This window comes from Trichosurus vulpecula, chromosome 8, assembly GCF_011100635.1.
Source record: "Trichosurus vulpecula isolate mTriVul1 chromosome 8, mTriVul1.pri, whole genome shotgun sequence".
Classification (NCBI taxonomy): domain Eukaryota; kingdom Metazoa; phylum Chordata; class Mammalia; order Diprotodontia; family Phalangeridae; genus Trichosurus; species Trichosurus vulpecula.
In genome coordinates, this window is record NC_050580.1 from 181863517 (window position 1) to 181934805 (window position 71289).

A 71289-nucleotide genomic window follows, 5' to 3' on the forward strand; every position below is an offset into this window, starting at 1 on the left:
TTCTATGTGGAGAGTCTCTTATATTTTGCGATACGGAACCACATAGGCATTTTGACATCTTCTATAATGTAATTATTGCCATGCTAATACAACTTTGCCTCTGTTCATATAGTTCTTGCCATGTTTTTCTGCAACTACAATTCTCATTTCTTTTTCTTCCTCCTCTTCCTTCCTTTCTTTCCTCCCTCCCTCCCTCCCTCCATTCCTTCCTTCCTTCCTTCTTTCCTTCTTTCCTTCCTCTCTTCTTTCCTTCCTTCCTTCCTTCCTTCCTTCCTCCCCCCTCTCTTTCTTTCTTTTTTTTAATAGTCTCATTATGAGATGCTGCATGGCATAGTGGATAGGAAGCCACTTTTTTAACATTTAATTTTTATTTTATTTTTTGTCTCAATTACATGTAAACAAAATTTATTAACATCTTTTTTTTAAGTTTGAGTTCCATATTCTCTGTATTTCTCTCTCTCCCCCCTTGCGAATGCACGCAATTTGATATATATTATAGATGTGCAATATTGCAAAATATTTACACATTAGCTATGTTACAAAATAACATGCAGACCCAAAACCCCCAAAAGAACAAATAAAGTAAAGAAAATATGCTTTAATCTGATTTCAGATTCCATCAGTTCTTTCTCTGGAGATGAATAGCATTTTTAATCTTAAATTCTTTGGAATAGTCTTGGATAATTTTATTGATGAGAATAGCTCAATCATTCACAGTTGATCATTTTACAATGTTGCTATTACTTGTGCAATATTTTCCTGGTTCTGCTCATTTCACTTTGCATCAGCTCATGTAAGCTTTTCCAGGTTGTTCTGAAGCATCCTGCTCATTATTTTGTAGCAAAATAATGTTCCATTCTAATCATATACCACAGCTTGTTCAGCCATTTCCCAATTGATGTGCATCCCCTCAACTTCCAATTCTTTACTACTACAAAAAGAGCTGTGAAGCATGAAATAAAAAAGTCACACAGAACGAAAAGTCGTGGGTGGGTTGCAATCTGCAGTATTAGAGGAATTATGAGATCTCAGTTACTTCAAAGTATTGAAGCAGTAATATAATTGAATTATACCATAATACAGTTGACTATAATATTAGAGTAATATAATAGTCATCTTACCTTTCAAACAATTCTCATGAACTCTGGCTAATTTTCAATCCTCCTAGCACTTTCCTCAGGGCATTTTTCATGTCCTTGTTGCGTAGACTGTAGATTAGGGGGTTTAAGAGTGGAGTTACTACTGAGTACATCAATGTGACAATCTTCTGCATTTCAGCTGGATTTCCAGATGTTGGGGTTACATACATCACCATGAGGGTGCCATAGAATAGAGACACAACCACCAGATGGGATCCACATGTGGAGAAGGCTTTACGTCGGCCAGCACCAGAGGGAACACGCAACACAGCTCTTAGGACCAGGGTGTAGGATCCAAGGATGGAGAGTAAGGATCCAAAGATAATCGTGGAGTTCAAAGTGTAGCATATGAGTTTAATAATAGGAGCAGGGACACAGATGAGTGAAAATAAAGGGCCTTGGTCACAGACAAAGTGATCAATGATGTTAGAGCCACAGAAGGGCAACTGTGATATAAGAATAATGGAAACTGGGTAACAAAGGAATCCACCCATCCAACAGGCAGATATCAGGGTGGCACAACGTCGTCCTGTCATGATGGTGGGATAGTGTAGTGGACGGCAGATGGCTAGGTACCGATCATATGCCATGACTGATAGGAAGAAACACTCAGTAGATCCCAGGGAGAAAAAGAAATAGAACTGGAAGAAGCAGCCAGAGAAGGAGATGGTCTTGGTCTCAGATAGAAAGTTGGCCAGCATGTTGGGAACAGTAGAAGAAACATACCATATTTCAAGGAAAGCAAAGTTCCCCAAGAGGATGTACATGGGTGTGTGAAGCTGCTTGTCCCATTTCACTGCACAGACAATGGCTCCATTCCCCAACAAGGTCAGCATGTATGCCACTAAGATCAAGGAGAAGAGGAGATTCTGCATTTCCCTGTCACCAGAAAAACCCAGGAGGACAAACTCAGTCACAGTGTGTGTGATTGACTTGTTTGGATCCAAAACTGTGTAAAAGACAGACAAAAATGATACAAACTATCTTGTTTCCAAGTAAGAATCATAAGAAGAGAGTTAAAATTTCAAATGAAAGCACACTGGTCCATTTTGAAACTAGACATCCTGTCCTTAGCGCCTATGGGTCATATCCTAGTGGAGGGAAAAGCATCAGAATTAAACAGGTTTCTGCTTATTCTGAAGATAAATAGGTATCACAGATTTACTCTAGAATAGTGCCAGTTGTGCTTGGATTCTGGGGGAACACATATAATACAGTCCTGACAGTCTTTCCACAAGTGTAAGTCCATGAACAGAGCACATTTAGTGTGCACAGAGAAGGACATACACACAGCAACCTAAGACCACCAGAGTCTACATAATCACAGATTTATAGCTAGAAGGGACCTATGAAGTCATCTAATGCAATGATCTCATTTTTCAGCTAGGGAACATCAGGTAGGGGTGTGCGTGTGTGTGTGTGTATGTGGGGTGGTTATGTGACTTGTCCAGAAATAGATGGGTAGGAATTAGCACAGCCAGCATTCAAACCCAGGTCTTCTGACCCCAAATCCAGACCTCTTTCCATGGTCATGCAACCTCAAGAGTCTTAACTGACTCTTTATTTTGAATGTAAATAATCTACACTCACATATTGGTAGGGGCTAGTCTCAGTAACACTCATCCTTTTATTACTTTTTCTGCTGCTTAAATATTCTGGCTGATTGAAGTTTCAGTGCAGAAGGAAATACTTGTTCCCTCATCTAGTGAAACAGTTATTCCTGCTTGCTTTCTATCTTGGAAGACTTGCCTAGTATTCTTTGTCAGAATTACTTTGAAACAAAGTCTTTTTCATTATGTATGACCCATGTGTCTCTAAATCTTAATAAGATATGGTTTTTAATGTCACTTAATAAGATGTTTTTTTAATGTAATTTATGTTACCTCATAAACGGGCAAAAATGTGTCCAACTTCTTCTTAATTTGAAGCAAGACAGATCTTAAAGTTGAAATCATAGTGACTTTAGTTTTCCCTGATATTTGTATGCATTGTTCCCTACATTAACATAAAGTGTTACCCTTCCACTAACACCATCTTTGAATGTGAAGGAAGAACATAAATGTTATCACCTTTAGATGAGCCTATACATGATATTTTGTTAAAACTAGAGATAGCCATATTGTGACTCTTATTTTAGTCATTAAAATAAATCACATATCTTTTCATTTTTCTTGACAAGACTAATTCACTCCTATTTTATTTTTTGTCCTTCATTTTGAAAGATGACCAATGAAATCACTGGGTGATGTTTTGACTTTTCAAAGTCCAATGGCTGGACAAAAGACTAGATGAAGGGCTGTAGCCTATGATGTAGTCGATGACCTTGGTGTCTTTGTTGTGTGACCAAAGTCTAAGTGCTCCACAGTGCCTGCTTCAGCCTCCTTCATGGCTGTTGGAATAAATTGTTCTCATCCCATCAGTCTGCTAGAGAAAGTCTTCACATGCTTGGGGTGGACATCCCCTTAGCTCACTGACTGTTTAAGCCCAACTGTGGGGATGGTTTATTGGGGTGTTGCCTCTGTGCATGCTAGTTCCTTGGAACTCCAGGTGGGAAGCCCTCACAACAGAGGTGTTTATCCTCCCTATATGCCCTTTAAACCCCCACTCTTTTTTTACTTGAATAATGAAACGAGAGAGAGATGATTTTTTTGATAAGCCCAAATAAGTTGGTCACATGTGTCTAGGCTGGATAGTTGAACATGAATATACAACATTCATTTATCAAACATTTATTAAGCATAAACATTTATTAAACACTCTAGCATTGTGGAAGATATATAGATTTTTAAAACTTGGTCCCCGCCTTCATCAAGGCTGCAAAAGTAGAAATGACCAGATCTCTAAGGATGAGGAGTACAGTATAAAAATATCTGAAAAGATTTTCATTAAATAATGCAAAGAAAGAAATCAGAACCTATGGAACCAAGTACAGCTAACAACAAACTTGTAAAATGACAGGTGTACAATAATGAATGTATCACAGAATCACAAATTTGAGAGTTGGAAGAGACCTCAGTTTCCATCATTAACCCATGCTGTGGTTGTTATTATTTGTACTTTGTTCCTGAAGAGGACCATGATATCAGCACTAAAAGAATCTCCACTGTAACCTGCCTAGCAAGTGATCAGCCAGACTCTCCTTGAAGACCTCCAGGGAGGGGAAAAGAAAAATTGTTTGAATCTTAGAGGGAATGGCTGTTAAGTTATTTCAGATTTTCATGTATTGAAATTAATTTATTCCAATGTAGTCACAAAAGCAAGTTTAGTTGTTTTGATTTTTAATATTGTTTATAACAAAGCAATAAAACATGTTGACTAATCTCACACTAAACCTAGGACAAAATGACTTACCAAAATTGATCCTTTTGTCATCCATAAAGTCTGTAGAGAAGAAAGGTTGTACTATTTTGTACTTGTTCCAATCTGGAGTAAACACAGAAGAATAATGTTTTCAAGACAAGAGTATATTTTTTGAAATCATGTTAAATATTAGACTTTTTTTTAAATAAAAGAGTACACGGCTCAATTAACATGATTTCCGTAGCAGTGGAAAAATTTTCCAATGGATTTGATTTAAACCTATGTAACCTACAGGGAGATACTATGTTTCAATAGGCAGTGGAGTTGGTGGAGTGTGTGTGTGTGTGTGTGTGTGTGTGTGTGTGTGTGTGTGTGACTGATGAAGACAATAACTGGGCTACTAGATCATTCCAGGTGGAGAAAGAATCCTTTCCTAGAACTGATTTAGCATAACAGTATGCTCTAAATATATTGGGGCACACTTCTCCTCTCCTAGCAGAGTCAAAAATCTTCCCCCCAACCCTGCAACAAGAGTCCTGTGTGTTGTAAACATTCTTATTACTTAACTACTATCACAGGATTGTCATCCATGGAACTGGGAAGAGAAGCTGCACCTTCTTGCCCAGAATCTGGAGCTTATAAGTCTGAGCATCTTGTCCTCTGACCTGGTTAGTATGATAGAATCACAAAAAAATTAAAGCTGGAAAAAAATTAGAGTTATCCTTAGATAACTGAACTAAATGAAACACTTCGCCCTGTGTGAATTTTTTGCACCATCATTTTTTAATGTATCTACTCCAGGCGTGGTGAAAGTACAAATAAGCAGAGATGAGTAGAAACAAAGGGGATAGGAAATTCATCTTCTGGATTCTAGTGGTTGGCCTCACATTATTTGATGGGAACAATCAAAAGGCTCCAACATTTCCCATCTCTTTGATAGGAATAGTTGAGCACTTAGAGAGATATGAACCTTTGTTAGACCCTTGAGAGAAAGGCTTGTTTTATCTCTTGGTTCAGTGGACCTCCACTGTGGGTAAGATTAGTGGAAAATTCCTCTGGCCTCTCCAGATGATCCTGCTTGCCACTGGAAAAGTTGAAATAAGAGCAAGATGGTAAGACTGTTCTTGAAGAGGCACTGATGAATGTTATTCTCTGTTAATTATTATTTGATGAAATTTCTATGAGAGAAACATGAGTGCTCCTGCAACCACTCCATGAACCACCTGTTGAATCCATGGAGGTGGATTTTGAGATTCACTGCATAACATTCCGACATTATCACCTAGCTGCTAGGAGTGTCTCTCTTCCTCAGCACTCATACATACTAAGAGCAGATTCACTGTCCCGAGTCCTCCTAGGGTATCTCTATTCCTTGACAGAGGAGAACCTCAAGGATTCCTTTGGTTTTCTCTAGAAGAACAAAGAGTGAAGAACTTTAACCAAGAACAGACATCCTCATTGTACAGCAGTAGCACATAGAAAAAACAGTCATTGTGCTGGCTATAAAGCAGACTTTCCTTTGATAGCTATAGTGTCATTAATACTTAACAGCTAGCATTTATATGGTTGTTTAAGGCTTTCAAAGCACATTACCAAGTGATCTCATTTTCTCCTCACAATAATCATGGGAGTTAGGTGTTATTATTTATAATAATAGCAGGTAACATTGCAAGTCAACTGCAGGTCACACTCCAAAACTAGATTTGAACTCAGGGAGTGTCCAAGTCCTAAAATCTATCTGCTACAATACCACCCTGCTGGCTTACCTGGGTGAAATGATCATAGGATCATAGATTTGGAATTGAGAGAAACCTCAGAGACATCTATCCCTTATTTAACTGATGAGGAACTGAGGCCCAGGGAAGTTAGGCGATGTCTCCTGAGGTCATAGAGGTGGTAAGGGACACAGCCAGGATTTGGGCAAGGAGGGAGTCAGTTACAAGGACCTTTCTCTTAAGCATCTTAATCTGGAAATGGTTTGGTGGATGGAAGGGAAAGGGTGAGGAACTGAATCACAAAAAATTATTTTTGTTTCATTTGACGTTTTTCCATACCTGACAATGCTGGGATCCTGTTTCCTTTTAGTGATTTGAACTGTGTGTATCTGATCCAATTTATGTTTCCTATCAGCAGTTATTACTGTTTCCCAGGTTCCTAAGATCCACAGCTTCCCCATTTCTGTTTCTTCATGCTGTACCCCTGTATTTCACAATATTTTGGGTAGGTTTCCCTCTGGGGTCTGACTAATGAGACACCAGGGTCAAAGTAAATATGTGGGAAATCTCAGGAGCTCTTTCCTCTGTGTGAGGATAATTTTTCACTGAGGACATCTTTCCTCTCTGTAGGGAAATGAGTACGTGATCTTCATTTGTGTCATATTCCTGCCTCCCCTTCCTTCCTTATAGTAGGCTGACCTTACATAACAGCTATCATTCAGTGACACTTTTGATTTTAATTTCCCCTCCAAAATATAATCACTACCAGCCATATGGTTTATTTCATTGCATTTGAACTTTGGTGAGTAATTGTCCTTCCCAATTAGCAGTGAGATAAGAATTAGAGTTCTTGACCTGGAGCCAGGAAGATATATTTTTGAATCTTGCCACTGTTGTTTTGCTTGATATTTGACTATGGGAAAGTCCCTAAAATCAATCTGGAAGCATTTACTAAGCATTTACCATGTGCTGAGCACAATGGGGAACTAGGCAATGGGAGTCCACTCTCAGAGGATACAGGGGCAGTGTGCTCTGCTTGACTTTAAACCTTGTGGTGGGGTTTGGTGAACCTACCTCTGGAACTGCAAGATAATGTGTATTGGAAAGACACTGTTCCCCAATTTTTAGAGAGTTGGTAAGGATATTTATTTAATTATTGTTCCAAGAGCTAGAGATAGAAATTGTTGGAATATGGGCAGGAGCATTGTATGAGGATGGTTGGAGAGTAGCGGGCAGTTTGGTGGATCTGCGTTGGGGCAGTGTAAGGCCAATCAGTAAGTGAAAGATCTTTCTTGCCCATTGAATAGCCCTCAGGTGGTACCAACAAAGGGGGGCCTGATTAGAGGCAGGCCCACACCCTTTTATTAACTAGGTGTGAGGCCCCAGGCCCATACCCCTTTGCTAGTTAAGCCAATGTGTGGGTGAAGCCCTCATGGCCCTAAGGGGAGTTACTCAGACCAGAAGAAATGGTATGTGCACTGAGCTCTTGTCAATCAGATGCTGGCTAGGACTGTATAAAAAGATATCCCAGAACTGAGAGCATCAGGATTCAGAAGCAGAGATCAAGAGGATATTGAGGCAGCAAGAGCTACAGGAATCAGAATTCAGCCCAAGGAGAGGGAACAGGAACTGGGAGTCTACAGGGCTACTGAAGAGAGTGCTGAGTAGAGAGTTCAGATTTGTGAGTGATTGTTTACAGGAAGACCCTAGTGGGGAGGGGGAATGGTTACGGGATGACTTGGCTCCTTGCTATAATGTTGTGTTAAAATTTCCTTGTTGCTACATTGAGGTGGGCTTACTGGCTTTGGAATATTATTGCTATTATAAGGAATTGGAATTACTGGTCCTGGGACTGGATTCTTTCATGTCTAAATAAATGTTATACTTCCTCTGCCTTCTGCCTAGGTAACTTCTTACACTTGGTGATTCTGAACCATTCAGGCCTGTTCACTGTCATCCTCAAGGTCATCAATCTTGCCTTACTGATACAGGTAGTTATAGAGAACTCTCACTAATCAGGAGTGAGCAAAGCCCTACTTCAGGAACTAGGTGGCTGGCCAGATAGTATGGCTTGAAGGTAGCTGGAGAACAGCTGTAGGCCCCAGTCTCTCCCAGACTATTCTCTAGGTCTGAGATTGATCATGTTTTTAACTACAATGTTCATTTTTATTTTAATGCTTTTTAGTTTCTATTATGGTAGCCATTGTTTCATATCTTAATAAAACTTTACAAAATGCAATCATTAAACATTGAAGACCAGACAGGAAGGCCTTCAATATGTAGCATGGATTCATAATGGAAGATTCGTGGTTTAATATGGATAAGAATTGCAGAGAATGAGAGGATCTGAGTGGGTTACAACATTTATCATTGAAGGGAATTAGTGGTCACCTCAGTATGATTACAGATCCATCAGAGAAGGAGGTCATTTCCAGGTTACCAAAACAGAAAGGAGTATCTTTTATCTTCTGCTATCCCAAGAGAGATAACAAGATAGATCTAAAGTACAGATTTTGGACAGAAAATAGAAGATCTAATACAGGGGAAGATTGGCTATTTCTTACATTGAGTGAATACAAGAGTAAGAATAAGAAAGCAGATCTGCGGCTAAGAAAGAGAAATGCAGGATACAGCACTAAAGTCTCCAGTGCCAGATGGACAGAATGGAACCACCAGCATTGAAGAACCCTTCTGGAATACACTTTCTTTTCACTTCTGCCTCTTGAAAATGATAACTTCCTTTAAGACACATGTCAGGTGCCACCTTGTATACAAAAGCCTTCCTTATCCCCAAGGGTGCTAATATTCTCTCTCTCTTAAACTTATCTTATACTATTTTATTTATAATCTGTATTTATCAGTCTGTTTTTGTCCCTCCACTTCAACACAAGCCAAATGAAACCAAAGAAAATTAAAATTTTTTTTTTCTGTGCATGTAATGGGCATTTAATAAACTTTTTTTCAGATTGAATTGAATGGAGACTTGTTCAGGTCACTAATGAAAATGTTGAACAGAAGAGGGGGAGACATATGGCTTATATGTTCCACTAGAGTCTTCTTTCCAAGTTCTCTTTGAGATTTAAGACTACTTTGGTGGTGGTTATTCAAACATTTGTGAACCTACCTAATTAGATACATATCTCATCATTTTGTCCTGAAGGGTATCATGAAAGACAATGCCAAATGCTTTATGGAAATTCAGACATTCTAAGTCTAAATTATTTCTCTGTACCAGAATAGAAATCTCAGCAAATAACAATTTCCACCTAACAAAAGCCCCCATTCCCATCCCCTCACATCTTAGCATACTATGGATAGAACAAAAGAATATTATGCTCCGTTTGTTTGTGCCTAATATTAGAACTCATGGGATAGGGATGAGAGTAGTCCTGTGATTTTATTAGGATAAATAACTTTTTATGATAGAATTCCTTCTCCTAATGCAGTCGGGCACCTGATTTTTAATTTACAGTTGTAGAAATTTGCTTGGGACAGAGAGTTTAAGTAACTTGCTCAGGTCACATGGTTGGTATGAGTCAGAGGCAAGAGTCAAACCTAGGTCTTTCTGGCTCCAATAATGACTCTCTGTGCACTATGCTCTGCTATATCTCATTAGAACCTGTGTCTCTGTCATATTTGTAAAACTTACAATTTTCCCTAGAATGAAGATTAAAAAAATCACTAAGGTATAAGTAACAAAAATACAGTTTCATATAATTCTCTTTTTGCTCTTCATTGTATTCTGAAATATTCAGGTTGCTTGATGATTGTTACATCTATAATAAAAAATACAGTTTATCACAACAAAACTTCTTGAAAAAACAAGAATCAAGGGATTTATCTATCTAGTTGTTCTTGATCTATTGGCCTTAGGTATATAAATTGTTTCATTTGATTCTCTCTTTAAGCTTCTAAAATCATATCTTCTAATGAATAGCCTCAGTGAGTGGGTTATATAAAAATGTTCTGGCTCTAGCAGCCACCATAAAAGTAGAATGGGACCAGCCAAAAAGACAGAATAAATTATACCATGTTGACACCTATCAGATCATTTATGTTTCTAAGATAATACTTCTGCCTGATGCTCAATGTTATTCAGCTGAGGTTTAGCTGGAGCAGGACAACAAAGCATCAAAAGTTGAAGGATCTTCCTGAGAAGATGTTCTCTATGAGCTCCCTAAAGTATAAACTTCAGGACTAGTAGGAGAAGTAGGTACTTTTCTTAATGGCCCTTTGGATCTCCATTTTGGCCCATTGCAGGCACTTAATAGTTCTGTCTGTCATTAGAGCATGGAATCATGTGTAAAAGTCATATATGTGATTTTGCTTCTTCTGAAGCTACCCCCATGACTTTTCATAAGGCTGCCTTTATGTCCTTATTTTGGAGGCTATAGTTTTAGAACAGAATTACTATTGAGTAGATCAAGTTTATGATCACCAGCACTTCACCAGAATTCTCAGATGTTGAGCTTACATGATTCATCATAAAGGTCTCAAAGAAGAGACAGACCTTGGTCAGATGGGATCCATATGTGGAGAAGGCCTTACACTGGCAGCACAGCCCTTAGTAGCAGGATGTAGGGGCCAAGGATGTATAATATAATGAGGAAGGGAAGGAGGGAGCTCAAGACATAGAACAGAATGTCAGTGGCAGGACTAGGAGTACAGGAGAGGGCCAGCAGCAGGTCCATGTCACAAATAAAGTGATCAATGGTATTGGAACCACAAAACGACAGCTGAGAGACCTGGGCAGTAGACACAGGATATCCATGGAAGCCAACTGCTCAGCAGACAGATATCAAATTGCAACAGTGCCTCAAGGTCATAATGGTTGGGGAGTGCAGTGAGTGGCAAATAGTAAGATAAGGACCATTAGACATGATACACAAGAAATACGCTTCAGTTACTCAAAGGGTGGAGAAATAGAGCTGGAGAAATTAGCTAGTGAAAGAGCTGGTCTGGTCTTTGAGAGGAAGTTTTCCAACATGCTAGGAATAGTGGAGATGATGTACCATATCTTCAGGAACATAAAGTTCCCCAGTAGAATGTACATTGGGGTGTGAAACCTCTTGTTCCACCTCAGCGTACAGATGGTAGTTCCACTCCCTGTCATGATCTGTATATAGATAATTAAGAACAATAAAAAGAGTAAGGTTTGCATCTCTCACCAACCAGGGAATGCAAAGAGGACAAATTCCATCAGTGTATGCTCCTGACACGCCTTGGTCCCTGCGCTAAGGAAAAGACATAAAGACACTTATATCAGTTGACCTGCATCTTTGGTATTTCTAGGACAAGAAATTTTTTAAAAAAATTTAATTTTATTTTTAAGTCATGAAATAAAGCAAACATTTCCACAACACAGTAGAACAAAAAAAAAGATGATTACATATGAAACTGCTAATCTACCATGCACCACTTGCTACTCTTTCCAAGTATACAGCAAAGTTATCATGCAAATATCCTTTCCCCTTATTTTTTCTTCCCTCCCCACCAATGCCCTAGAGATGGCTACTGTTACACACAAATATGTATATATATATATATATATATATATATATATATGAAAAAACTATTCTATGCATACTTCTATTCATCAGTTCTTTAAAAAATGGAATTATGACTTAATTCTTTTAAAATTGCCAGGGGGTTTAATGATGCCTTTGTAGGATTTCTATGCTGTACATCTTGTTCATATAGAAACCAATTTGCAATCATCCTGTCTTCTTCTTAACCCATAACCACTCAATTTTTTTGTAACAGTAAGCTGAGGTCTCAAATTTATGTTGCCATCTGTCAGACTAAGCTGACATTACCTCTTGCTTACCAAGATGCCAAAGGCCTCATTCCCCACAAGGGAAAGAGCATAGGGTTTCCTTTGGTCTCTAACATTTTCCAATAACAGCATATCAACCTGTTATTTTAAATACCAATTTAAGAGGAACTTTCAGTATGTCTGGTGTGCTCTAGTAACATATGGTTTAAAAGTTTACAAAGCTTATCATGGTTTAGTTATGGTACCTTGTCTGCAGTTGAATGTTACCTTTCTAGGTTTCCTTTGCTTGAAATTCTTATTGGTCTGGGCCTTGATACTAAATAGGTCTAGTTTCATGGGCCATAGAAATGGGTAGCCTAAGTTGTTTTGTGAAGCCATTTGAGGACTTTTTCTGTAGCCTTTCCCCTAAGAGTATGGTTCCTAGGCAAGGTCTACTTCTGATTAATCCTATGACTTAGTCTCTTTGGGATCTGTCCTTGTGATCAGCTGACTAAGGCTTGGAAAATCCTGTTATGTTCTTTCCGCAAACTCCCAGTGAGAAATTACTCTTCCTTCTCAAGTCCTCAAAGCTATCCTCCTGGACTAAAATTTACTAATTCCAGTGCCACTGGATCTCAGCAGGAATTGGTACACCAAGGGATAATGCCAGAATGATCAACCCCCTGCACTTCAAGAATGAATAAGGAAGATCAACATGAACCCAGTTCCTGATGTCCTCATAGTTAAAAGTGTGTGGTGTATTGTGGAATAATTTTTTTCCCCTCGAAATGCTCCTTTGAGGCAAATGTCATGTATGATATAACTGCAGAGCTGGAAGGGACCACAAAAGCCACAGAATCTGCTCCATGTGTGAACAAGAATCTTGTCACAATGTACATGGCAAATAGTCATCCAGATTTGCCTTGAATATCTGCAGCAATGGGAATCTCCTCTTCCTCCCTTCTGAGGTTGTCCTTTCCACTTATGGACAACTCTGCTACTTAGGAAATTCCTAATGAATGTCAAACCCTTGTTTGCCTCTTAGGGACTTAGAGCCATGTCGATTTTTCTGCCTTCTGCATGTAAGCCAAATAAGTCTTACCCCTTTTACCTGAGATAATCTTTCAAATATTTTTCTTCTTCTGGCTAAACATCCTTGATTTCTTAAGGTGTTACTTTCTTTTGCATTTTTGGGTCTCCTCTAGCAAGCTGTTGACTTCTTTTTCATGATTTTCTTGCATCACTCTCATTTCTCTTCCCACTTTTTCATCTACTTCTCTCACTTGATTTTCAAAATCCTTTTTGAGCTCTTCCATGTCCTGTGACCAGTTCATATTTTTCTTGTAGGCTTTTGATTTAGGATCTTTGACTTTGTTTCTTCTGGTTGCATATTTTGATCTTCCTTGTCACCAAAATAAGATTGTATAGTCTGATATTTTTATGCTATTCACTCATTTTCCCAGCCTATTGTTTGACTTTTGAGCTCTTTGTCAAGGTAGGACTCTGTTTCCAGAGTGGAGAGTGCTCTGTCCCAAGTTTCAGGGGTTTTGTGCAGCTATTTTCAGAGATACTTCTAAGGGCCTGTAAATTTTCAATTCCTCAAAGGTGGCATGATCAAAGGAGAGGTGTTTACTCCTCTCCTGGTCTGTGCTATGGTCTGTGAGTGACCATAAGCATTCTTTTCAGTCTTAGAACTGTGAGGAGGATTCCCTCTCCACTGCCTCCACAAGCTCTGCCATGCCAGCACTGCTCCTTGCCTCAGGACCTCACCCCAGGATTATGACCCAGATCCAAGCATGGGCAAAGCAAGAGAATCCTGATTCAGTGCCAGCAAAGAGATTCCTGCAATCCACCTCTGATCTAAATGCCGCCTGTAGGCTATTAACACAATATTGTTTACTGCAAAAGGGGAACAAAAGCAGGAGGAAGTCATGCATTATGCGAATGCCTCGCATGTGGATTTGTTGGTTCTGCTTGCCTAAAAGGTACATAAGCCCTGTCCCTCAGTTAAATAAATGGAGCTGCTCTTTACTCACTCGCCTGGCCCATGTTTCCACTGGTGGCACTAGGCTTTGTGTTAAGCATTTTACAAATGTTATCTTGTTTGATAACACAGCCTATTTTCATATGGATTAATATGTATTGTGAATTTTTGTCCCATAAAAGGTATAGATTATATTCCTCAAAGCATGCCAGCATAAAAAAGGGATGTGCTGTAGGTATGATTCAATTTAATTTTTCTGAGGAAGATTTGTGTAAGTATGGAAAGAGAAGATAGCTCATCCACTATGGTCTCCTTATCAAATGGTGATGGAGAAAGTTTAGAAGAAAAACTTTGAATTTGGACTTCCCCATTCAAACTTTATATTCTCTCATCTGAAATCTGAACCCTGGAGTCTTCACTCTGTAAGTCTGTTCTCTGATCTCTGGTCCACACTTAATTGTTACCTGCCATCTTACAAAGCTCTATACCTACAATAGCATTAACCCTCAGTCTTTCCTTTTTTAATAGCTCTGGCAGAGCACAGAGGAGATTGTAAAGGAACAGAGTATTCTGGATTATTTAGAGTTGCTAGTTCATAGAAAAAAGCAGAACAGGGATGATCACCATCTGTGTGCCATCTTTACTTGGAGGCTGGTATATCTAGCCTGAATTGAAGAAGAAGCCTCAGAGAAACCTGAGTCTCCTTCCTGCATCACTTTCCTTACTAGTTGAGTAGAGATTTCTATTTAGAAGTGAATAACTAGAAACTCTTGGGGTCTGATCCTTGATAAAATGGCTTTGGAAGGGATGGGGAGATGGCAAAGGGAGTTAGATTCCCATGGGACAGAATTTGTTTTTCACCTAAATGATTTCCCTGATGTCCCAGGTGTCTTTCCAAGAATCCTTAGTTGCTGCTTTAAGTGTTCCTTCTACATTAGCACCTTCTCCCTCATTCATAGTAGATTGGCTCCTAGGCATAGCTAGGTCCAATGAAGTAACTCCATGTTTGGGGATATATCTAGGAGGATCTCAAGAGAATATTCATTAGTTTAAAAAGGGAGGGAATAGTACACCGAGAAATCATCTTCTCTTGGGAATGAGGAAAAGTTTCATGATTCATAGGTCTTTTTACCCCCTGATGAGATATTTGCCTCACACAAATCTTCCTTTTGATAAGCTTTATGTATAACAGAATGCTCTTACTTGGCTTATCTACTGCAGATTTATGTAATTAAATTCATGCTATAAACATTGCATTTATTTTCTTTGCTTTTTACTCTCTTTTTGTGATTTTCTTCATTTCTTCTAAACCATGATGAACATATAATTTATTAAGCACCCTTTCACATTTATTGATATAAACCTAGTGTATACCATGGTTATTCCTCTGATTATATTGCTTCTATATCTGAACACACATTCAATACTTCTCATTCCACTCATTTATTTCTCTCTTTTTGTTTTACTGTTTATTAAACTAATTACGCAGATCTTATTAGGAGCAGACAGTACATTGATAGGAGGAATTATTAGGCTGCAAATTTGTCTGGAAAAAAGCTCCGTAGGTTTCAGAAGTTTGCAAAAGTTTTATACGAATCAGTCCTGAGAATCAGCAGGAAAAGAAAGTAATAATACCTCGGACAGCATTAGGAAATAAAAAGTTTCCAGGAGTAATGAAGTGATAGTCATACTCTATGATACCCTGGTCATTAGGGTTGTGAAAGGTCTTGAGACTATATTAGATGACAATGAAGAAATTGGGGATGTTTCACCTGGAAAACAGTGGACTTAATAGCTGTCTTCAAGTACTTGAAAGGGCTCACATGTGAACCCCTAGAGTTTCAAGAAAAGTTTACTTTGTTCTGAGTTGCTGGTGAGTCACATATCCTACCTGGACCCTATACAATCCACATGATTCACAGTACAATCAAATGACTGGTCCAAGTTTGATCCTCACGTCATGGCTCTTTGCCCTGTTGTTCTTTGAGTTTGTGTTCACCGGTTGTTCGATGACTGCCATCTGGAAGTTTCCCCTTTTCTCCAGGCCCCATGCAACATTAGTATTTGTCTTACTCCACATTCATGTGAGGCTGGATATTTCTCTGTAGTCTTGACAATTCCCAAGTATTTCTCCTTCTCTGACCTATATAATCCTTCTCATATTGAAGCAGTTATGTGGGTGCCTTGGGAGCACCCTATTTATGAAAGGGGAGCAGTTTACCTAATTCTTTTGTCATCCATGCTTGCTACAATACTAACAATGGTAACAGAGTTATTAACTCATATGCCTATTTTCTTATCTATATGTTATGTCAATAGATTAAATATGTCTTGAAGGCAGCCTTGATGAAAATGTAAGAACAATGGAGCATTCAAACATGATTTTTTTCCACAGAGAAGATATTTTCAGAGTCACAAAATAGATAGAAATTTGGAGAGAATGCAATGAATGGTGCTAAAGATTTTTGCTACTATCATGTAGTATTCCTTTGCAGAGCTGAAATGGATTGTAGGGTCTTCCAGAAGTTCTTATTTGTAAATAATATTGTGCTGCTTGTGTCAAGGCCCAGAATATTGAAGATTCATGGCCTCTTACAAAAAATGGAGCTAATAGGCCACAGATTATGTTATGTAGTTCAAAAAGCTGTTCATTGATTTAGCCTGTCTCTCTGTCTCTGTTTCAGTCTCTATTTCTCTCTCTCTCTCTCTCTCTCTCTCTCTCTCTCTCTCTCTCTTTCTCCCTCCCTGTGTGTGTCTGTCTTTTGTATATTAGCACTGAGGATGGTCTGGTCCATAAATTGAATAGGTGAATGGGTTGTATTTCATGTGGACCATTATGTGGTGCTTTTAACAATCCCAAGCTTTTCCATGACATAAATACTCATCCTTTTAACACCAATTATCTTCAGGAGATGAATACTATCCATCTGGAAATTAGGAAACAATAGAGTGTACAATGAATCACAATTGCAAGTGACCCAAAGGACAACAGAAAGAGGCATGGTAAGTATGAGTAGGTTAAAGTATATTACCAATGATGAATTGCCTACAAGAAGTTTCATAAAATACACCATTAAGAAAAATGGAAAGGGAGGGCTCATCATTTAGTAAGAATAGGGGAAGAGAGAAAGTTGCATTCAATTTTTGAGCATGATGTTTGAGTTTTTGTTTATTATTTTAAAAGAATTTCAGTGTTTTTGAAAACATAAGTAAGTTCTCAATATGAATTTCTTGCATTTTTAATCTTTTTAAAATTAATGCTGTATGACTTTTCTTTTTCCATCATAATCATTTCCAAAACCCCTCTTTTCTACCAATCCAATAAGTATTCATTTATCACAGAGAAGAAGAGATAAGTGTAACCTATGCACACAGTAACCATTTAACATTTTTATAGTCCCCCACCTTGGCAAGTCAATTCTTGGTTCCCAAAGCAGCCATGGGACATCTTTTATTTTCTAGGCTTACTGTTGCTTATATTGTGTGAAACCAAGAATAAGAAAAGAGAACAGTTGGTTTGTTAGCAGTGGTCTGCTGGTAAATGTTTAACCAAAGGCTCTCTGAAGAAAAATTTACTCATGATACACTTTTTTTTTTTGGAGAGGGGAAGACAGGGCAATTGAGGTTAAGTGACTTGCCCAAGGTCACAGAGCTAGTGTGTCAAGTGTCTGAGGCTGGGTTTGAACTCAGGTCCTCCTGACTCCAGGCTGGTGCTCTACTCCCTGCACCACCTAGCTGCCCCCCATGATACACTTTTAAATTTAATTTGTAGGATTCACATTTTCTTCATTTCTTTTTAAAGTCTAGAAATCAACAAAACAATAAATCAATCCCTAAATTTATTTGCCAATTTTGCAAGGTATAAATGCTTATGCTGAAAATTTAACAGCTTCCAGCACAGACCTGATAGTTTCCCAGTAGAAAAGAGACTTAGCATCCTACACCAAAATCTCTAGTGCCAGAGGTACAGGGAGGCTCCACCAAGACTCAGTGTACGAGCAATCTTTCACATCTGGGAAATACTACATCCTCATTTCTACCTCCTGAAAGTCATAGCTTCAAGATAGAGTTCTAGTTCCTTTTCTTATCTCCCCGAGTTGTTAAGGCTTTCTCTTTCTTGAAATTACTTTGTATAATTTTATGAATCCTCTGTATTTAAGAACCTTTTATGTGTTTGTTGCCTTAGCAAAATGTAAAGTCTTTGATGGCAGGGACCATTTTTTTTTGGCAGGGACCATTTTGTTTTAATTTGGTTTCACAGTTAGGTGGTTCAGTGGGTAGAGCTCTGTTATCTTCCTGACTTCAAATCTGGCCTCAGGCACTTACTAGCTGTGTGACCCTGGGCAAGTCACTTAGCTCTGTTTGCCTCAGATTGCTAATCTATAAAATGAGCTGGAGTAGGACATGGCAAACTACTCCATAATCTTTGTCAAACAAACCCCAATGGGGTCACTAAAGTGTAGGATGTGACTGAAAATCTTTTTTTTGGATTCAAATGAATGGTATGTGTGTCTTTGAGAGTCACATACAAAAAAAAGCAAACCACTAAATTGTTCCCTAAAGAAATTCATGGTTTCATAAACAATCACTTTTTGTTCTTTGTACAGTAAAATGTTCTCTTGTTGATGAAGAAAATTTGTATTCACTAAGACAATTTATAATAGTTCTAAACAAATCATGCAAAGGAGTCAACTTGTAGTTGTGTTAGATCAAAGCCTCTTTTATTTTTTCAGTTAATTTTTAATTTTAACTCCTAAAATCATGTCACCTCAGTGAATAGCCTCAGTCACAAATAGCATGAGTGGATAGTATAAAAATGTGTCAATTTCCAGCAGTTGATAGCAAAATAGAACGGGGCAATCCAAATAGCACACGATTAGCAAGGTAATGATTTTATTTAATTCTTACCGTCAGCTGAGGTTCAGCTGAACCAGGACAGTCAAGGCAAGACATAAAAAGATGAGGGATCTTTTTCAGAAGATATCTTAGCTCCTAATCCTCAGGAGTAGTAGGAGAAGAATATTCCTTTTTCAATGGTCTTTTATTTATCTTTATGTTTCTTCCATTGTTTTGCTGAAGGCAAGCACTTAATCACTGTGTGTTGAATTAAATTGTCTGTCATTAGAACATAGAGCCACATGTAAAATTCATGTATGCAGCTTTGTTTATGCTGAAGCTATCCCCATGACTTTTTTCAGAGCAGCTTTCATGTCCTTATTTCGGAGACTATAGATCAGAGGATTTAAGAATGGTGTCACCACTAAATAGAATAAGCTTATTATCTTCTGTACTTCTCCTGAGTTCTCAGATGTTGGGCTCACATACATGATCATAAGGCTCCCAAAGAAGAGGCAGACTATAGCCAGATGAGAACCACATGTGGAGAAGGCCTTACGCCGGCCAGCAGCTGAAGGAACTTTTAGCACAGCTCTTAGTAGGAGGATGTAAGAGCCAAGGATGTAGAGTATGGGGAGGAAGAGGATGAGGGAGCTTAGGATATAGAACAGAATTTCAGTGGCAGGAGCAGGAGCACATGATAGAGCTATCAATGGATCTAGGTCACAAATAATGTGGTCAATGATGTTGGGACCACAGAATGATAGCTGAGAAAGCTGGATAGTAGATAGAAAATAACTTAAGAAGCCAAGCACCCAGCACACAGACATCAAGGTGCAACAGTGCTTTAGGGTCATGATCGTTGGGTAGTGTAGTGGGTGGCAGATGGCAAGATAACGATCATAAGCCATAATACACAGGAAATAGATTTCAGTTGTACCCAAGGAGGAGAAGAAATAGAACTGGAGGAAGCAGCCAGCAAGAGAGATGATTTTAGTTTCTGAGAGGAAGTTTTCTAACATGCTGGGCACAGTGGAGTTTATATACCAGAACTCCAGAAAGGCAAAGTTCCCTAAGAGGATATACATGGGGGTGTGGAGACTCTGGTCCCACCTCACCGCACACATGATGGCCCCATTCCCTACCATGGTCAGGATATAGACTATGAAGAAAAGAGAAAAGAGTAAGATGCGTGTCTCCGAGGGAACAGAGAAACCCAAGAGGACAAATTCAGTCACAGTGTGTGTTCCTGACTTGTTCATTGAACTCCAAGCTGTGGAAAAGAGAAAAGATTATCACAACAGTGGCCTTGCATTTTAGACATTACTAGGATGAGGATTTTAATGAGGACTTTGTAGAATCTGTAGAATAAATATCTTGTAATATACAAATCAGTTTATAATAATCCCGTCTTCCTCTCCACCCACAGCCTGTCTATTTTTCCAGCAAACTCAGGCCTCAGCTTTTCTGGTGCCCCATTCAAGGAAGAGGAGAAAGGAATAAGTATTTATTAAATGACTACTTTGTGGCAGGCCTGGGCTAAGCATTCCTCCTTTGATCCTCAAATTCAGACTTCAAGTAGCCATCACTTCTTGTTTGGCGTGATACCCAAGACTCAGGTACCTGCAGAGAAAAGACTTCAGGAAAATTGTAGCAGCTTCTCAGGTATTTAAGGAAGATTTATAGTTTAAGGGAGACTTGTAGTGAAGGTAGGGTTTATTTACAGAAAGATTAACAGCCCAGTTTTCGGAGTTTCATCTAGGTTAGTTGTGGTTCTTTATATACTGTGAAACATTTACTTTCTTTCATTAGCTCAGTGGCCTCTTTTCTGAAACATCAGCAAGTGATATTTTGGCAGTATTTTAGTCTGCAGTGATTGGTCTAATCTGAATGAAAAGACAAAAATGAACTAATTACGGATCTTAAGGACTTTATATTTTATCAGGTTTTCCATTTAATTTCATAACAATAGCTGAATTGTACCTAGCACTTTAAATATATCTCATTTGCTAAAACAATATTTAGAGTTAGGTTCCATAGATATTATTATCCTGAATTTGAAGATGAGTAAACTGAGACCCTGAGCTGTAAATTTACTTGTCCACATTACAGACCTAGTAATACTGGTGGCAGGATTTGAATTTGGGTCCTTACTCCGAATTCAGCATTCTTTCTATCAAGTCATCCCTCGTAATGTAGCTAATGCGTATTAAACATACTACAAATCAATACTTTTATAGTCAAACACATCCTTACAATGTTTAGCTTTGAGTATTTAAGAAGTCTAACAGAGTCTTTTAATGCTAATAAGTCAAAAGACAATGATTCATAGTACACAGCGTATACATTTTCCATATGACTAAGCAAATATGAAACACAATGTTCAGCACAATTTTCTGCTGACAATTAAATGTATCCTTTACTGTGTCCTGGCTGATAAAGTGTATAATACTTTTCAGAACAACTATTTCTGAAAAGTTGTCTGTGAAGTAAATGTCACCATATCACAGAACCTCAGAACTGAAAGAGACCACAGAGGCCATCTAATGTGGTCTAATCCAGAGGTGTCAAACACCTAGCTTACTGGTTGCATGAGGCCCACAGACTTCCTGAGTGTGGCAGGAACTAGATTAAAATGTAATTGGGAAACATTTAACAAATAAAGAAAAATACAATAAAACATTGATAATGTTAATTTATGTCTTTTTCCCCCAGTCAATATGCAGCCCCAAGGATCCTTCTATATGATTTAGTGGCCCCATTTCTATTTGAATTTGACACCACTGGTCTAACCCACATGTGAACATGAATCCCCACCACAACGTACCTCACAAGTGGTCTGAAGACCTCCAACAAGGGGTATCCTGTTCTCTCCTGAGACTGTCCAATCTACTTTATGGTTAGCACAAATAGTGAATTCCCAATGAATGTCAAGCTTAAATCCCTTCTTAAGGACTTTGCCTGTGCTTCTTATTCTATCCTTTGCTGCCAAATAGAATAAGTCTTTCACCTGTGATAATTCTTAAAATGCTTTTCTTCTTCTGTCTTAGCATTTTTGGTTCCATTAAATAGTCCTTGGCAAGATCTTTAACCAAGGGGCATTATCTTGAGGTCCTTCACCGTTATGGTCATTATCCTTCCTCTGGGTGCTCTGCGGGTTATCCAATTTTTTTTTCTAATATGTGGCACCAAGAACTAACCATACTATTTCAGAAATGATCTGACCAGGGGAGACTCACTTTTAGACAATGATTTTTGTATGCTGTGTCTCTCTGGATGCAGTTCCATACTGAATGAGTAACTTTTGAATATCATACCATTAATTTATTTAGGTTGTAGTTCACTAAAACTCCCAGAAGGTTTTGGGGTGGAATTGCTATGTAACAAATACTCTCCTGCTCCTCCCCCCACCCCTTCCTTATAACTTTTGTCCTCTCCTTTCAATTTCCACTACCACTTTATTTCATTTTATTTTGGGACTATTTATTTATTTAATATTTTTAGTTTTCAGTGTTGATTTTCATAAGAGTTTGAATTACAAATTTTCTTCCCGTTTCTACCCGCCCCCCCAGTCCAAGATGGCATATATTCTGGTTGCCCTGTTCCCCAGTCAGCCCTCACTTTTGTCACCCCAGTCCCCCCCATCACCTTTTCCCTTACTTTCTTGTAGGGCAAGTTAGATTTCTATTCCCCATTGTCTGTGTATCTTATTTTGTAGTTACATGCAAAAACTTTTTTTGAACATCTGCTTTTAAAACTCTGAGTTCCAAATTCTCTCCCCTCTTCCCTCCCCACCCACCATCCCTAAGAAGGCAATTCCACATAGGCCACATGCGTATCATTATGTAAAACCCTTCCACAATACTCATGTTGTGAAAGACTAACTATATATTGCTCCTTCCTGTCCTATCCCACTTTATTCAATTTTCTCCCTTGACCTTTATGAAAGTGTGTTTTTGATTAGCTTTCCCCCCATCTGTCCTCCCTTCTATCATTCCCCCTTTTTTATCTCCTTCCTCCATCTTTCCTATGGGGTAAGATACCCAATTGAGTCCACTACCACTTTAGCAGTACAGGTCTTCATTACCTATTGATTAGACTATAATTGCTTCTTAATTTGTCTTCCTGACTCCTGTCTCTCTTAGCCCCAATCAGTCCTACAGAGATTGTGTCATGCTACTGCCAACGATCTTATGACTTCCTGTTACCTATTGATCACCAAAGTCCTTTCCAGTTCTTACAGGCTATGCTTCTGAATTCCTTATCCTTGTTGGTATTCAAAGCCTAATCTACTTTTCTGGATGACACATGACTGGCACATCTAAAAAGAAAGAAATGGTCTAAGAATGTACTTATCAGGCTTCTGCAGAGCTTGAAACCACAACTTTTGAAAGATAACTGTGTTAACTCTGCGCAGATCAGTACAGTTTGACAAAAGGACCATAATTCAGGAAACAATTTGGGGAACACACAGCATATACTCATCTGGATACCTTACCTTCAGGGACAGCTGATTGTGCACTGAATAGAGTGCTAGGCCTACAGTGAGGAAGACTTGAGTTCAAATTTGGCCTGAGGAATTTACTAGCTGTGTGACCCTGGGCAAGTCACTGAACTGCTGTTTGCTTCAGTTTCTTCAACTGTAAATGGTGATAATAATAGTACCCAACTTGCAGGGTTGTTGTGAGGATCAAATGAAGTGATGTTTGTAAGAAGAACTTAGCCAAGTTCTGGGCACATAGTAAATTCTACATAATTGCTAACTCCCTTCTCTGGAGGGAAATCATGCTAGCAGGATATACATGCAAACATATACAAAAGGGAATAGAATTTAGGACCCAACATAGATAGAGATGTGTTGTCTCATCTCAACACAAGGCTGAAATCTTTTCATCTCTCTCCTTATATTTGCTTCCTATGCATTCATAGTACTGTGAAGACCAGCAGAAACTATATCATTAATTCATCGGTTGTGGCTTACTACTACAATTTTCTGGTTAATAAAAGACTATAGCCTAGCAGAGAGACCAGGGCACTCTCCTGATCTTGTGACTATATGAGCTGGGTTCCTGCCCCAAAGAAGATCAGCAGGGTTACCTTTTCATTGTTCTAGCAACAACAGCCTTATCTCCTACTCACAGTGTTGTGCTAGAACCAGATCAGAGGATAGTTCAGTTTTTACTGTGAGCATTTACACTTGGGAGTCAGCAGACAGTATCCATCAGGACTTGATTTATTGTTTTGCTGACTATCTAAAATTCTCTTGGAGAGAATGATAACAGTATTGTTTAAGCTAAAGGAGTATTGTGCCCCCCAACAAATTTGTAAACATTTTTCAGCACACCTGTTCTCTTATTCTTGAGTCAAACTGATTATTACCCCTCTTTGAACATGCCTAGCACTTTTATTCAGCTTGGTGCCTTGAGGTATGCTGCTTTCTTTTCTCAATATGGTCATTCCTTTCCAAACCTACTGGTGAAGTTCTATTCTTTCTTATAATTTTATATAGAAATATGAAAGGTATCTTTCCAACTGGGTGTTCAGAGTTAAGTGTATTTTCTCTATAAATCTGTATATCACACGATTTCTCATAGGAAAACTGAATGGACTGCCTAGATTGTATTTCCGGAGTTGATATAATTTAGGAACAATTTAATCTGGGGTTAAGGCAGCAGGAAACATAGACACTCAGCAAAGGCAACAAATCAGTATAGAGGAATAAGCTGACAAAGGGGAAGATCATCTGTACTTGAAACTATCAAATAGGACAGGGAGTCATAATGGGGGGAATGTTACTGAAACATAAGTTGAAGGCATCATAAAATCCTTCAAAGCCAATTACTGGGTACTGCAAATCAACACAGTCTCTTAATGATAAATTCTGTACTAATAAGTTTCTATGTATTGTTTATATGTCATGAATTATGCCTTATGACTTCATTCAGGAAGAAGGGATTCTAAAGCTGAGGATCACTCATGGACTTTTGAATGAATATTCAATATTAACAATATCTTGTTGGAGCTCAATGTTGGGAGGACTGCTGAGAATGCCAATTTCCAAATTAAGTAAAACTCTACTGTAACAAGCCTATATTTATATAAATGTACAGTGATACATAAGAATTGTAGGTCTCAAAGCATTCCAGAATTACAGAGATTAACTATAGATATAACTCAGATTTCCCTAGGAAGAATTGTGTAATGTAGAGGCGTGGAAAGCAAAGATGGCTACCCACTATGGTCTCCTCATCAAACAGTCATGGCAAGAGACGAGAAGAGAAACACTAAGTTTAGGCTTTCCATTCAAATGATTCATCCACTCACCTGAAACTAAGCACTCTGCATTCTGCACTCTGTAGGGCTTTCTTCTGACCTCTAATCCAAACTTAATTGTCACTCAACATCTTAGAAAGCTTTGTACTAATCATGGCATTAATTTTGGAACTTTCCTTTTCTCAGCTCTGATGGAATACAGAATAGATTGTACAGCAACAGAGTATGCTGTGTTCCTTCCAGGAATTAGTGAATAGTAGAAAGTAGAAAAATGATGATCAGATGATCCCCAGCTTAGATGTTGTCTTTACTTGGTGGTTGGCACTTCTAGTCTGGACTGAAGAAGAAACTTCTGAAAAACCTGAGTGACCTTTCTGGACCCCTTCCCTTATTGGTCAGATAGATGAAGTTGTTCAGTGAGTGATATATGATGTTTGTTTTTAAAAAATTAATAGCTCAAAACTCTTGGAATCTGATTCCTGATGAAGAGGATTTAAAAGGGGGTTGTGGAGATGGCAGAGAGTCAGTCTCCCACAGGACTTGATTTATATTTCATGTAAATTATTTCTTTGAAGTCCCAGGTTTCTTCTCAGGCATTGTTAGTTGCTCCCTTAAATATCCCTCCTGCCTTAGCACCACCTCCCTCATCAATCTGGGTGTACATTGGCTCCTTTGGTGTAACTAGATACAATGAAGTAGATAAAAGCTTGAGGAACTATCTTGGTGGATCTCAGGAGAGCTTCCTTTTTTTTTAAAGGGGAGAGCAGTCTACTGAGAATCCATTGTCTCTTGGGAATAAGGAAAAGGTTAATGATCCACCGGTATCTTCACTGCCTGATGAAATGTTTGCCTCACACACTTCTGCCTTCTAATGATGTAAATTGGTGACAGAATTTTTTTAGTCACTTTTTATTATTACTAAAACTTAAATACACAACAAGAAAAGAAAAAGAAACATATTATAAATTTAAACATAGAAACTTAAATACATCATAAGAGAAGAAAGCATGTCATGTGCACAGCAGAAAGAGAGGATTCAAAATATATAGCAATAAATTTACATTTCAAGAAAACCTTTGTGAGTACTATGCGTTGTACTGAGAGCTGTCCATTTTTCTTTGCTTCCTTGTTAATGTTCTTTTTCTCTCTGCTGTATACTTATTACTTTGTTCTTCCCCCCCCCGCTTCCCCCCCCACTTTGAAGGCTATGATTAAGCACAGATATATTTATGCATAGATATATCTATAGATATATAGATACACATACTTATACGTACATACATACATAGACATATACTTTCCCTGACAAACTCTACTTCTGATCTTTGTTTTTATGTTCGTGATTATCTCTTATTTCCTATCCCTTTTAACTCTTCAACTTTACTTCTACCCTCTACCTTGCCCTCCTACTACTTAATCTAATCCCCCTTCAAGGTTCCTTCTTTTTTCCTCCCATTCCCTTAAATCTAAATACCCTTCTATACTCCCCTTTGACCTATTCCCTGACCCTCCCCTCTAAAGATCCCTCCCTTTTCCTCCCAAGGATCCCTCCCTTGTCTTCCCATTCCCATTAATCTAAATACCCTTTTATGCCCCTCCAAACTATTCCCTCACCTGCCCCTCTAGATATTCCTCCCTTATTCTCACCCTCCTCCCTATCCCCTTAACATTTTATTTCTTTCTGAATTTAGAAGAGTTTTATACACACACACACACACACACACACACACACACACACACACACACATATATATGCATATTATTCCCTTTTGAACCCATTCCTGATGAAAGTATGTTTCCAGAACTAATAGCCTGCCTCCCCCATCTAATCCCTCTGTGTTGCTTCTTCCTTTTTCATCTCATTTGTATAAAATAATTACTCTTTTTAGCTGTTCCTAGATGGTTTTATTTTTTAAGTCACATCACACTCAGGTCTACCCCAGTATTTCTTATGAACTAACCAATTACTAATAACAATCTTGGATATAGGTTTTACATTTTATATACATAAAAAGTAAGCAGTCTATCCTTATTGAGTCTCTTGCAATTAGTCTTTGGTTTGCACCTTATATTTCTCTTGACTCTTGTATGTCAAATCTTCTATTAAGTGCAATTTAAAAAAAAAAACAAAGTCCTGGATGTCTAACAGTTCATTAAATGTCCACTTTTTCCATTCAGGATCATGTTTAGCTTTGATACATTTGATATTTGATAGGTATGATATTTTATGCTGGAACCCCAGTTCTTTTGATCTTTGATATATAGTGTTCCAAGACCTGCAGTCTTTTAGTGTCACTGCTGCTCAGTCTTGTGTGATTCTAATTGTGGCACTACCATATTTAAATTGTTTTTTCTTGTTGCTCATACTATTTTATCCTTGAGCTGGGGGTTTTGGAATTTGACTATAATATTCCTATGGGTTTACCTCATAGGGTCTCTTTGAGGTGGCAAATGGTGGATTTTTTTTTCTATTTCTACTTTCCCCTCTTGTTCTAATGCTTCAGGACAATTTTCTTTCATTATTTTCTGTATTATTGTATCAAACTTCTTTTTTGATGATAGATTTCAGGTAGCCCAATTATTTTTATGTTTTCTCTTCTTGATCTGTTCTCTAGATCAGTTCTTTTTCTTATGGGATGCTTCATATCCTCTCATATTTTTTCGTTCTTTATATTTTGTTTTATTATTTCTTGATTTCTTATAACTTTGCTGGCTTCCCCTTGCCTGATTCTGATTTTCAAGGAGTTGATTGCTTCCTTAGTATTCTGGATCTCCTTTTCTAATTGGTTGACTTTATTTTCATAATCTTGTTTTTCTTGGATTGTTCTTGTTATTTTTTTTTTGTTTTTCCTCAGTCTCTCTCATTGGATTTTTAAAGTCTTTTTAAAGTTCTTCTGTAAATTCTTTTTGAGCAAGTAACCATTTGACATTACTTTTTGGGGTAGAAGAGGATGTATACTTCAAAATCCTCCTCTGAAGATGAACCCTAGTCTTCTCTATTCCCATAGTAACTCTCTATGGTTGAATTTCTTCTCCTTTGCCTATGCATTTTTTTAATTCATAGTAGCTCAGTTTTTATAATTACCTCTAGTCCTGGGGTATGGGAGATGGTGCCTCTGGCCTCAGATCCTTCTTCAGTTTTCCCCTTGGCCTTGTAACTGGAACCAACACCTCCCTCTTCTTGTAAGTGCCCACAGCCAGTGGCATCTGCCCTACTGCTTCTGCACTCACTGAGTGTGTGCTGATTCCTTTTTGCCCCTGCTGCATCTCTGCAGCCCTTCCAGGCCTAGTGTTCCTTGTCAGCAGAGGTTCCTTCAATCTTCCCTAGCTCAGACACCCAACCCCCCTCACTGTCCTGGGGTAAAAGTTCCTGTGGCTGGGGCAGAGGCAGCCTCCCAACCCAGCAAACCCCAGGGCTTGTGGATTCTTGTTTACGTGCACCTAGGATGTAGTCTGGAGGAGTTTATTCTTCATAGGGACCAAACCTCATCCTGGAACTTGTCTTCAGATCTTCTCCAATTGGCCCAGGAGGACCCCTGTTCTGCCCCTACTCATATTTATTTTTACTGCTCAACATTGGCCTTGAGCTGCTATTTCATCTCTTCTGTGGGGGAAAATTTTGAGAGCTTGGGATTTTATGACCTACTTTGCCATCTTCCCAGAATCTTCTCTTAGTTGCTTTTTCAAGTGCAAATTTCCATCATTAACTGTATCCCACAAAATTAAGGTTATAAGCCCTACATGTAATTTTTTCATTTCTTACTCTATCTCTATGATTTTCTTCATTTCTGCCAAACCATGATGATCATATAATTTTTAAAATGCCTTTCAGAAAAATTGAATTAATCCTAACCTATGTCATGATCATTCCCCTAATTAAATAGCTAGTATCAGCTTATAGAGGGGCAACTAGATTGTACAGTGAATAAAGTGCATGGCCTGGAGTCAGGAAACTCATCTTTGTGAATTCAAATTTGGCCTCAGATACTTACTAGCTTTGCGACCCTGGGCAAGTCACTTAACCCTGATAGCTTCAGTTTCCTCATGTGTAAAATGAGTCAGAGAAGGACATGACACAAGCACTCCAATGTCTTTCATCAAGGAAACCTTAAATGGGGTCACAAAATGTCAGACATGACTGAATAATGTTTTGTAATGCTAGAGGGGTATTAAGCAGAGTGGAGATATAGGGGAGTAGACTGATAAGCTAAAAATTTAGAACCTCCAGCATACCCCTGGCTGTTTCCTAATGAAGAAGACATGTTTAGCATCCTACACTATAAATCTGTTTTGTTTCTTTATTTTAGCTTTCCAAACCATATTGCTTCAGCAAATGGTGCTAAGAAGAAATGGGATGAGTTGATTATATAAAAATGTGTCTTTTGTCAGATGCCGATGTCAAAATAGAAAGGACAATCCAAATAGTACAGAATCAATATTATCATTTTGACACATATAAGATCGTCTATATTTGACAGTTAATGGTTCTACTTTATTCTTAATGTCACTCAGCTGAAGTTCAAATGGACCAGGACAGACATGAATGGATAAAGGATGGGAAAACTTCCTGGGATGATGCCTTCTTTCAGTTCATGGAATTATTATGATCTTCAGGCTAGTGGGAGAATGTTCTTTTCTCAATGATTTTTTATTTATCTTTGTATCTCCTCCAATATCTTGCTCATAACAAGCATATGGTTAATGTTTGTTGAAGTCATTAGACTAATGGACGACACATAAAATTCGTATATGTTAATGTTTATTCTAAAATTACCCTCATGACTTTCCTTAGAGTATCCTTTGTCTTGTTTCAAAGGCTATATATATCAGGAAGTTTAAGAAGAGAATCACCACTGAATAAAACAAGGTTGTTTTCTTCTGTACTTCTCCTGCGCTCTCAGATGTTGGATTCACATACATGATCACAGGCTCGCAAAGAAGAGACAGGCCACAGCCAGATGGGATCCATGTATGGAGAAGGCTGTATGTTGGCCAGCACCTGAAGGAACTTGCAGCAGTGTTCTTAGAAGGAGAATGTAAGAGCCAAGGATGTAGAGTATATGGAGGAAGATGATGAGGGAGCTTAGGATATAGAGCAGAATTTCCATGGCAGCAGGAGGAAAACATGACAGGGTCATCAGTGGGTCTATGTCAGAAATAAAATGTTCAATAATGTTGGGACCACAGAATGACTGCACATGTATAACCTATATCAAATTGTGTTCCATATCAGGGAGAGAAGGGAGGATGGGGTAGAATTTGGAACTTAAAATTTACAGAAAGAATGTTAAAAATTTTTACACATAATTGGAAAAAATAAAATATTCAAAACATGGAGGCAAGAGAGTCAGAAGTTCTACCAAATCAAAACCTCAGTCTATATAGTTCCCCCCAAGTAGATTTTCAATTTTAGTTTCTAAAATCATATTGCTTCAGTAAATGGCCAAAGGCATAAATAAGGCAAGTAGATTATATAAAAATGCTGTCTCTTCCTGAAGCCTATAGCAAAACAAAATGGGATAGTTCAAACAGCATAGAATCAGTGAAACTATAATGATACCTCCAAGATCAGGCATGTTTGTAAGGTAATAGTTCTACCTGATTCTTTTATTCTATTCTTCAAACATGCCTTTGATTTTTACATTACAGGTATTTCTAGATTTATACCGTTGTCTCCCCCTCCCCCCATTGAAGTCTCCTTTGAAACAAAGGAAAACAACTATGAAAAGTACCTCATAATCACCATATTTAATAATATATACAACATTGTACCCTAATATATCCCTACCCTTCCCCCTGCCCCCCACTTCTATTACAAGGAGACAGGCATGTTCTTTAGGATCATTTCCCCCCTTTCTCAATCATTCAGAGCTCAAGTTCCTTCTTGAGATATTTTCCTTTCTATTTTAGTTGTTGTTGTGCATAGTGTACTGTTTTTGCTTTTCTTAATCCACATTAGTTCATATAAATCTTCCTATTTTTCTCTGAATTCCTTTCGTCATATTGTAAAATAATATTAATTACATTTATATATCACAGTTTACTCAGGTATTCTCCATCTGATGAGCATTCACATTGTTTCCAGTATTTTGCTACTTTAGAGAGTCTTGCTATGATTCTTGGTTCTGTCTTTCAACTCTTTGGGGCCTATGTCTAGTGAAAGGATTTATTTGGTCAAAAATGTGATCAGTTAGGTTAAATTTTTAAAAAATGATTTTAAATGGTTAGCTAGAATGGTTGGACTTATTCCAGCTCAACCAACAATACGTGTCTCCCTTTCTTCCCTCAAACGTTGACTATTCCCCTTGTTGTTATCTTGGTCAGGGTGAAAGGAAATACCTCAGCGATCTTTTAATTTGCATGTTTGTATTATTATTGATATGGAGCACATTTCCAAATAGCAATTAGTACAATTTAAAATGTGCAATTCTTTAAAAAGTGTTCATATCGTTTGATCCTTTATCTATTGAGGAATGGCCATGGCTCTCTTTTGTATCCTCAAGGGGCAAGGTAGTGCTGTGAACACAACTGGTATTCCATAAATTCTTCCTATTGATTCAATTCAGCAAATATTTATTGAAATAATTTGATATTAATGAATAATGAGAAGGAAAAACTATTAGGGCTCTGAAATTAAGTGTAAAAGTACTATTAAAATTAGAGACTTTCCCTTTCATCTCCCCTTTAAAAAGTAAATTGAATCTTATTTCAAAATTTCCTTTCATTTAGAAAGCTTGAGGAGTTTGACAGTTTTGCCTCTGGAGTCCCAAATTTCTTCTTTGCCTGTATTTGGATTCGTCTTGTGTTTTCTCTCTGAATTTACCTCCCCTGCCCACCAAGCAAAAGGAAAGTGAGAAACCAGAGACTCCAGCTGATACCTAGTGCAATGTCTTCATTCATTTTACACTTGCCTTACTGGGAAGTCCGAGGACACAAATCTGGATTAGGCTCTGTGTTGGGAATGCCAAGTCTGAATTAGAAGAAGGAACAGTTGAGGAGCTGTCTCTGCTAAGCAAGTTGTGTAGAAGGGAGGGAGGACAATGGTGATTACAGAGGTAAGCTGCTTCATGGGATAGATGGAAACACCTGATCAGACAGCCTTTGTGCCTCCTGTCCTCTGGAAATCTTGAAAAGGCCTTTGGCCTTTCACAGGAAAATCTTCTCCAATCCCACAAGTAACAAGAAGAGCACAGCAGATAGAAGCCTAGTTAGCTCAGTATGCCATGACCCAGACAGATGGAGCTCTTTCAATACTCAATTTAGAAAATGGAGTGGAGGCTGACTCAGTGAATTAAGAGTAAATGTCTCCCTGATTCTTTCTGTTATTGAGTTGAGGTTCAGATAGACCAGGACATAGTGTACATGAAAGGATAAGGAATCATCCTGAGAAGATGTTCTCAACTCATCACCTGAAATATAACCTTCAGCACAGTGGGAGACTGTGCCTTTCTCAATTGTCTTTATTGAGCTTTGTATTTCCTCCAGTGTTTTGCCCATGGCAAGCATGTAATCAATGTTTGTTGAACTGTGTTAGAGTATAGAACCACATGTAAAATTCACATATGTGGCTTGTTAATTTGAAGTGATTCCAATGACTTTTCTTAGAGCAGCCTTCATCTCCTTGTTTCGGAGGCTATAGATCATGGGATTTAAAAATGGTGTCACAACTGAATAGAACAATGTTATTATCTTCTGTACTTCTCCTGAGTTCTCAGATGTTGGGCTCACATACATGATCATAAGACTCCCAAAGAAGAGGCAAACTACAGCCAGATGGGATCCACATGTGGAGAAGGCCTTACGCCGGCCAGCTGCTGAGGGGACTTGCAGCACAGCTCTTAATAGCAGGATGTAAGAGCCAAGGATGTACAACATGGTGAGGATGATGATGAGGGAGCTTAGGATATAGAACAGAATTTCAGTAGCAGGAGCAGGGGCACATGATAGAGCCATCAATGGATCTATGTCACAAATAATGTGGTCAATGATGTTGGGACCACAAAATGTCAGCTGGGATAGTTGTACAGCAGAGAGAGAATAACTTAAGAAGCCAAGCACCCAGCACACAGACATCAAGGTGTAACAGCGCTGTAAGGTCATTTTGGTTGGGTAGTGTAGTGGGCGGCAGATGGCAAGATAACGATCATAAGCCATGATGCACAAAAAATAGACTTCAGTTGTACCAAGGGAAGAGAAGAAATAGAACTGGAGGAAGCAGCCAGCAAAAGAGATGGTTTTGGTTTCTGAGAGGAAGTTTTGTAACATGCTGGGAACAGTGGATGTGATGTACCAGATCTCTAGGAAGGCAAAATTCCCCAGTAGGATGTACATGGGGGTGTGGAGACTCTGGTCCCACCTCACTGCACAGACAATGGCCCCATTCCCCATCAAGGTCAGGATATAGACTATCAAGAATAAAGAAAAGAGTAAGATTTGTATCTCCCAGTGATCAGGGAAGCCCAGGAGGACAAATTCAGTCACAGCATGTGCTCCTGACTTGTTCATTGGTCCCTGAGCTGTGGAAAAGACAGAAGACACAATTACATTAGTTGCTTTCTATCTTGGGAATTTCTAGGACAAGGATTTTAATTTGATTTTTGTGGAGTTTCTAGGGCTAGTAACTTAGCCTTATGGAAACCAGCCTTAATAATTTCAGCTTCCATCCAGCCTGTAGTCTAATTTTTTTTTGTCCCAGCCAGCCCATACTTCAGCTTTCTTGTACCACCCTTCAGACTTCAACTTGTCATCATTTCTTGCTTACTCGAGTCTTAAGACTTAGGTCCCTGTAAAGAAAAAGACCATAAGTTTTCCCTTCCCCTTGGTCATTAAGATTGTGTCCACCTCTTAGGTGGTTAGGAGGATTTGCTATTTAAGGGAAACTTTTAATGGGTGTATGGTACAGTTACAGCTAGGGAGGTGAACAATTCAATTTACAAAGCTTCTACGTTAGTTGTGATTCTTTTCCTACTGTGAAATATTTGCTTACTTTCCTTCTTCTGTGGCAGCACATAATACCAAGTACTCTTGTCACGTTCTAAAATACTAACAATATTTTATTTTGAAGTGTTTGGTCTAATCTGAATGAAATATCTTTTTTCAACTATCCCTGCCAAGAAAACAATGTTCTATTCCAAAGTCCTTGATTTCATTCTTATTAAGGACCTTGACTTAATTAAGGTTAGGAAGGAATCCTTACTCAAATAGATTTGGTTGGTTATGAGACTAAGTGCAGGAACTTTGTTTTTTGAATACTTAAATTAAAAGAAAAATATCTTGAGCTTACCTTTAACCAGTTTGAAAGACACGTCATCATGGGATATGTTTAAATAGGAAATGTTCTTTTGTTAACCAAAGAAACTCTTAGCTTTATTGTGGACTGAATGAAGGGATGGAACCTTTTGTTGCACCCTGGACCTAACCTTGGTTTTCCAGGAAGACAGATCATCTTCAAGGGTTCATCTCTCCTCATGCAGAAGAGATGTGCAAGAAAGAGCTTCTACAGTAGAGAGGAAAATGGGGTGATGGTGGTGGGCAACACTTGAATCTCTCTCATCAGAATTGATTCAAAAAGCCAAGAACATATATATGTGTGTATAAATATGTACATACATATATATTCACACATGTTTGTATATACACATATATACTTATATGTATTTATGTATGTATACACACACTCAGTTGTGTGTAGAAATTTATCTTTTTATAAAGGGAAGAAGGAAAGGAAGGGTATAAAAGAAAATGAGAGGTTATAAAAGGGAAGATAGATTAAGAAATGCAGTAGTCAGAAGTGAAACAATTTTGAGAAGGGAACAGGGTAAAAAGAGAGAGAGAGAAGGATAAACAGAAAAAAATAGGATGGGAAGAAATATACAGCCAGTAATCATAACTGTGATGTGAATATAACTGTGAACTCACCCATAAAATGGAAGCAGATAGCACAATGGATTAGACATCAGTATCCAAAAATATGTTGTTTACAAGAGACACACTTGAAAAGAAACATACACACAGAATTAAAATAAGGGCTTGAACAGGATCCATTATACTTCAGCTGAAATAAAAAAGGCAGGAGTAGCATTCTATCTCAGATAAAGCAAAATAAAAAACAGACCTAATCAAAATACATAATCAAGGAAAATACATTTTGCTAAAGTACCATAGTCAATGAGGTAATACAAAAATTTTACAAGTTTTTTAGGTAAAGGTGCCATTTCTCTGAATATATGGGAAACTGAGTCAAATTTATAAAAGTGAGAGCCATTCTCCAATTGATAAATCATCAGAGGATATGAAATCAAAGCTAACAACAGTCACATAAAAATGCTCTAAATCACTAATACTTAGAGAAATGTAAATTAAAACAATTCTGAGGTACTACCTCATACCTACAGATCAACTGCCATGACAGAAATGGAAAATCTCCTTGATGGAGAGTATGTGGAAAAATAGGGACACTAATGCATTGTTGGTAGTTGTGGACTGGTCCAACCATTCTGGAGATTAGTTTGGAACTATGCTGAAAGGTTTACAAAACTGTGCATACCTTTTGACCCAGAAATATTACTAGTTCTGTATTCTAAAGAGATCAAAGAAAGGGGAAAAGGATCTACATGTAAAAAATTATTTATAGTAGCCCTTTTTGTGGTGGCAAAGAATTGGAGAGTGAATAGATGCCCAGCAATTAAAGAAAGGTTGAACAAGTTGTGACATGTGATTGTGATGGAATATTACTGTGCTGTAAGAAACGACAAACAGTATGTTTTCAGAAAACCTGGGAAAGTCATATATGAACTAATGCAGAGTGAAGTGAGCAGAACCAGGAGAATGTCATGCATAGTAGCAGGAATAGTGTAATGATGATCAGCTGTAAAAGACTTAGCTACTCTGATCAATAAAATGATCCAAGACCATTCTGGAGGACTCATGGTGAAAAGTGCTGTACACCTCCAAATGGAAAACCGATGAGACATAATTTTTAAAAAATCTCAATTTTTCTTGCATTTTTTGCAACATGATCAATATGGAAATATGGTTTGCATGACTTCACATGTATAACTGGTATTGTATTATTTGCTTTCTTAGTGGGTATGGTTGGCGTTGAAGAGAAGAGAATTTGGAACTCAAAATAAAAAAGCTAAAATTAAATATTTTAAAAAGGGTGCATCCTCAAAATTAATTTTTTAAAAGTTCCATTGGAGCAACTAAGATAACCTTTAACATGAACTTTGCATCCTTTAAAAAAGTCTTTATTGTGGAATTCTTCTTTCCTGATTAATATAAAATGCAAGAAGACATTGGTTGTAGTGGGGAGAATGCCAAGAAACTCTACCCCTTTGTCCTCGTTTTCTAAGAACAGGCTGGTGACAAAAATGGAGCTCAGAATTTTTCTTCCACATCTCCCTTTTGCACAGAATTCTTATTAGTTTATACCTTGATAGGTCTGTATTTTCGGGCCTGAACAAATTTTTCTAGTCATATGGCATTTTCTTTCATTGTTCTTCCTACTGAAGTCTGAGTTTCAGGTAGGACTTAAATAACCCCTAGTTTTGTCCTCTTGGGATCTATCTCTCTGGCTCACTGGCCATGGCTAAAAAAAGACCCATCTTGGCTCTCCAACACATTTCCAGCAAGAAATTACTCTTCCTCTTCTGGTTCCCAAAGCTAACTGCCCCCAAACCTTGAGTATTAACTTTTAATAATCAGAATGACACTGGATCTTAGCTAGAATTAGTTGACCAAAGAGGAGTCCACAAGCTGATAAACTGCCTGGCCTTTAATCAATGATCAATGAATCAGTTATTTCTTTGACAGGATAAGAGCCTCTCATCATGGGCTCCCCCAAAGCAGAAAAGTATTCCTTCATTTAGATTTCTTCTGATGCCAGATAGGCTGTTCTGTGTTTGCTGATCAACCAGCTTATTGTCTATTTGCAGAAATTGACTAAGATCTCAGCTGAGAAACGGAATGACTGTTAATAGCTTGAATTCTGCTAGGTGAAACCTCCTGAGATCCTGGGTTTGTTTGTTCCCTTGAGCTCTTTCTACCAACATAATTTCCCTATGATGGGGGTAATGATTATGCCTTTTTCTTAGAACAGAGATAGAACCAAGAGGAGACATTAGAGTTAATGTTTTTGAGGTCAGAAATGAATTTGCATAAGATCGCATTTCATTTTCTTTTTTCAGCTCTTTCTTTAAGTTAGCTCCTTGAATTATCTTATCTGCTTTTAACGACAAACATTTTCTAGCATTTTTTTCCTCCAAAGAATTACTTTTAGTCATATATATGTAAATCCGAGACTAAAGACCGAACAGTATACTACGTTGTTCAACAACTTAGCAGGATGCATTGTTTTGCTGTCCAGAGTATATGGATAGCGAAATAGCTACATTTGTGACTGATACTTAACCTGCAAGGAACTCAGAATGATGAGGATTGGGTAATGACACATAGTCAATACTTTAAAAACATAACTCCTTTTCTTGGTATGACTGCTGGATATTGCAAAAGGTCAGAAGACCTCATGGAGCATCTCATCTTGGTGTTGCATAAAACATACTTTTAAATAACAAACATTTCCAAACACTTTTACAAATGTTAGAATCAATTCATCCATCAGTCTTCTTACATTTAGTGAGTTCCGGTCATGTGCATCCACTGTGATAATTTCCAGGGATACAAAGATCCTAAAGCATCTTGTATTTTGTCAGGATCTTCATTTACCGTAATTGAAAATAGCTGAACTATTTATAGCACTTTAAACATGTGTCCTTTGTTATCCACAATAGTGCTGAGATGTGGGTGTCATAGCTATTATTATCCTAACTTAGCAGATAAGGAAACTAAGGATGAAAGGTTAGATAACATATCCATGGCTACATGGGCATTCAGCATTGTTGGTGGCATGTGAATCTAGGTCCTTTGACTCTGAATCCACTGTTCTTTCCATCATACCATGCTGCCTAAAATAGCTAATGCATATAAAAATTTTGCAGATCAACATATTTTTATTACCATGCACAAAACTAACACGTAGATTTAGATATAAAGTAGGAAGCCTAGGAGAGATTTTTCATAACAATAAATCAAGAGACAATGATTCATAAAAGTTAATATAAACAATTTCCAGGTCAGTAAGCTGACGTGAAACACAATGCTCAACACAGTGTTAACTGACAATAATTACATAGATTTACTTTCTATTATGTGCTGGTACATACTACTTTACAAAATAGTTGCATTCTGTATGGGGCAGCTTGTTGGCACAACGGATAGAGCACCAGCCCTGAAGTCAGGAAGATTCGTCTTCATGAATTGAAATCTGGCCTCAGACATTTATTAGCTGAGTGACCCTGGGCAAGTCATCTAACCCTGTTTGCCCCAGTTTCCTCATCTTTAAAATGAGCTGGAGAAAGAAATGACAAATGACTTCAATATCTTTGCCAAGAAAACCCCAAATGGGGTCATGAAGAGCCTGAAATGATTGAAGAACAGCAACACATTTCTGTATATCAAGTGTCTCTATTATTACATGATGTCTTGGGTGGGAGAGGTGAGGAGAGGGAAGGAGAGAAATTTTAGAACCCCAAAACCTATGAAACTGAATGTTGTAAACTAAAGGTAAAAAATAAAATTAAAAAATAAGGCATACCTTATGACTTCATTGAAGAAGAAAAGTGGATTGTAAAGTTGAGGATCAGTCATGGACCTTGGGAATGAATAGTCAATATCAGGAGTTTTTTCTTGGAGTTCAATGTTCGAGGACTTTTACTAAGAAAGCCAATTTCTATCTGGAGTAATAGCATATTTTAACATGGTCCATTATTTCATAGACTGATATGTTCTTTGAATTTTTTGTCCCTCAAAACATAAAAACTGTATGTCTCAAAGCATGCCGATATACAAAGTGAATCTACCAAGGCTGTGCTTCAAATCAGGTTTCCTATGAAGAATGGTGTAATGCACCACATGGAGAGAGAAAATGCATATGAACTATGTATCCTTAAATCATATAGTCATGAACTGAGAAAAGAAACCCTGAGTTTGGGCTTCCCCTTTTATAGCCCTCATTCCCTCACCTGGAATCTTAGCCCAAAGAGTCTGAACTAAGTCTTTCTTCTAATCTCTGGTCTGCAGTTAGTTGTCACCCAATATCTTCCAAAGCTTTGAACCAATGATGAACTAATCTTCCTAGATCATTTAACTTCCATTATGCATTCAGTAAATGATGTAATTAAATAGGTAAGCATTTTAATAATGTGCCCCCTATTATGACTTCATGTTGTGCTTTTTTTCAATGAATAGCCGAAAACTCTTGGGGAAAAAAGCATCTTTTGGGGGTCTGATCCCTGTTGGAGACATTTTGAAAGGGTTAGGGAGAAGCTAAAGGGAGCATTGGTGAGACTCCCATAGGACACAGCTGGTTTTTAATGTAAATGATTTTTCTGAAGTCCCAGTTCTCTTCTCAGACATCCTTGTTGGCTGGTTTGTATCTCTCATCCACCACTCCTCCCTTCATCATCCCTACTTTTCATCAATTTGGGGTAGATTTCACTTGAAGGTATAACTAGGGCAAGTAAAGTAAGAAAATATTTGGGGAAGTGTCTGGGATGATCTCCGGAGAACTATTATTGTTTGTTTAAATCAGGCCATTGAGAAATCATCTTCTTTTGGGATTGAGGAAGATGTTTGTAATACCTTGAGGTCCTTGCTTTGTGATGAAATGTTTATCTTACACACTTTGCCCTTCTCATTGCCTCATTTTGGCATTGGATTTCTTTTCAGGGTCTATCAGGTATCAATTGACATAATTAATTTTATTTAATACAATTCAAGCTATAGAATTTTAATTTTCTCTAATTTTTACCCTATTTCTTTGATATTTTTATTTTCCAACAACCTATGATCAGCTGAATAGTTTTTCTTTTGAGACTGGGTCTTTTTGTCTTGCTCAGGTTGGAAGGAAATTGGCCACTCATGGCCTAGATCCCACTGCTGATTGATATAGAAGCTTTAACTTGTTTCATTTTTGACCTGGGCTGGCTAGTCACTCCTTAATCAGATGACTGGTCTGTTATTCCCTAGGGGTTTGGCATATTGCTATTAGATGAGATGTGGACATCTGATCAGTTCTAGCTCTACTGTAGCTCAGAATTCTTAAATGTAAATGATTTATTGGCCTTAGCTGCCACTAATAGTAGAGATCACAAGTTTAGGTCACTAAGCCTGCCTTCTTGGATAGTCTATTAAATATATGTTCACATAAATTGAGTGAAATATAGTCTGTGTAATAGTTAGCATTCTAATTAGTTAGTATCACCTAACAACACAGTATCTGACTCAGTGTTCCAGTTCTCAATGCAAAGTTTTCTTTCATTAATTGATTTTTTACTGATTTGATTGGGACCAGATATCACATTGAAATAGGTGGGTGGGGGAGGAAGGAATTATTAGACAGCAGTTTGTCTGAATAAAAGATCAGGTATTTTAGGGTGAATGTAAACTCCACATGAGGCAGCAGTGTGCTCTCACAGAAAAAAAGGTAATAGGGTTTTGGGTTGCATTTTGTTGTTCAGTTATTTTAATCATGTCTGACTGTGATCCCATTTGGGGTTTTCTTGGCAAAGAAATGGAGTGGTTTGTCATTTCCTTCTCTAGCACATTTTACATAGGAGGAAACTGAGGCAAGCAGGGTTAAGTGACTTGCCCAGGGTCACACAGCTAGTAAGTGTCTAAGGCTGGATTTAAACTCAGAAAGATGAGCACTCTATTCACTGTGACACCTGAGGAGAGGCATAGCTTATGGGACTAAGGAAGTGATAGTCCTCCTGCATTCTGTCCTGGTTAGACCAAATCTGGACTTTTGCGCTTAGTTCTAGGTGCCAGATTTAGGAAAGCTGAAGAGTTTCCATTGTAGGGCAACCAGGATGGGAAAGGCCCTGATCCAATGCTGTATGATGATCAATTGAAAAAATTGAGGACATTTTGCCTGAAGAAGAGAAGATTGAAGGAAAATAGGGGACAATGAGTACTTGAACAGCTGTCAGGTAGAAGAGGAGCTACCTTGGGAGGTGGTGGCTTCTCTCATTGGAGGTCAATCTCCAATAGAGAAGCCCTATGACAACTTGTTATTGGGTATGTCGTAGAGGGGATTTTTTTTCAGTTATGAGTTGGACTAGATGTCGGCTGGGTTCCATTTCAACTCTACAATCCTGTGATTCTGTGAAATCACGTTAACAATTTGCTAAATTGCGATTGAGTTTATTACTTGATTCCCAAGCTTTATTGTTCCTTGAATACCATCACTGTTTTTCCTTTTGTCTTTCTATCTCCATTGTATAGCACCGCTGGACACATAGTTAACATTTAATAAATGGCTGTTGGATTGAATCGAAATGAAAACTAAAGTCTATTTTTCCTACTTCATAACTTTTCCAAAGCCAATTTTATGTACACTAATTTGTAGCCCACTGGGAAATTTTGGGAAAACAGTTTGCTTGTGAGGTAGTGGAAGTGCTTTTTCACAAGGTGGGGAGAGAGACATCTCTCCCTCTCTCTCTCTCTCCCATTCTCTCTCTCTCTCTCTCTCTCTCTCTCTCTCTCTCTCTCTCTCCCTCTCTCTCTCTCTCTCTCTCTCTCTCTCTCCCCCCTTCCCTCCCTCCATCTCTCCGTCTCTCTCATCACTATCACTACCTGCTTCTTCCTCCTCACAACTTTCCTCCCCAAAAACAAATAAAAGCCTTCCTTTGTAACGAATATAGTCAATGAAAATAAAAGCACTCATTGCTGTGTGTGAAAAATGTATGTCACCTTTTCAGTCTGAAGGTGGTAGCATGCTTCTTCATCAGTCGTTTTTGGTCAAAATCAGTGGTTGGATTGTTCTGAATTCATAAGACTTTGAAAGCTGTTTCCCTTCACATTACGGTAGTCTTTGTATAAATTGATCTCCTGGTTCTTCACTTCACTCTGTATCAGTTCATGTAAATTGTCGCCTCTGTCTCTGAATCTATCCTTTTTATCATTTCTCATCGTGCTATAATATTCCATTGTGTTCACATATCATAATTTGTTTTGCCATTCCTCATTAAATTTTTTTTTACAGAAAAATGTATTTCCAATTCACAGCAATTTAACAAACCTCAACTTGGAATTAATTGATATGTTATGAACTACTTATGGTAGTGATAACCTTTGTCCATACCTGGTAAATTCTACTTTGTGAAAAGGTAATGTGTGGCCATAAAAAATTAATAGAAGATATCATATGAACATATCAACAATCCCTAAGTACATATTTAACTACTAAATATCACTATTGATTTTGATTTTTAATTTATTTATTTATGTAGTGTTTCCTCTTTACATATTTGCATCTCATCAAATTTTAGGAGTGAACATAAGATTTCATTGACATAAGTCTCTTGCTTCCTTCTCACTATCAGCATTAGCAGGCAAATGGTATAATATCTGAAGTAACTCCTTTACATTTTTATGTGTTTTTCTTAGGCTATCCTAGAATAGTCACCCAGTTTAATGTTCACCATTGGGTATATTCAAATTGGTGATCAGAGAATTTATTTTTTCTCTTTCTTGCAGAAACAAAATTTTCAAAAAAAAAATACCTCACTCATTCAATTGACACTTATTTTGAGGCTTATGGGTTTTATCTTAATTTCCTAATTGTATGATTTGTAAAGCTCCCTCCCAAGCTCATTTTTGAAGTTCATCATTTTTTTCCATGAAATATTGAAGAGTTTGAGTATGTATAAAGGAATCACTCACAGTTTTTAGAAATCTACTTGGCATCCTTGGTGGTATCTCTCAATTTACTAACTATTGAGTAAAGTTTCATTTAACATTTAAAAAAATGGAACAAGTAAAAATTTTATGCTACCTCTAGCTTACTTTTGGAATCAGCACTTATTTTATTACTTTACATACATAAATATACATATAGACAAGCACATTGTATATGTCTAATATACATGTAAAGTATCCAGTGAAATCCTACTTTTTTTTGCCTAGTTGTGTCTTAATGGGGCTAATGTTATAGAAAAATCATCATAAACAAACAACAAAAAACTGGAAAAACACAAATAATTTTAGTGGATTTTTTCAGTTCATTGCCTAAATAATACCTGGTACATACTTAATAAATATTTGCTGAATGAATCAACATAAGTAGCACAGTTAAGGATGTTGTGCTGCAAAACTCAGTTCTTTATGTGTTTATTTCAGCCTGATGTCTGTAACAACAATGCTGCTTGTTGCTACTGTGGCTGTTTAAGACCAATAACACTAGCACACAGGAGGGCTGCTAGCACAGGTACTTTGATCTGCTTCTCTAAGGAAAGCAACTTTAAGGGGTTTACAATCTCATTTTAATCAAGCATACATGTATCATTCACTTAGTTCAGGGGAAAGAGTTAGCACCCTGAACTTCAGAGCAAACACAAACAGAAATTACAAACAGAGAAAATATAAACAGAACAAATAGCACAAATCAACAGACTTCTAGATGTCTGACTAAAGCTATACATATACAGTTACCAGAGAAAGAACACCAAAATCTGGATTTTCAAAGCTGGAGGGCTCCTTAATGGCTTTTCTTTAAGAAATTATTACAAACTATTTAATTGATGCAAATATTTTTATTACAATTTCTACAAGATTAGTTTTGAATAGTTTATAAGTGAAATATAATTTTAGTTATAAAACCCCAACAAACAAGTTACATTTATATCAGGCCTGGGTCTGTAAAAGCCAATCTAGAGGGTTGCCAGTTTCCTAACTTTTACTTTGCAAAATTATATAAAAATGAAATCTTATAATTAGTTATAGTTTTGATTTAAAGATGAAAATGAAGAGGTGCTCTTTACAATATTTCAACACTCAGAAACCAGCATATCTCTGTACTATCTCCCACATACTACACTGCCACTTAAAGCACCATAACAATTTTAAAGTTTTTATAGCTTGAACAGTACCACCATGTTTACACTACAGCTAGAATGAAATTGACAGGACTCTGATTTTCTTCAGTCAAACTCTAACATGGTTCCCTCTCCTCAAAACCCTCAAGCCCAATACTTAGAAAAACAGGTTTTTTTGGGGAAAAATCCTTCACAAAAAAGTTTATTCACAGTTGTAGTGGTCCATTTCCTTCCCCACCACCCTAACCCAGAGGCAGAGGGGTTAAATATAAAAAGGGCCCAAATGAATGTTATTCTAAAATCCTATCAAAGAAGATGTTCCATAGCTTCTATGTACACAAGAATTACACAAGGATTTTATCTGCACCATCTGTGAAGAAAGACATTATGCTTTCAATTCAAAAAGATTTTCTTTTTATCAAAAAATTTAAATAGGACAAATGATGCATGTTTTTCTAAACCGCAAAATGCTATTTGTAATTTAAAATAGCTTAAGGTATTATTTAGTAGATCATACAAAGTATGGTCAATGCCTTAGTAAAAGCACTCATCCCTGTGGTGTAAATAAAATTCAGCTTAGAATTAGTTTTAGTCTTTCTAAATTTTAAGGGAGGTCTATTTTTTTTTAAATGCAATTTATTTATTTAACATATTTGGTTTTCAGCATTGATTTTCACAACATTTTGAATTGCAAATTTTCTCCCCATTTCTACCCTCCCCCCCACTCCAAGATGGCTTATATTCTGGTTGCCCTGTTCCCCAGTCAGCCCTCCCCTCTATCACCCCCTCCCCTCTCATCCCCTTTTCCCTTCCTTTCTTGTAGGGCAAGATAAATTTCTACACCCCATTGTCTGTGTATCTTGGGAGGTCTATTTTGAAAGGGAAAAAAAGAATAAGAACTTTCTTAAATACTAAAAAGTTTAAGCATCTTCATGGTAATGCACTCAGTGTGGATTTTAGAGTAAATTAGATGTAAATGGAATAGTGGCCAGGTAGAGGATAAGCTGAGGTAGTTAACCTTCAAACCCTTGTCTAATCCACCAAGTTCCTTATCTAAAGAATTACCTCTGACATATAGTCAAGTTAGACCTGGAGGTCTTTTCTCCTACCCATGTCTTCCATTACCAAAACAGAAGGATGAGTAAAAAATGAGACTGTCCTTTAAATATTCGTTTAATGTTCCCTCAACAAAGCAAATGCACAGACCCACAAAGCAGAAATAAGCTCAAACAGTAACTGCACAAGCATAGAAACAAAGGTAACCTTTGGGCTAAGTTATTACTAATGTTGTCTAGTTGTTAGTCTACAGTACTATCCTTTCCAAAAGGAATTGGGCTTTGCCAATTTATTCACCACTTCTTTGACACAACCTTGGAATGACTGAAGTCTGTATTCCAATATTTGGAATTGGAAAATTCAAAACTGCCAGTTTCCAAGTTCACAATGTTACCCTGACCAGTTTTCAAAGTGACAGTGCTGAGGCGTGGTATTAATAACACTGTTTTTTTTTTTAAGAAGATAAGCAATCAAAACCAAATTGCTCAATGAATTCTTTTACCCTCTGCCCAGCAAAATTCAGCCAGGCTTAAGTTTAAAAAATAAAGCAAGTTTGTGCGATGGTACTAATGCTTTTTAGAGATTTTGGATGTTAAAGTTTTATGCCAATCAATTGCTGTCTTTTAAAAATTAAAACTTAATGTTCCTATTACTGTCTATAATTTTCATGTGTGAAAAGTTACAATTTATGGGTAAAGATAAAGCTTTCCAAAAGTAGGTTAACAGTATTTTTACAATCATTTCTGGCTATTCTGATCACTGAGGCCATGGTTTTGTGTGAAACAAAATTGAAATTTACCACTAATCTCCTTTAATAAAACACAAAGTGTGAAATAAATTTATTTAAATTTAGTAGTAGTATAAGCAAGACTGATTTCTTAGCCTTAAGGCAAGAGGGCAATTATTTTAAGTAGGTAGGAAAAAATACAACAGAAAATACAAGATGTTGTTTTCTGTTTGTTGGAGTGAGAAAGAAAAGTATAAAGAACACAAAGACTTCAGACAGGCATCCATGCTTCACATTAGAATTGAAAGTGGGCTTTGAACCCTATAAATATTGTTTCCCTTCAAAGTTTAAAAAGTGTAAAATTACAACTTAATAGGTCCCCCAAAGCAAAAAAGATGTTCAAAACACATTCAACTTACATAATAGGATTAATTTCTTCAAGAAAATAAGAACTAAAAAAAGTCACACACCCCACACTCTTAGCTTTCATTGGGAGGTCTTATTTCAACAATAAAACCAGACACACACTTCAAAGTAGGTTTGTTGCACACAGGTAACATTAAATTGGGGGCACCGCATACAAATTTCATTCCCTCTCAGAAACTATTGCCAACTTCAGCTCTTAAAAGGAAGACACCTCTTATGTTAAGAGGTAGTGTGTATTAGTGGGGCAGGAGGGCCATCATCTTCCAATCACTAGAAAACATTAAATCTTTTGTAGTATGTTTCCTGGAGTTTGTTAAAAATTTTCTGTCTGTGCTCAAATGTCAAGCAGTATCCAACAGCATCTTCTGTTTCTTGAATACGTTTCTGGAATCGACACCTATCTCTTGCTAATTCTTCCCAGAGTCCTTTGCTATCTTCATCACTACTTATGTAATACTCAGTAACTTCTTCAAGAAAGGTTACCTTTTTTCTTCTGGTAGATGTGCATCTGTCTCTGGGAAGAATTCCATACTGGATGTCTGAGATTCCAGTCTCTGGGCTTCCTAACAGCTGTACCTTACAACTAAGTTGTACATCACTCCGAGAGATGGCTACTGTTGACTCAGTTCGTCTGTTTGAGTCACATCTGTCTTTCCCTTTTTCCCCTGCTGTCTGAAAAGGTGCTTTAAAATTAAGAGGGTTGTAGGAGTCATCGGAGTTACTGAAAGAGTTCCAGAGTTTTAAGTTTTCTGCCTCATCTGCACTAGATTCCCAATCATCTTCTTCTCCAGAGCTATGGTTGGGAGAACCAGGTGGGCTTTCAGTCCAGGAAGAATCCTCTCCATCAGACTTTCCGGAAGAGTTATCCTCTGAATTGTAATGGTCTCCACTAATAGTTCTAGCAGCAGTTTGAATTGTCGCTGTAAAGTTTTGAGGGTTATATGGATCCATACTGTAGAAAGAGTTCCAATGGTGAAGGCCTTCAGAATGCTGTTTGCCAAGGTCTGATTCTGAAAGAGAACCATCACCATCAAAGCCATCATCTTCACCTTCTTTATCCCAGTACTCACCCTCAGACTCAGTACTTGTCTCCTGGTCACTGGACGCACACCCCAAAGTATAATCTATTAATTTGTTACTACATGCTGGTCTGGCAGAAATTGGAAAGTCATCTTCTATATCTGAGCTGTCAACCACACTTGGTTGAATATCCACAGTGTCTCTCTCTACAGACAGCTCACAAGTTGGCCAGTTTTCTTTAGAGTCCTGACTTTTCAAAAGAAATGGAATCTCGTTAATCAAAAACCCTATTTTGTCCTCAGTTGGGTCCTCTTTGCCTCCTACAAGGGCCTCTGTGGAGGGAACAAACTGTACAGGACTGTCTCTACAACATTCAGATTTCAAGGCTTGGCTCAGGTCAACTCGAAGCAGGTTGTGGTTCTCCTCCAGGCTCTGATAGCCATGATCCTGGTCAGGGGTGGGTAGTGCTTGTCCTTTGCCAGCCTGCTGCGAGAATTCCAGGCGTTTCTTTCGAAGGTGGTGGATTTCTGGCAGAAGCTCTCTGGAGAGGGGTGATTTGTGAGGACATCTCTGCCAGGAGGATCCCGGACTCTCTGCGTTCAGGGGTTGGGGCTGGTGACTCTGGTCAGCAGCCCAAAAGCAGCTCTCCAGGGTTAGTGTCTGGAAGTCGCCCATCTCTGTGGTCTCAAAGCTATTTTGACAGGTGAGTTCCACGTGAGACTGGTAGTTCAGACCGGCGGGGTTCAGCACGTAAGAGACCACGTCGAAATTGTTCAAGCGCTGAATGCTCAGAGCGCCGCTGGGCGAAGAACAGAGGTCCTTGTCCGGGAACAGCTGAACTTGGGGGCTGCTCTGCACCAGCTCGGCCCCCGACAGCTGCTGCTGCAGGAGAAGGGAGCGCGCCGCGGGTCCCGAAGGGCTCCCCTTGCCCTCCAGCTCCAGGCGCACGTCTCGGGGACCGCACGGCCACTGGATGCCCTCCTCCAGCCACTTCAGGGGGGCGGTAGCGGGGTCGTCCGGGGGGTGGTCGCGGCTGGAGGCCTTGCGGGCGGCGTGTCCGGCTGCAGCTTCACCCCCTGCTCGCGGGACCCTCTTCTGCGCGGCCAGCTCCAGGCACCTGCCGGGGATCATGGCCCCCAGGAGCTGGCCCCACAGCAGCACCTTCTGCAGCAGGCTGGGCAGCGGCGCCAAGAGCTGCGCCAGCAGCGACAGCCAGGCCCGGGTCCGGGCTTCGGCCAGGTGGCTGCCGGAGGCCCGGCGCCCCGGCTCGCCGGCTTTCTGGACGGCTGCCGGAGACGAGCAGGGGGAGCTCCAGCCCTGCAGCGCCCGGCGGGGAAGCGCGAAGAAGGGCAGCCGGAACCACGAGCCCCGCTCTCTGGGCACCTGGGCTCCGGGCTCCATGGCTTGCTCCGGGCTCCATGGCTTTCTCCGGGCGGTCACTCCGGGTGGCGGGGCGGGGTTAGCTTTTGTTTGGGGCTCACTCTTTGGAAGAGTGTTGGTGTGGAGACTCTGGGTAGCTATTAAGGAGCCCCCTCAGGGTATATATACACTTCCTCAGGGTCAGATCGCTTCACACAGAAGGTTTCACACCTCTTGAGGGTTTCACACATCTTGAGGGTTTCACACCTCTCTTGACCTAACTAGCAAAAGGGTGTGGGCCTTTCTACAAAGACAAGACTCAGTCAAAGGCACTTGATTGCCTTTGTGCTGAGAAGTACTCCAAAACAAAAGGCAAAACAAAAGTCCCACTTTGTTTGCCCTTACAATGTCATAATTCCTCCCACATCTACTATGTGTCAGAGGGCCGACTTTTGCATGTTGGCTGAAATACTGGGCTAATATCACCGTTCTGCCTCTCCACTTTCAGTGCAAATAATTGCTTTCCCACAGCTTGTAAAAGCTTCAAGGTGATTTGCATAGCACAGAGATTAGGTGCTAGGAAAATGTCATGAATCAAAAAGAATACACTGACCTTAATCCAAGAAAGAGGGAAGATTGAAGCTACTCCATTGTTGGGGGTCCCCGACCAACAAGAACCCCAATCTCAGTATGATGAGGTGGGAGTTAGGGAAGATACGACTCCAATTTATTGGGAGACATTATCCAGTTTTATAGGGTTTTGCACTACATGAGCAGAAGCAGGTGTTCAAGGGGTAAAGGGATGACAGCATGGGAAGATCGATATCGGGTGGGAAGAATCTGGATTGTTGTAAACTATGATTTGTAAAGTATCAAAGATGTTCCAGTAAGTAAAGTATCAAAGCATTGTTGTGTTAGGCACTGGTTCAAGAGCATTAGGTAGTGGCCAGCTGAGTTCCTCCTTCTGGGCTTGTGAATCCCTGGTAAATGGACTCTGCCTGCATGAGAAAGGATAGCTACCAGAGCGGGAGGGGGCTGTTAGGGATGAAAGTCCTTCCTCTGGGCGCCTACTGTTCCAAGTCCTACTAAGCCTGTCTGGTTTTACCCAGGAAACAGGCCAAGCGCTAGGGTCCGAGCAGCCCCAGGGTTGGCACCAACTCCCTACACTCCATGTTGCTGATGAATGAGATAAGTTAAGAACAGATTTTGGTTTCTTCACAACTACCTGTCAGGTATAATTCTTATGCCTGAATACAAGAATTGAAAATGCTGATTAGCCCCAAGGCATGTTGTCCAGGGGTAGTCTCACAACAGAATGACACTTTCTTTGAGGAAGAAAAGCTGAATCAAAGATGAACAGAAACAGTTTCAGAAATAGAGAAGAAGAGCAGATATGAAAGCAGAAATGGAAGAGTAGTAAAGTAATGATGATTGTTGAGAGAAAAGCTATAAGAGATGCTCTGTGACACAATTTTTCCTTTTCCAGCAGTGTAAATTGTTTGGGGAGTGTTTTGTCTCCCATTTGAAGTAGAAGTTTGTGGGAAATTGTCGTGTGTGTGTGTGTGTGTGTGTGTGTGTGTGTGTGTGTGTGTATGTGTTACGTACTGGGTTAGTCTGTCTTCATTAAACATTATGCTATTTAATTTATGCTTCCTACTTGGTCTGTCACTGGTCCTCTTCAGGAAGGAAGGATAAACAACAATCCTGCTTGGTCTGTTGGTAAAGAAGGTACTGAATGAAGACTCAAGCTATATTTGCATAATTGTGTTTACCTAAAACATCTTTGTTGAAACTCAAGCAGGATAAGTTCCAAAGCTGAGTGGGATCCTTATATATATATTGGTCTAATACTGCCTTAAGTTCCATTTAGAGTCAGCTAGGTGGCAAAGCATATACAGCACTGGGTCTGGACTCACCAAAACCTGAATTTAAATCCAGTCTCAGACACTAGTTTTATGACTCTGGGCTAGTCAATTAATCTCTGTTTGCTTCAGTTTCCTCAACTATGATATGGGGATAATAATAGCACCTCTCTCTCAAGGTTGTTGTGAGAATCAAATGAGGTAGTATTGGTATATTTAGCATAGTTATCTGGCACATAGTAGGCACTATATAAATACTAGTTATTATTATTATTCCTTGAAGATATAAATATAAAACAATGATGTTACCCGAAAGGGACTTATGCTCTTCTTTAGTATTAAGTTTCCTGGAAAAAAGACATGGGATCATAGGTTTAGAACTTGAAGGGACACCTTGGAGGCCATCAGGTTCAACCCTCTCATCTTATAGATGAGGCAATTGAGGCTGGGGGAGGCGTAGTAACTGGCTCAGAGTCAAGCAGCTTGCTCACCATTGCCACTTTCAGATTTTCCCCCTACCACCATCACTCAGTAACCTCTCCTTTTGTGAGGTTCTCACAGCTCTCATCTGTTATCCAGTCAAAATCCTGGTAGTTACTGTCTACAGACTTCCAGGACACTCCCTTTCTTGCCGCAATGAGTACCGGATCACTTTTTTTTCTCTTTCTTTCAACTTCTACCCTCATACTGGGGGACTTCAACATATCTAGATACTCCCTCAAATACTTTAACCTCCCGGTTCTTCAACTTGCTCATTTGTCCTGATCTACTCCTTTACCCCACTTCAGACACTCACAAAGATGGTCATAATGTTGCTCTTGCCATCACCCACAAATATATCACTTCCATGTTCTTAAACTTTTAAATTCCCTTATCTGATCACTCTCTATTGGTTATCTATCTCTCCCTCTGCTTTCCAATAACAAACTCTGTTCTCCATCTACTCCATAACTTCTAATCCTTTGACCCTTCATTTCTCTCCCAAGCCATCATCCCATGCTCTAGCCACACTCTGGTCATTTCTCAATCCTGACCTATTGGCAAGTCAGTCCAAATTTACACTAGTCTTCTCTTGAATCCCTTGCCCTGTTGTCATATAGTAGATTATTTCTCAGCCTTGGGTCACTCCAATCATTTGATGCCTTAGATCTTACATATGTGCTGCTTAATGAAGATAGAGAAAATCATGTAAATGTTTTGACAGAATCCACTCCAAATTTATGTCACTTCAACCGGGCTTTCACTGTTGCTAGATAATTTTTTACATCTCCCAAATTAACTTACTATTCCACTTATTACAGTGGCTCTTCCAAACATTTATCCTTTGTCAAACATTTCAAAGCTCCCCCTCTCTCCACTTTCCCAGCTGAGAGGCTCATCTCTTATTTTGCTGAAAAACGGAGGCCATTAGCTGAGAGTTCCTTCTTCTGTCTTCATCTTATGTCATCCAGAGATATTCTACCACTATCTCCACTTTTACCCCTGCCTCACAAGAAGAGGTTACCCTTCTGATTGCCAAGCCAAAGCCCTCTACCTGCACAAATGATCCCATTCCATCCCATTTATTTCAGTAGATTATCTGTTCTATCATTCTTACTCTTACTTCTCTTCATTCTCTCTCTGTTTAATTGATGTTTCTCTCCTGCCTACAAACATACTTATGTCTTTCATCCTCAAAAAACCTTCATTTGATCCTTTCATCCCCTCATCTCACCTGCATTTTATGACTAAAATCCTTGAGAAGGCTGTCTCCATTTCCTTTCCTCTTAATTTTTTCTTAACTCCCTCATGTTTATTTAGTAAAATAAGATGCACTTATAAACATATAATGATTAGAATAATGGTAATAGCCCTTCTGAAATATATTAAATATAGGCTCATTCAATTTATTCATTCTCTCAAGGTTTCAAAATTGAAAAGAAAAACTTTACAATTCTGTCTATGATAACAAAGATATTGAATAAAATAAAGCAATGGCTGACTCCCATTAGAAAGTAAGCTGGTGAGTAGAGATTGTTTTCTTTGTTTTAGAGGTGGCTAGGTTGTTGTTGTTGATGTTGTTTATCCTTCATTCTTGAAGAGGACTATTAGGAAGGTGATGTCATGACATTCAAGTGAATTGGATTTATGTGAGGCAGGGTTGTGCAAAGTCACTGGCCTCACTCTCTCTTCCAGAGCCACCTGGATCCAAGATATAGATCAGGACGACTGGAGATGGTCCTCAATGCAATGGGAGAACTTGACCTTTTTATGCTAAGATCTTTCTGAAGTCAGTTTGTCTGAGGCAATGCCCAATTAATGATTAAGGCTAGGTGAGAAATGAGGCAAAGAATGGCTTCTTTTATCTAGTAAAAAAATTGATCTGGGAGGGGGAAACCCTCAGGGTTTTGGGACAAACAGAAATAATTGCTATTTACATTCACTCTGAGCCATCAAAGCCCCAGCAATGACCAAGTGAAACTTAGGCTGGTACCTATTGTCGGCCAATCAGTGAGAACCAGTGATTTGGGTTTAAGGCATGGTCCTTAAAAAAGAAATCTAGCTTGTAAGCTCCAAGATATCTTGTGAGGTTTACAGTGACCAAAATTTATATTCCTTTGGTCAGAGCACCTGCAGGTAAGGGTTGCACAGCAGATAGAGCACTGAGTCTGGACTCAGGAAGATGTAAGTTAAAAATCTGGCCTCAGACTGTCTGTGACACTGGGAAAATAACTTAACTTTTGTCTGTCTCCACTTCCCCATCTGCAAAATAAGCATAATGATAGCACCTATATTAACCCAGAAGCTGGATTCTTTGGGTTTATTAAAGAGTAGATTGTTATAGTCGTTGACTATTGCATCTTGTGTACCTAACCTATTCCACTGATTCACCACTCTGTTTCTTAAGCCAGTACCAAGTAGTTTTGATGACTGCTACTTTATAGTACAGTTTAATATCTGGTATGGCTAGGCCACCTTCCCTAGCATTTCTTTTCATTAATTCCCTTGATATTCTGGACCTTTTGTTCTTTCAGATGAATTTTGTTATTATTTTATCCAGCTCTGTAAAATAATTTTTTGGTAGCTTGATTGGTATGATATTGAATAAGTAAATTAATTTAGGTGAAATTGTCATTTCTATTATATTAGCTCAGCCTAACCATGAGCAACTGATGTTTTCCATTTATTTAGATCTGACTTTATTTGTGTGAAAAGTGTTTCATAACTGTGTTCATATAGGCCCTAGGTTTGTCTTGGCAGGTAGACTCCTCAATATTTTGTAGAGTCTACAGTAACTTTCAATGGAATTTCTCTTTCTATCTCTTGCTGTTGGGCTTTATTAATAATATATAGAAATGCCGAGGATTTATGTGGGTTTATTTTATATCTTGCAACTTTTCTAAAGTTATTTATTATTTCAAGTAGTTTTTTACTTGATTCTCTAGGACTCTCTAAGTAAATCATCATATCATCTGTGAAGAGTGATAGTTTCTTCTTTGCCTATTCTAATTCCTTCAATCCCCTTTTCTTCTCATTGATAAAGCTAACATTCCTAGCACCAAATTGAATAATAGGGATGATAATGGACATCCTTGTTTCGCCTCCGATCTTATTGGAAATGCTTTTAACTTATTCTTTGTTTTTCTTTTTTCTCTTTCCTTCCAATGAAGTGGGAGGGAGAGAAAATAAGTTTTTGTTAATTTAGAAAAATAGTGAGGTAGTGGAGTAGGGAGGTGCTACAGATGTGAAATGTTACAAGCCCTTTCATATGAGGTCTCTGTAATATTAATTTTACTTAAAATGTTTTTCTAAATTGTGAGACTTCTCACAAAGTGGGAGTAATCTGCAAATGTAATGCAAAAACAAAAAAAATTAAAAAAAGGTCTATACAATGTCCTAGAAGAAATTGACATGGAAGATGCCACTTAAAGTTGGAAGGATTAGGAAAAATCTGCATGGAAGAGGAATTTTCTGATTTTTACTTTTAGGGAAAAGGAGGGTTACAGAGGTGGAGATGTTGAGAAAGTGTGTTCTAGACATAAGGGATTATATTTGAACTTGGCAAGGTGAGATTATTAAAGAACTAGTAGTCTTTTGCTGTAATATAGCATATAGAAAAGTTGAAATAGAAAAAATCTGGAAAGGAAGGTTGGAGTTAGACTGTTAAGGACCATAAAGTCTGAAATGAAAATATTAATTTTATCTGATATGCCATCTAGAGACACTGAAACATTTTGAGTAGGGGAGTAAATGACAAGATTCTCTGTTTATTTGAAAGATTACATTGACAAGTAAGTAGGGTGGATTGGAGAAAGGGAATACAGGATTCGGGAAGATGAATTAGGAGCTTGTTATAATATTATAGTTGAGGTAATGAGGATAATGGCAGTATGAATGAAAATCACAGAACCAATGGGAATGATATTGCCAATGAAGAGCTGAAAGGGTTTGAGAAAAGATTCGATGTGAAGGTTGAGGGATAGGAATATATAATATTTGATTCCAGTATCTTGAACTTCATTATTGGACAAATGATCATTGTCCTATTATTGAGTAACCAATAATAAAATGGAAATTGGAAATAGGAATACATTCTTAGGGAAAGATGATTTCATATTTGGCCATGCTGGATTTGAAATGCAAATGGCATATCATGATAGAGATGTCCAAAAGACTCCTGGAAATGAAGGATTAAACATATTTCTTATATGTTGATCTTTTTCATTCTTCATTTTTTCACCTAAGATAGATACTGCACTAAGGGGGGCCCTAAAGATATCTATTGTAAAGACTATAATCTTTAGGTGCTCAGTATTTTCCTTAGGGCATCCTTCATGTCCTTGTTCCTAAGGCTATAGATCAAAGGGTTTAAGAATGGAGTCACCACAGAATAAAAGAGGGTCACAATCTTCTGTACTCCTGCTTCATGGCCTGATGTTGGTTTCACATACATTACCATCACAGAGCCATAGAACAGTGACACCACAGCCAAATGGGACCCACAGGTAGAGAAGGCTTTATGCCGACCTGCTGATGAAGGAACTCTCAACACAGCTCTCAGAACCATGGCATAGGTTCCCATGATGAAAAGGAAAGGAATAAACAGTGGTAGAGAATTCACAATGGAGCAGGTGAATTCTACCAAAGGGGCTCTGGTGCAAGTGAGAGCTAGCAGTGGGCCTGGGTCACAAAGAAAGTGGTCTATGACTTTGGAGCCACAGAAGGACAGTTGGGAGATGAGAATGATGGGCAGTATGAACCATAGAAATCCAGTCACCCAGCAGCTGACCACTAGGTTGACACAGAGACGTCCTGTCATGATGGTGGGATAATGCAGAGGTCGGCAGATAGCCAGATACCGATCAAATGCCATAATGGCCAGAAAAAAACATTCTGTACCACCTAAGGAGAAGAAAAAGTAGAACTGGAGGAAGCATCCAGAGAAGGAGATCATCTTGGTATTAGAAAGAAAGTTGGCCAACATATTGGGGACAGTAGAGGTGACGTACCAGATCTCTAGAAATGAGAAGTTGGCCAAGAGGATGTACATGGGAGTGTGAAGTCGCTTGTTCCTATGCACAGCACAGATGATAGAACCATTTCCTAGAAGGGTCAGGATGTAGATGATCAAGAAAAGTAGGAAAAGGAGGATCTGAATGTCTCTTCTACAGGGGAACCCAAGGAGGATGAAACCAGCAGTACTATTGGAGCTGTGGTTGGTGTTGGAAATTTTCATTTGCTTGTGAGCTATAAAACAACCAGAGGTTATTGATTGAAAATTAGCAATTTTACACTTTTCGAAGATCTTAAAATAAATAAAAATTCAACAAACATTTGTTAATCAATACTGAGTATAGAATACTGGAGAAATATAAAGCTTCATTATATTAAGGTCCCTGCCCTTAAGGGCTTATAGTGTAACAAAGGAATTATATACCAACAAACATTAATGTAACCTTGTAATGGCAAGGAACTGATGAGAAGAATGGTTCTTCTGAGCTGGAAGGGGAGACTGAAGAATAATGGGAGATAAGAGACTCATTGGATCAGGGAAAACTGATCAGCCTAAAACTACCTGGACTTCTCTGGACTCGAGTCCATGAGCTCCCATCTCCCATGATTTTTACAGTTCCTCAAGATAGGAAGTCCTTCAAAATGAGAAAAAAGTCCTACATGTTCCACCAGTCCACCTTGCCAATACAGGCTACATATAATACAAAATAATACAGTATGGCTATGTCAGAGAGTTATAAAACAAAATCATCTTTGAAGTAGGAAGGTATTCATCATTATGGATCAAGAGGTTAAAAAAAGGAGTTGTGAAGTAGCTGGCATTTGATTTGGTGTTTAAAGGATAAGAATAGGAGGCTCAAGGCTTCAGTTACTGTGACCTAGAAATTTCCTATTTCACTTATATGTTAAAATGCAGTAATTCATTCTCATACTGACTTTGCTAATCATTCCCTTTCTCTATATTATTATGCAGGGTGTACCAAAATTCTTAGTGAAGTTTTAAATTATTAAGACTATTAAAGCTAAGAACTGAACTAACTTTTTTTTAGTATATCCTGAATAGCTTTGATTGATACTTTACCGAAAAAAAATGAGCCCATACATTGTTACCATCCCCTTCTTTCCTACTTCACAACTCAAAACCCCTCTACATCATGTATTATTTTCTCTACTTTTGTCCTAGTCTCTGGTGTTGAGGTGCTCCTTTTCTTGACAAAGTCAACAATTGTACTTGAGACCTTGATCCACTTCCTTCTTTTCTTCTCCAGGAACTTGCTGCCTTGATTATTTCCCTTTTTTTCTCATCGTCAACCACTTTCTATCCATTGTCTCCTTTCCTTATGTCTACATAGGCAACCCAATACCTCCTTAAAAACATCTTTATCTCCCTATCCGAAGATGTTCTTTATTCCTTCTCCCTTTACTAGGTGAACTTCTAGAGTCATCTACACTCACTGATTGCCTTTCCTCACCTCCTCCTCACTTCTCAACCTCTTGAAATCTAGGCTCTGGATCCTATCACTCTACTGAAATAATTTTCTCTAAGGTTACCTCTAATCTCTTAACTGCTAAATTCTAGTAACTCTCTCAGTATTCATTCTCCTTGATATATTTGTTGCTTTTGACACTCTAGAACATTCCCTCCTCCTAAATAATTTCTTCCTAACTTCTGTGACACTACTCCCTTCTTTCTCCTACCCACCTCACAGTTTTGTCTCAGTCTCCTTTGTTGGTTGCCCCACCTCCTAATTGTCAATGAGGAGCTCTCCTGGACCTTGCTGTCTTTTTTTCCCTAAGGTGGCTCAGTGATCTCATCAGCGCTTGTGGGCTTAATTATTTTCTCTATGCAGGTTACTCCTAAACCTATATATTCTAGTCATTCTTCTGAATTTCAATCACCAACTGCTTCCTGGACATCTACATCTAGATGTACCTCAGGCATATTACTTTCACATATCCACAATGGAAATCTTTACCTTTCCCCCCAAATCTATCCTTGCTCTGAACTTTACAGTTTCTGCTGAGGTCACTGACATCTTTCTAGTAATGCTGGTCTACAAGCTCAATGTTGACTCTTCCTTGTCTTTCCTTGATCATATCTAGTCAGTTGCCAAGTCTTGTCAATTCTACTTCTCCAGAATCTGTTGTATCTATCCTCTTCTCTTTACTCATATGTTCTACTCCAATTCAGGCCCGTATCACTTCTTGATTGTACTACTCATCTCATTTCTTTAGTGTATTCTTCACATAGCCACCAAATTAATATTCTTGCTTGATCATTGATCTCAAGTTGGAAGGGACCTCAGAGACCATCTCATCCAAAGACTTTTATCTTACAAATTGTGGTCCTGAGAAGTAAGGTGACTTGCCAAAGGTCCCACAAATAATAAACACCAGAGGTGGGATTTGAACCCAAGTCCCCTAGAATTCTGTCCCATATATGATACTGGCTGTCAGAGAAGGCTTGGTCTGAAGATTAAGTCAATGCCACATACTCTCTGAAAATGACCTAATTTCCCAAATATATGATGAAGCATTGCAACTGTTTACAGATTTCCATTTAAATGAACAGACTTAGATAGGATAGTAATCCTTGTAGCTGGAATCCCTTCTGTAGCCCTTTCTGATTGGCTGGCTTTATATTGGGCGAATTGTTGATTATTTAAGTACATTTGCTCAGGTCGTTAGTCAACTCTATGAGAAAATTTGGGCAATTATTTTGTGCAAGAATTGACACTAGATAGAATTTGGGAATGGGAGAAGCTATTCTCTGATGGACATTACCCTCTTTCTTTTCAAAGCCCCTCTCCTGGTTGTAGTTTTTCCCAGGCTTCTATCAGATGTTACATTCCCAAAGTACTTGGTCTCAATTTACTATGATAAATTGAACTGTAAGGTGTCAGCTGATATGGATTTAAGCCTTTAAGATATTACTTAAAGGTATTACCATTCACCAATTTTCTTTTATTTTGACAGGATTGTCCTAAAGACCCTAAGTCTTTTAATGGTGGGATTTTAGAAAGCATGACAGGAGATGAGGACATAGTAGATAGAGTGTTGGATATGAAGTCTGGAGAATGAGTTCAAATTCTGCCTTGGAGACTTAGTAGCTGTGTGTATGTGAACAATTCACTTAGTTTGACTGAGCCTCAGTTTCCTCATATGTAACACAAGGATAATACCTAATTCACAGGGTAATGTGAGAGCTAAGTGAAATAATGTATATAAAGTACTCTGTAAATTTTGAAATGCTATTTAAATATCATTACCCAGGCAAAATGAAACCAAGGGGAAGTGGATGATGAAAAAAGAAGATTGGATGGTCATGTGATGAGCATGAATGATAGCTGATGAGCTACCCAAGTGCTCCAGTGGCATATCTGTGTTATCAAGAGAGTTTAAGGAGTGCCCTCAAAATGTTGGATCAATTCCCTGTGAACTTGAGGAAGGACATGAACAAAATGAACAACTGTCACCCAAGATACATAAATATGAATGAGTTATATTTAGTACCCTTGGGGGGAATTACCAAGCCTATGAGACCACTGTTCCATTGAAATGACTGTTATTACTGTTATTATTATCATTGTCATTGTTCCTAGTGCTCCTTATATACTATGTCACAGGTAGCATAACCCTTATACTTAGAACTATTTTCCTGGGTGTGCTAGTAGGATCCCAGGATTACAGATTTAGAAGGGACCTTAGAGACTTTCCATTCCAATCCCCTTATTTTTCAGATGAGGAAACTGAGTCACGGTGAGATTAAGTAGTATGTTCAGGATCACCCAACTAGTAGCTGTCTGAGTCAGAATTTGAATCCAGGACTTCCTACCTCCAAATCTTGTGCTGTCTCCATGAAACCATGCTGTATTTCGGCAGTATAAATATCGCATCTCTCTTGAAACATTTCTCTTCTTTGTAAAAAGCCTAATCTTTCCATAATGCTTTTCCTGCTTTGTCTGTAAAACAAGGCAGAAAGAAAACATTCTAGAAAATGAATATTGAGAGAAAAATGTTCAAAAATGATATTTTCAGTCTAAATATAAAGAACATATGAACTTATAGTTATTTGTGTACCTATATGACTTTATACTTTTGACTACAATTACATTTTTTAAATTTATAGGGCTTTAATATGAATTATTTCATTTGAATTTCCAGGAAGACAGCTATGGAGAAAAATATGTATTAATGCCATGAAATATTAAAATGTCATTGGATCTAACCAAGCAAAGGAAAGTCCAAAGTACAAGTATCTGAGGAGTTCAAGTAAAAGCTAGCAACTTGAAACTTAATTTCCTTGGTTTTTGTGGCAATTTCCACCTCACTTATCACCTTTCCAACTAGTAAACTTAGTATAATTATACATAGTAATCTTATGTAGACTTGGAAGGCAGCTAGAGGGGGTTGAAAGAGCAACTAAAACAGGGAAGACTTGGGTTATAATTTTGGCTATGCTACTAACTGCATTGGGCAGATATGCACTAACTCTATTGGGCAGATACTAGATGATCTCTAGGGTCTTCCCCAGCTCTGTTCATTTATGTGGAAGCCTGCTCCAAGGATGTCCTGGATTGGAGTCAGGGGTTGCTGCTGCTGCTACACATGCTATTTAGGTACAAATTGAGATAGAGAGGGTGGAGGGAGGATATTGCAGCTTCCAATATCACTAGGGTGAACTTAATTTATCCTGAGCTACTTATTTTAAATAGGATTCTAAAAGCCTAGACCAAGAGTTGGAAGGGACTTCTGGGTCTAGCTGTCTCATTTTACAAATAAGAAAATGATATAGAAAGATTAAATGCTTTGCCTGTGTTTACGAGGAAGAAGTATCAGAGCTAGCATTCAAATTCAGGTCTTCCAACTCCAAATCCAATGTTCTTTTCCCTGTCTTGTGCTTCTTTCCTAAGCTGGATATGGAGTCTAAATTTGGGTACAAGTTCCAGTTTTGCCTCTTATTACCCGTGTGACAGCAAGGTGGCATGGCTAGGTGGTGCAGTGGATAGAGCACTGGGCTTGGAATCAGGAAGACTCATCTTCCTGAGTTCAAATCTGGCTTCAGAGACTTACTAGCTGTATAACTCTGGTCAAACTCTGCTTTTGTTTCCTCATCTATAAAATGATCTGGGAAAGGAAATGGCAAACCACTCCAGTATCTTTGCCAGGAAGACCCCAAATGGGATCACAAAGAGTTGGACATCACTGAATAACAACTGTGTGATATTGGGGATAACACTTCTTTTTTGAGCCTCAGTTTCTTCATCTTTAAATTAGACCATTTAGACTAAATGGTTTTTGAGGTTCCTCCCATACCTCCAAATCTTTGATCCTATGATCCTTAGCAGTATTGATCCCAGATCTTTTTGTGGGTAATTTTCATTGTACAATGATGTGACTCAGCTGAATCTTGAAAGAAGCCAAGAATCAGAGGTGAGTAGGGAGAGCATTGTAGAATGGGAGACCACCAGTATGAAAGTAGGAGATGGAGTGTGAGGAACAACAGCAAGCAGGTCAGTTTAACTGGACTTGAGAGTGTGTGGATGGGTATAAAACGTCACAAGTCAGAAGGTAAACAGGGGCCAGACTGTGAAAGGCTTTAATTGCCAGAGAACTTATATTAGATCTAGGAGGTAATATAGAGCCACTGGATTCTTTTTTTTTTGGAGGCAATTGGAGTTAAGCGACTTGCCCAGGGTCATACAGTTAGTAAGTGTCTAAGGCCAGGTTTGAACTCAGGTCCTCCTTACTTCAGGGTCAATGCTCTATTCACTGTGCCACCTAGCTGCCCTGCCACTGGAATTTCTGGTGTGTGTGTGTGTGTGTGTGTGTGTGTGTGTGTGTGTGTGTGTATGTATGTGTTGACATAGTCTGTGCGATATTACTAATTAGTACTCAGTGTGTCACAATGCATCATGGGTCCAAAAAGATTATATTTAAGAAGGCAGCATCATTACTTACCTGCATGCATCCTTTTATCTGCTTTACAGAGAGAAGCTGTCCCATTGGCCTGCTCTACATTTAACCAGCAGCCATTGAGAAGGATAGACAGATTCCTTCAGAAGTTCTTTTGGACAGAGGGCTTTTTATTGACAGTTTATGAGAACACAAACAAAACGATTCTGGAGTTGTGTCGTTACAAATTGCTTTGACAAATATATTTACCAACAGATATACAACCGAAAAGTGGTTGCACTTAGTTGAAGACCAATTCCTTTGGTCTACATGAGGCTGATTACTCTGTTTAACCAAAACTTTACATACTGATATCCTTTCCCTTCCAGTTGACAGCTTTGTAGAGTTGGAGTGTCCTACAAATTCTAGGATAACTCCAACTTGAGGAAGAGATAGAGAGAGTGAGGAAGAGCAAGACTTGTATTGTAGATAGTCTTGCTATTATATGGGTGATTGCCTAGCATCTCTTTGCAAAAACATGCAGAGCATGTTATAGGGGACATATGGATAGGGTCTTTGGAGTGCAAACTATCAAAGTATTTACCAGTCCCATAGATTCCCATCTACTCAGGCCTGCCTGCCTGACTTGGCAGTCTGTATGGATAACCTGGCTCTCAATTTACTTCCACTGAGCAGCTCTGATAGAAGGTTACATGAAGATGTCAGTAATGACTCTCTCCCACTTCATTATACTATGTGCCCAAAGTCCTTGAAAACAAAAATAGTGTTCTTCATTGTGATAAAGGAGAAAGACTCCTGGAGGGAAAAATTGCATACTCAGCTATCCAGTAAGCCTACATCAAAAGAGCTTCAGAAAGAGCCTAGAAGCTTTGTATTTACATAAATGCATTTTCCATAAGTGCTACATCACCTTCTTTCCTGGAGCAGGACAAAGGACCCCAATGTCAAAATCTCCTTTCTTCTTTCTCAAGAGTGCTTCAGATTTCCTCACTGGAGATCTTCAGGCCAAGGCTGGATGAGCTCTTGTGAGGATGTTTGAGAGGATTCATGTTTCATGGAAGCATTTTACACTAAATGAGCTCTGTGGTTCCTTACAACTTATATTAGTCTATTATTGTCTTCTAATAGGAAAAATGTATCCTTTCTAACAATCAATACAGGAAAAGCATGTGAATGTGGGGTTGGTACAATTCTCTCTCAGTGTTTTAGAGAAAAGGGGGGGATTATAAGTAAAACCTACTCTGAAGTAAATCCCTAATCCCTACTCTCTGAGGGACCAATTAGTTATCTGTAGAAGGAAAATAGTGTCTGGGGACAACTTTGTGCATATTTTCACCTTTCTCTTAAGAGCCTATTCCTTCTGAGGACTCAGTTTCAGCAGCGATTCTTATAAAATATCTGTGTGATGCTCAGGGCAATTCTAATTGTGTTTCTTCTGTTTTTCTTCTCAGATCTTTTAGGGGACAGTGGAAAAACTGATCCTGTCAGTCTAGGGTAGTCCCTTAGGGCCCTGGTAATTTTGCTTGGAATGTAGGCTTGAGGTGAACATCGGGAGAATATTGGTCTTGGCAGGCAGCATCATGACTCATGCCAAGACCTAAGGGAAATGCTTCATTTTCTTCCGGTTTGTTTATATCTAAAATGGAGGAAATAATCACAATCCTTCCTTCCCAGCATCTCAGAGATATCAGATCATGGCTCTACAGCTGTAATGGAGCTCAGAGGGCATTTAGTTCAACACAATTGTTTGACACATGATGAATTGGAGATCTAGAGAGGTTAAGCAATGTGTCTGAGATCACATAGATTATAAGCCTCAGATGCAGGATTCAAACCTAGGTCCTCTGACTCTGGAGCCCGTGTTTTATCCACTATACCATATATGAGAATCAATCACTCAAGAAGTATATCAATACCCAAGAACAAATTCATCCAAGGCTCTTAGGAAAAAGGAGGATTTTTTATGGTAGTTATTAAGATTTCAATAAATCAACAAGCATGTATTAAGCACCTTATATGTGTCAAGCACTATGCTAAGTGCTGGGGATTAAAAAAAATTGAAATAGTTCCTCCCTTCAAGAAGTATATAATATAATGGGGAAGACAACAAGGCACAGATAGCTACATACCAGATTATGCAAATCTAATGTAAAGTAACCTTGGAGGGGAAGGAACCAACATCTGGGGGTGGAAGGCATCAGCAAAGGTCTCTGCCAGTAGATAGTGCTTGAACTGAGTCTTGAAGAAAACCAGGCCTTTCAGGAGGCATTGGTGAGAAGGTAGAGCATTCCAGTCATGAGAGTTACCCTATGTAAAGACCTGGAGACAGAAAGTGGAGGATTGTGTGTGAGAAGCACCATGTAAGCCAAGATGGATGAGTCACAGAGAGCATGGAGGGAAATGCTACGCAAATAGTAAAAGTAAGAAGGGCCCAGGTTGTGATGACCTTTAAATGTCCAACAGAAAAGTTCTATTTGAGTCTATAGGAATTAGGGAATTCCTGGAGGTTACAGAATGGGGGGCAAAATGGTTAAGTCCATTTCCGGAAAATCTCTTTGGTATCTATACGGAGGACAGATTGAAGAAGGGAGAGAGGCAAAGAGAGCAAACAGCACTCTCAGGTCCTGAACTAGGGAATGAGTGGAGAGAAGGGAGAATATCTGATAAACTTGGAGATGGAAATGACAAGAATTGGCAATAGATTGTGTGTGTGTGTGTGTGTGTGTAGTCAATGATGTCATCAAGGATGGTGCACTCAGGAATAGGAAGAAAGTTCTAAAGGAGAGTGAGAACATAGTGAATGCTATTTCGGACATTTTGAGTTTGAGATGTCTATGGGACAGTCAGTTTGAAATGTCTATTAGCTAGTTAATGAATTCAAGAGAGAACCCAAAGCTGACTATATAGTTTTGGCATCATTTATCATAATAATGACTATTAAAGTTATGGTAAGAGATGACTGCATCAAGTGAGAGTGTAAAGAGAAAAGAAAAAAGGGCCCAAGGCACAGCCTTGATGACTGCCAAATGGCATGAATACTAGGTTATAATCTTCCTTTTCCCCACCTAGACAGAGGGGAGTGTGATTAGTGTTAGAGGTGCCATATGGGTTGCGTATTTGAGTCCTGTCCATCAACAGACATTGTAATAATGATGGCCAGCATGGCCCATTTAAGTTTTTATATGCTCTATTCATTTTTCTTCCTATGAGAATCTAACCTTTCTCTAATGTGCCTGGGGGACTGCTTGATTTCACCTTTAAGGTCCAGCGAAGGTGTTGACTGAGCAAGCCTAAGTATAGACCATTCTAGACTGGTGATTTCGAAGGGCCAGCATGGTTTCATTAAGAATGGTTCATTCCATATTAACTTCATTTTCTTTTTTTTAACAGGATTGCCAAATGAGTAGATGCAGAAATGTCTATGGATGTAATTTGTGTGGTTTTCAATGAAGCTTTTGATAGAATATTTCATACTAATTTTGGGAAGAATATGGAGAGATATTGAGATTATTATACAAATATATAGATTCACAACTGGTTGGATGGCCAGACCCTAAAAGCAATTGTTAATGGTTGAATATGGCAGAAAGTCTCCATTTAACTACCTCAGGGATCTGTGATTGGTCCTGTGCTGTTTAACATTTTTAACAATGGCTCAGATAATGACATAGATGGCATACCTACCTTTGAAATTGCCTTAATTGACTCTCTCTATATCTTGTACATACACAGTTATTTACATGTTGTCTTCTCCATTAAAATGTATGCTCCTTGAGAGCAGGGATTTTTTTGTTGTTGTTGTTGCCTTTTTTTGTATCCTCACAGTTTAGCACAGTACTGTTGTATAGAAAATGGTTAATAAATAATTATTGGCTGATTTATTGGCCAAATTGCTAATGAACAATGATTCCTTTGACTCTTCATAATTCTTCAAATTTTAGAGAGGTCAGATCTCTTTGACTATAAAGAATATTGACAAGGGATTCTAAATAAATGTAAAGATAGTCACTAAATTGCAAACAAGACTATTGAATATGATTCCCTAAATTTTATTGGCTCAGCATTTCTCCACTGATTGATTTCAAACCTTCAATTTTTGGGGGGAAAATACAGTTCACAAAATTCTTTGTCCTTCCTCCTTGTTGCTAGAAACATACAGCAAGTGGTGTTTTGGAAGTGACTCCTCTCTATTTCTCTGTGTTTTTTAAAACTAGTCTAACATAGCAACTAATTTTGTTGTTTACTTCAGTGTCTACAAGATTAGAGAGAATGTTTGGTTCCTTTTTTTCTGGTGAAACAGAATTAAATTTTAAAAATTTCACATTAAGTTCATCGAGGTTTTTGTTCCATTGTGGTAGAGATATAGAATAGTAGGTATTTAACAGAAGCAGAAGAGATGGAAAGAATACCCAAAAGAACTATAAAAGAAAGATCTTAATATCACTAATAACCATGATGGTGTGGTTACTGATATAGAGCCAGACATTCTGGAGAATGAAGTCAAGTGAGCCTTAGGAAGCATTGCTAACAATAGGGTTAGTGGAAGTGATGGAAGTGTAGCTGAGCTATTTAAAACCTTAAATGATGATGCTTTTAACTCAATATACCAGCAAATTTGGAAAACACAGCAGTGGGCACTGGATTGGAAAAGAACAGTTTATGTCCCAGTCCTAAAGAAGGGCAATGCCAAGTAATGTTCAAATTATTAAACAATTGCACTCATTCCACATGCCAATTTTGGAAGCTAGGCTTCAGCAATAGGTGAACTGAGAATTGCCAGAAGATCAGGCTGGATTCTGAAGAGGCAGAGGAACTAGAGACCAAATTGCCAACATTTGCTGGATTATGGAGAAAAAAAGGAGTTCCAGAAAAAAATCTACTTCTGCTACTTTGACTACACTAAAGCCTTTGACTGTGTGGCTCACAACAAAATGTGACAAGTCTTCAAAGAGATGAGAGTACTAGATCATCTTACTTGTCTCCTGAGGAACCTGTATGGAGGCCAACAGTTAGAACCAAACATGGAATAACTGATTGGTTTAAGATTGGAAAATAAATATGACAAGGCTGTATATTATCATCTTATTTATTTAACTTATATACAGAGCACATCATGCAAAATGCTAGGCTGGATAAATCAAAAGCTGGAATTAAGGTTGCTGGGAGAAATATCAACAATCCCTTACATGTAGACAATACCATTCTGATGACACAAAGTGAAGAGGAAACAAGACAGCTGATTTGAAGCTTAACATCAAAAAAACTAAGATCTTGGCAACTGTTCTCATCACTTCCTGGCATATAGAAAGAAGCAGTATCATATTTTATATTATTGGGCTCAAAGACCAATATAGATGGTGTCTGCACCCATGAAATTAAAAGACATTGCTCCTTGGAAAGAAAGTTATGGCAAATTTGTAGAGCATACTAAAAAGCAGATACCTTGCCTTGTTGACAAAAGTTCATATAATCAAAACTATGGTTTTGCTAGTAGCAATGTAGGCGAAGAGAGTTGGACTATAAGGAAAACTGAGTGCTGTAGAATTGACGCTTTAGAATTGTGCTGGAGAAGACTTTTGAGAGTCCTTTGGATAACAAGGAAGTCAATTCAGTCAATACTTAAAGAAATCAATTCAAGCTATTCATTGGAAGGTTAAATACTAAAGCTGAAGCTTAAATACTTTGGCTACATAATGAGAAGATGAGACTCATTGGAAAAGACCCTAATGCTGTGAAAGATTGAAAGCAAAAGGAAAAGGTGATGGCAAAGGATAAGACGGATAGATAATATCATGGAAACGATGAACATGAACTTGGACAAACTTCAAGAGATAATGGAGGATAGAAGGGCCTGGCATGATATGGTCCATGGGGTCATGAGGAGTCAGACATGACTGAATAATGGTGTTTAAAGTTTTAGCAAAAAAAGAGAGGGGGTGGGGTTTATAGGGCCATATAAATTTTGAATCTCTTCCTGAATGAAGTATCAAGAACAAGATATTTGTTTATAGATCTATAGATCTATCTATCCAGCTCTGTGTGTGTGTGTGTGTGTGTGTGTGTGTGTGTGTGTGTGTGTACATGAGCAATTCCGGGCGGTTGAAGGAGTAAATTAATCAATAATCCAACATTATTTAAAGTAGGTAACAAAATATTCTAGCACTGTGACTTTATCAGGTAAGAATATCTCTATTGAATCAATCAATCGATTAATCAAAGGTATTAAACTAACATGCCCTAAAATGCCTAGTGGGTCTCCTCTAAAATAGCAATCTAATTATTAACTGAGGATTTGAGTGTCAACTTTGAGGAGAGAACAGTTTTTTTCAGCTAAGCCCCCAAGGGAAAATCTTTTGTAGGTGGACAATAATTTCTACCTTTGCTACCCCCACCTCTACACAGTTGAAAGAGGACAACCCAGTGAATTCTGGAAGATTTGGATTTCTCATCTCTACCCTATCAGCATCCCTGGGACAGTAGAGGCTGGTAGTAGTGTCTTCTTTGAGAGATGAGGAAAAACTAGATATATTGATAAAAGGCAGATTCAAGACTCTACAAAGAACCATGCAGAAAGCTGTATCATACCTAAAGGGAGTTTCAAGAGGGTTGGGAGAAAAGGATTTCTAGCATGATTTCCAGGAGTCATAAGTGACCTTCTTTCCCACATGTGCTATAACCTTAAGCCCACTTCCTCTGGATTCTGTACATGTTGGTGGGAGAGTGCAGCACCAATTTCTGAGATGTTTTGTATCACATGTTCTTACTTTGCCACCTTAGTAAAATACTCCCTTCTAAAAGCTAAGTGAGACTGGCTGACTGATTTCATTGAAGGGAAGAAGCCTGATGGGGCTTGTAAGTCATAGAACTAGAAAGACCCGTTCCTTCTCCACTCCTTCAGAGATACTCCTAGGACCCTGAGGGAGAAATGTAGCAGCTGCCTTGTGGGACTCAATCTACCACTGTGAGTAGGTGTTGGGAGAGTAGCTCTAGAATCTGGGCTGCATCTGTTTTTATTTTAAAAATTTCAAATTAATTTTTGTATTAGTTTATTTTCCCATGCAATTTTAAAGGATTTAAATATTCGTAAAAGAAATAAAGGGATTTGAGTAATCTATTGTGTAACTTTAGAGATCTTTCAACTTACTATTGGTTGAATGGAGGATTATTTGATATTTTTAAAATGCATGGGTTACTTTATCTGTTCTTGGAAAGAAAAGAACTATACTACTTAAGTAATATAATCCAATCCATCAAGGATTTATTAAACACCTACTGTGTGCAAGGCAGAGAGTCAGAGTGTTATTCTGAAGAGGGAACTGGTTTTGGAATTAGGAAATTAGGAAGACCCAAGCTCAAACCTTGCCTCTGATGCATACTAGTTATGTGACCCTGGGCTAGTCGCCTAACCTTTCCATGCCCCTTGTATACATCTGTAAGTTGCAGAGAAAGTGTTGCTCTGCATTGGCAGAGGAATTGTAGGAGAGATCACTAAGCACCAATATATACAGACAAAATGAAAAATAAACTTTGCCCTCAAGAAACTCAATTCAACTGAGGAGATACAATCTGGAAGTATATATATGTGTGTATGTATATACCAGAAAGTTGTGTTTGGAACCAGTATTTATTTTGTTGTTCTCAAATCTTTAAAATTATTCAATGAAATCCAAATTTTTAATGTCATTGGGATCTAATGGGAACAATGGTATAGAAATAGTGTCATCAAGAAAAGATAATGAAAAGAGCACCAAAAAGTTTTCGTTGCTTCCCCTACCTCATACCCCTCAGACATAGCAGCACAGGAAAGGGAATTTGTGCTGTAAAATGTAATTCTTTCTGAGTTTATTTCTGTCCAGTGCACAATTTCTTCTTCAGCCAATCAAAAAGTTCTTATTAATTTTCTACTATCTCATGTGGCAGGGGGAGGTGTTACAAAACACTGTTTCTACTCACAAGGATGTTAAGATCTGCTTTAATAATATCTTTTTCTGAAAAGGGTACCATGGAATGAAGTTATTTCATATGACAAACTAAATGAGAAAGAACAACCCAAGTCCATAACACTTTAACTGGGAGCGCCACATTAGGATAGAAAGAGAAACCATATGTTGAGTTGAAAGAGGGCAGTGAAATCAGAGATACATTCCTAAGTTTCATGAATCCACTGTTAATAAAAACAGTATGGTGTATTTTAAAAGTTTCAATATGATATATCATTTAAGAACTATTTTTCATGTCACATCACAAAATTAAAATTTTTTCCTTTCAATATTTGATTTAAATGAATTTGCTGTATTTGATTAATGATTTGTATTATACTTTGGGGCTATGTTTGTTCTGCTTTTGTATTGTATATATCAATTGTTTGATTCAATTAATTTTTTTTCTATCCTATTCAATTTACATGCATTAGGCACCTACTATGTGTCAGGAACTGTGTTAGATATGGGTATACAAAGATAAAACTGTGATAGTTCCTTCAAAGAGTTTCCATTCTACAATTACTATTTTGTAGAAATGTATTGTACAACATGACTTCATTTTGAGCCTAATTTTTTATGAAGTTGTTGATCTGATGATTAGGTACGCTTGTCAATAGATAATATGATGATGAAACAACTTTGAAACACGGAGGGAAGTAGCACAATGAATTCGGGGTCAGGAAGGCCTGAATTTGAAGCCTGTCTCAGTCACTTACTAGCTACATGACTCCTGCAAAGTCACTTAGCCTTTCTGTGCCTTAGTTCTGTAAAACTGTAAAAACTTAGGAAATTGGACTCAAATACCTCTTTTCCAGCTGTAGATCCATGGTCCAATGAAAAACATTACTTTAGTGATTTTGTCATTCTTGTAAGTTTTTAGAAGAGGAAATTTTAAACATCGTCTATGGTACCAAAGAGGTTGAGTAAGATAAGGCAAGATCTCCTTAGCTCTACTTTTCCATTCCTATCTGTTAATGAGCAACAAATTTCATAGTTCCCCAAAGAACCCAGAAGTTACAGATGACTTCCCTGCTTCTAGTTCTGAGAAAACTTATGGATTACATATTGTGAAGTTACAAATAGGAACAAAGCCAGGAAAGGTAAGAGACTCCAAGGTTGCTGAAGTTTAGTGACAGGGGAGCAAGGTTTTGAGTCAAAGTAATGTGACAATGGATGCACTGTCAATACAATTAAAGAATTTGCAGGGAGAAATTTTTAGAGGGGAAAGATAAGTTCAGTTTTAGATAGTTGAACTTGAAGTGTCATTGAGATATGCAGGTAGAAATGTAGTAGGAGAGGTAGGATTGGAGCCAAGAGATATGCTGGCTGTTCTTGATACTTTATTCAGGAAGAGATTCAAAATTTATGTGGTCCTATAAACCCCACCCCCTCTCTTTTTTTTGCTAAAACTTTAATCTTGAGGCAGCTAGATGGTGCAGTGAGTAGAGCACTGGCCCTGGAGTCAGGAGGACCTGAGTTCAAATCCGGCCTCAGACACTTGACACATGGAC

The 71289-nt window shown here is 38.3% G+C and overlaps 5 protein-coding genes across 6 annotated transcripts; all 5 read right to left on the reverse strand.

Annotated features, from left to right (window-relative positions):
• Window positions 1–1135: 1135 nt before the first annotated feature.
• Window positions 1136–4515, reverse strand: LOC118829132 (olfactory receptor 11H6-like). The gene is made up of 2 exons (XM_036736093.1): window positions 4491–4515; window positions 1136–2088 (listed from the first exon to the last, which is right to left on the reverse strand). Exons 1-2 carry the CDS (start codon window positions 4513–4515, stop codon window positions 1136–1138), a joined length of 978 nt encoding a protein of 325 aa, XP_036591988.1.
• A 14543-nt stretch (window positions 4516–19058) lies between these two features.
• Window positions 19059–20012, reverse strand: LOC118829402 (olfactory receptor 11H4-like). The gene has a single exon (XM_036736421.1). It carries the CDS (start codon window positions 19989–19991, stop codon window positions 19059–19061), a length of 933 nt encoding a protein of 310 aa, XP_036592316.1. The 5' UTR covers window positions 19992–20012.
• A 12562-nt stretch (window positions 20013–32574) lies between these two features.
• LOC118829297 (olfactory receptor 11H4-like) lies at window positions 32575–33537 on the reverse strand. Its single transcript, XM_036736305.1, has one exon. The coding sequence runs from the start codon at window positions 33505–33507 to the stop codon at window positions 32575–32577; it is 933 nt and encodes a 310-aa protein (XP_036592200.1). The 5' UTR covers window positions 33508–33537.
• A 12875-nt stretch (window positions 33538–46412) lies between these two features.
• Window positions 46413–48983, reverse strand: LOC118829721 (protein phosphatase 1 regulatory subunit 15B-like). Its single transcript, XM_036736625.1, is given in 3 exon segments — window positions 46413–48534; window positions 48536–48605; window positions 48976–48983. Coding segments are annotated over 3 exon segments (2196 nt in total). The 3' UTR covers window positions 46413–46416.
• A 763-nt stretch (window positions 48984–49746) lies between these two features.
• Window positions 49747–56133, reverse strand: LOC118829098 (olfactory receptor 11G2-like). Of its 2 annotated transcripts, XM_036736041.1 has the most exons (2): window positions 55176–56103; window positions 49747–49772 (listed from the first exon to the last, which is right to left on the reverse strand). In XM_036736041.1, exons 1-2 carry the CDS (start codon window positions 56101–56103, stop codon window positions 49747–49749), a joined length of 954 nt encoding a protein of 317 aa, XP_036591936.1. The 2 variants fall into 2 exon arrangements, with proteins under 2 accessions (XP_036591936.1, XP_036591937.1); XM_036736042.1 differs by lacking the exon at window positions 49747–49772 and having other exon boundaries at window positions 55168–56133.
• Window positions 56134–71289: the final 15156 nt, after the last annotated feature.

Bases quoted from the DNA above. Each gene is read 5' to 3' on its own strand.
- LOC118829297 (XM_036736305.1), bottom strand. From the start codon at position 33,507: ATGAACAAGTCAGGAGCACATGCTGTGACTGAATTTGTCCTCCTGGGC.
- LOC118829132 (XM_036736093.1), bottom strand. From the start codon at position 4,515: ATGGATGACAAAAGGATCAATTTTG. The intron at 2,089-4,490 runs GTAAGTCATTTT...TCTTTTACACAG, and splicing joins TGACAAAAGGATCAATTTTG to TTTTGGATCCAAACAAGTCA.
- LOC118829402 (XM_036736421.1), bottom strand. From the start codon at position 19,991: ATGAACAAGTCAGGAACACACACTGTGACTGAATTTGTCCTCTTGGGT.
- LOC118829098 (XM_036736041.1), bottom strand. From the start codon at position 56,103: ATGAAAATTTCCAACACCAACCACAGCTCCAATAGTACTGCTGGTTTC. The intron at 49,773-55,175 runs GCACCTAAAGAT...TCTTGTATTCAG, and splicing joins TGCCCTAAGGAAAATACTGA to GCATAAGAATTATACCTGAC.